This window comes from Bombina bombina, chromosome 2 (assembly GCF_027579735.1).
Source record: "Bombina bombina isolate aBomBom1 chromosome 2, aBomBom1.pri, whole genome shotgun sequence".
NCBI lineage: Eukaryota > Metazoa > Chordata > Amphibia > Anura > Bombinatoridae > Bombina > Bombina bombina.
In genome coordinates this window covers 142,407,672-142,479,760 of record NC_069500.1, presented here as the reverse complement: position 1 = coordinate 142,479,760, position 72,089 = coordinate 142,407,672, and the positions used below count along the sequence as shown (strand labels likewise).

The 72,089-nt window shown below is 36.1% G+C and overlaps 1 protein-coding gene across 1 annotated transcript; it reads left to right on the top strand.

Moving 5' to 3' along the window:
- Window positions 1-20,140: 20,140 nt before the first annotated feature.
- Window positions 20,141-25,602, top strand: MCIDAS (multiciliate differentiation and DNA synthesis associated cell cycle protein). The gene is made up of 7 exons (XM_053700445.1): window positions 20,141-20,239; window positions 20,380-20,458; window positions 20,618-20,703; window positions 23,810-23,879; window positions 24,328-24,551; window positions 24,706-24,816; window positions 25,150-25,602. The coding sequence occupies exons 1-7, from the start codon at window positions 20,141-20,143 to the stop codon at window positions 25,600-25,602; spliced, it is 1,122 nt and encodes a 373-aa protein (XP_053556420.1).
- Window positions 25,603-72,089: the final 46,487 nt, after the last annotated feature.

Here is a 72,089-nt window from a genome sequence, read left to right as displayed (position 1 = left end):
GTAAATTGATCCTCCAACCATGTTTCCGAAGAAACAACACTAGTTGATTTGTGTGAGATTCTGCAGTATGTAAAGACTGAGCTAGTACCAAGATATCGTCCAAATAAGGAAACACCGCAATACCCTGTTCTCTTATTACAGATAGTAGGGCACCCAGAACCTTTGAAAAGATTTTTGGAGCTGTTGCTAGGCCAAATGGAAGAGCAACAAATTGGTAATGCTTGTCTAGAAAAGAGAATCTCAGAAACTGATAGTGTTCTGAATGAATCGGAATATGAAGGTATGCATCCTGCAAGTCTATTGTGGACATATAATGTCCTTGCTGAACAAAAGGCAGAATAGTCCTTATAGTCACCATCTTGAAAGTTGGTACTCTTACATAACGATTCAAAATTTTCAGATCCAGAACTGGTCTGAACAAATTTTCTTTCTTTGGTACAATGAATAGGTTTGAATAAAACCCCAAACCTTGTTCCTGAGGAGGAACTGGCATGATTACCCCTGAAGACTCCAGGTCTGAAACACACTTCAGAAAAGCCTGAGCTTTTACTGGATTTACAGGGATGCGTGAGAGAAAAAATCTTCTCACAGGAGGTCTTACTTAGAATCCTATTCGATACCCTTGAGAGACAATGCTCTGAATCCAATGATTTTGGACAGATTTTATCCAACAATCCTTGAAAAACCTTAATCTGCCCCCTACCAGCTGAGCTGGAATGAGGGCCGCACCTTCATGCGGACTTAGGGACAGACTTTGGTTTCCTAAATGGCTTGGATTTATTCCAATTTGAGGAAGGCTTCCAACTGGAAGCAGATTCCTTGGGAGGAGGATTGAGTTTTTGTTCCTTATTCTGACGAAAAGAACGAAAACGGTTAGAAGCCTTAGATTTACCCTTAGGTTTTTTATCCTGAGGCAAAAAAACTCCTTTTCCTCCAGTGATAGTTGAAATAATAGAATCCAACTGAGAACCAAATAAATTATTACCTTGGAAAGAAAGAGATAGTAATCTAGATTTAGATGTCATATCAGCATTCCAAGATTTAAGCCACAAAGCTCTTCTAGCTAATACAGCTAAAGACATGGATCTAACATAAATTTTGATAATATCAAAAATGGCATCACAAATAAAATGATTAGCATGTTGCAGTAAGCGAACAATGCTAGATATGTCAGAATCCAACTCATGTTGCGCTAAATTTTCCAACCAAAAAGTTAATGCAGCCGCAACATCACCCAAAGAAATAGCAGGTCTGAGAAGATGACCTGAATATAAATAGGCCTTCCTTAGATAAGATTCAAGCTTCCTATCTAAAGGATCCTTAAAGGAAGTGCTATCTTCCATAGGAATAGTGGTACGTTTAGCAAGAGTAGAAATAGCCCCATCAACTTTGGGGATCTTTTCCCAAAACTCTATAGATTTTGCTGGTAAAGGATACAATCTCTTAAACCTTGAAGAAGGAATAAAGGAAGTACCTGGCTTATTCCATTCCCTAGAAATCATATCAGAAATAGCTTCAGGAATGGGAAAAACACCTGGGGAAACCACAGGAGGTTTAAAAACAGCATTTAAACGTTTATTAGACTGAACGTCAATAGGACTGGTTACCTCAATATCCAAAGTAATTAACACTTCTTTTAATAAAGAATGCATATACTCTATTTTAAATAAATAAGTCGATTTGTCAGTGTCAATATCTGAGGAAGGATCTTCTGTTTCAGATAGATCCTCGTTAGAAGAGGATAAATTATTATGTTGTTGGTCATTTAAAATTTCATCAGCTAAATGAGAAGTTTTAAAAGACCTTTTACGTTTATTAGAAGGTGGAAATGCAGACAAAGCCTTCATAATAGATTCAGAAACAAATTCTTTAAAATTTACAGGTATATCATGCACATTAGAAGTTGAAGGAACTGCAACTGGCAATGTACTATTACTGATAGAAACACTATCTGCATGTAAAAGTTTATCATGACAACTATTACAAATGACATTTGGTGGAATAATTTCTACAATTTTAAAACAAATGCACTTAGCTTTTGTAGAACCCATGTCAGGCAGCAATGTTCCAGCAGAAACTTCAGAGGCAGGATCAGATTGGGACATCTTGCTCAATGTAAGAGAAAAAACAACATATAAAGCAAAATTATCTATTTCCTTAAATGACAGTTTCGGGAATGGGAAAAAAAGCAAAAGCATAGGCCTCTTGATAGAAAGGAAAGCAGGAGGCAAACAACAATGGGGTATTGAAATAATAAATAAAAAATTGGCGCCAAGTATGACGCACAACGTAACGTAAACTTTTTTGTCGCCAAAAATGACCGGAAATGGCACACTTGCATCACTAATGACGCTGCCGTGTGAAAGGTCTCGACATCACGTATGACGCCAGAAATGACGAAGTTGCGTCAAAAAACATAATTTCCTGCGCCAAATGTAGCCACCAATCAACAGTTGCTGGGCCTACTTAGGTATACTTTTCAACGAAGTATATACAAACAAAATGAAACAAATTAGATAATAGAAATAAATTGGAAAGTCATTTAAAATTGCATGCTATATCTGATTCATGAAAGAAAAATTACAGCAATGAGAGTTAAGACTGTTGAAGAGCACTGTTGATGAGCATTTAGATTAGTATAGAGGATGAAGTGGGAGAGGCCAGATGAAAAAAATAATTGGTTAATCTCACTGGAACCCTTGGCTGGACAACCCTGATACAGGCAGACTTTTATAAATACAATGGAGACAGCTTCTGAACAATCCCTTTAACATCAGTTCATACATTTAAAGATACAGGAAACAATTGGAACATTTAAAATAAATAAATGCTGCACCTTCATTATGTTGATGGATTTGGTTTAGTTCTGTCTAAAACAATTATATTACAATATAAAAGTGTATTGTACAAGACTAGAAATGTAATAACCTCAGGATATGTAGGGACTACCATTCTGATCTGAGATTCCAAACGTAAAACAAGTATGTTACACTATTCACAAGTTATATGTAGTTAAACTATTGAAGAATAAACATCTGCTGCTGCACTGCTATGCAGGTCAATACATTAAAGGGATAACTAAACCCAATTTTTTTCTTTCGCTATTCAGATGGAGCATGCAATTCTAAGCAACTTTTTAATTTACTCCTATTATCAATTTTTCTTTGTTCTCTTGCTATCTTTATTTTAAAAGCAGGAATGCAAAGTTTAGGAGCTGGCCCATTTTAGGTTCAGCACCCTGGATAGCGCTTGCTTATTGGTGACTACATGCAGCCAACCAATAAACAAGCACAACCCAGGTTCTGAACCATTGCAGGCTTTACATTCCTACTTTTTAATTAAAGATAGCAAAAGAACGAAGAGAAAGTGATAATAGGAGTAAATTAGAAAGTTGCTTAAAATTGCATGCTCTGTCTGAATCATTAAAGATTTTTTTTGGATTTAGTATCCCATTAATGTATACTGATAATATACCACTGGAATAATAACGTTCAGTTCTTACATAACTGCCTGCATTTATTAAAATATAACATTATAATTACATTTTATAATTACATTGTAATATAATTACATGTAATGCACTGCTAGTCACACAATTGCAAAATACCAAATTATTCTACCTAAAACTTTAACAGAAAAGTGAAATGACTATGACCATGTCCCAAAGTGCCATTGTTTGGTTTTGACAAAAATTAATTGTGAGCAAGAAAACTGAAAAATAATACATGATGCATCAAATACCGTTAAAAGAAAAGATATAATCTGTAAAGTCGCAGACGTTTGTTTCTGTGTACACTAATGACACAGGACAGATGGCAACGGGTTGATGGCGTTAGGGTGGCACAGAGAGCGCCAATGTGCGGGTAAAGAGCGCACACCTTGTAAGACAGAGCCACTCTGTCTCCGGGGAGAATAAGGGGGCAGGGAACCTTGGTGTTCAGAGGAGGGGTCGGTGTGTGCCTCTTAGCGCCTCCCCGCTAAAGATGACTGAGGGAAACGCGCCACCTATGGCGCTCAGTGACCAACTGCCTGCACCTCGCCCTGAGCTGTGTCACTATGTCTCCTGTCACCAGCTAATCTCAGCCATTGCCATATCAACTCTGGAGGGCCGTTATTAACCTCTTCGCTGTTTGCAGCTGCATCGCTATAGTACAAGCACCCCCTACATTTACATAAGTGAACGCTCAAACAACCCTAAAGGTGTGTGTCTATATGTAGATAGATAGATAAATAGATGATAGGTAGACAGAAAGATGATAGATATAGATTAATAGACAGAGATAGCTAGATAGATGATAGATAGATGATAGGTGGTAGAGAGATGGATAGATTAGATAGATATAGATCAATAGATAGTAGATAGATAAAGATTAGATATATATAGATCAATAGATATATAGATAGATAAAGATTAGATAAATAATAGACACATAGAAAGATTATTTTAGATTAATGATAGATAGATGATAGATTATATTAGACTAATGATAGATAGATAGATAGATAGATAGATAGATAGATAGATAGATGATAGATTATAGATAGGTAGATATGTTATAGATACTGTATATATTTATTTATTTATTTAAAGTGTAAATAGAATTAGTGGCACCCATTCCAATCCATCAGAATTTCTGTAGAGCCTCACCTTTTTGTGGGGATTAAATTCAAAGCTATTTAAAAAAAAAAAAATATATATATATATTAACCAAGTGACCCAATAACACATCTAATAATTATAGGGGAAGTTTTACAGTGGGATTGTAGATTTCTAAAGCTTTAAACTCTTGAAAACTAATTTATGGACTCCTAAATTGCAGTATTTGGGATTTTTAATGTTTAAGGGTCTCCTAGAATCTAGAGTACCATAAACATCACGTAGATAAGTGATTGAAACTGCTATGAAATTCACCTTATTAGCTAATACAAGGAATGTGGCTGCTGTTTTGAGACATCTTATTATAATAGAAACATTAGGCAGGTGTGAGACCCCTAATTGTAAAGAGCCACCCACTCATCAAACACTTGATACCTATTTGATGCTGATGGACATTAGTAAAAAGTAATCACCTGCAAATAAGGGGTGTGTGACCCATCAATGAGAAGAGGGGATTCCCTAATTCAAATGAAGTGACTAAATCATTGGGGAGGTGGGAGCTTTGAAACAGAAATGTCCATTGATAAAGCCCCTGCTGACTGGTGAAGTAGGTAATCACCATCTTACTTTGTCATCATGTACATTCTAGCACTTAAAAATACATTGTATTTTGTAAGAGCATCTCATTTTTGCACTACTGACCCTAGGTTACGCACATAGCAAAAGTCCTGCTCTGGAGCCAAAGAGAACTGCTGGTCAAACAGGAAACACCAATTGAGCCAACCAACACTGTCAATCACATGACCCCCCAACAATAACTGGCATTGTTCAGCTTGGGAGCTGCAATGTGTGTGCCTTGCAAATGGGGCTTTACCCATGTGTTTAACCCTGTTGTATAAGTTAAACAATATATTTCTATAGTGAGTTGTGCAAAGATTACATGCTCTAACAAATTATATTATGTATGTTTTGTTCTGCATCTCATAAAAGGGTAACCCACATTTTAAAATGCACTTTAAACAATTTTTAAACAGTAGACAAATACTGCTAATATATGAAAAAGCTGTTAAATACAATGCAGTGATGTCATATGAGATAGATGAATTGCACATCTGTCAGTCTTTATACATAAACACAATACAAAATACATCAATTACATAAACAACAAGAAAGTTACACAGACTGTTATTGCAAAGTATGGAGAAAAGAATGGTGATTTACCCCATATTACTACAATGAATATAGACAAATGCCAGGTAACCTATTACTGCAATGAATACAGAAAATATATGATGAATCATATATTACTTGAGGAAATACAGAAATATGGTTAAAGCGAACCAAAACTAAAGAAAGTAGCATATTGAACACATGCTGACATGACACATATAAGGAATACATATTATTATTTACATATTTTATTGCTCATATATGTTGTGCATATGTACATTTGATAGTGCACTCTAATAGAAGGGCCTTAAGAACTGAGTACATTGGCATACGCGGAGCGGAATTATGTGTAAGTAATTAAGCTTGTAAGGGGTTAGGGTTAGTATGTTGTTTCCATATGTCTAGCCTGAGTTCACATTGTTCTAATGTACCATTTTTAAAGTGATAGTATCTTGCTAACTACACAAATTACAGTTGTACTTTCCGCTTGATATGGTTGGGGGGACTTGTGATTTCCAATATTGTGGAATTAATGTCTTGTCGCTGTTTTGCCAATGCTGTTTACCATTAATTTTCAATTTAGGAAGAGATAAAAACAAGAGAATTTTGGGTCATTGGGACTATTGCTTCTCATGCTTCACTCATTATTCCCATGACTTCTGACGAAAATGTTTGTAACGCCTTGCATTCCCTCCATATGTGAGTTAAAGGAATATAAAACAATATGTTTCATTGTTGTAACAAAAAGCACTAATAAGTGGGTAAAATAATTGCAATATGTATTATTCATAATTTCAAATAAATGTTTTAACTTAAAGGGACACTCAATCAAAATTAAACTTTCATTATTCAGATAGAGCATGCCATTTTAAACAACTTTCCAATTTACTTCCATTAACTAAATGTGCACAGTCTTTTTATATTTACACGTTTTGAGTCACCAGCTCATACTGAGCATGTGCAAGAATAAGTGTGTATGCATTTGTGAATGGCTGATGGCTGTCACATGGTACGTGTATGCATTTGTGATTGGCTGATGGCTGTCACATGGTACAGGGGGAGTGGAAAAAGACATAACTTTTAAAATTGTCAGAAACAAAAATGTACTACTCATTTGAAGTTCAGACTAAGTGCTATTGCATTGTCTTGTTATCTTGCATTTGTTGATTATGCAAATCTACTGTGTTGACTGGTCCTTTAATTTGTGCAGTGTCCATTACCTCCTGCCACTGCCCCTCAAAGAGTCTGGAGTCTCTACATGAAGGCAAATTAATGTTTTTTTCCTTTAAAGTGCTGCTAAGCGACACCATAAAATAGCTCCAGTCAGTTTATTGTCCATGATCAGTAGAGGACTAATGCTGCAAAAATCATGTGACAGTAGAACTTATGTTTTGTAATGTCTGCTTGCTTATCTAGCTGTAGGCATGGGCTACACTGAGAATTTCTTAATGCTCATTTTGCAAGAAAACACATAATTTGTTTGTTTTTTTAACACTCAATTTCTTTTTATATTTACTTTGATTTAAGATATTTATTTTTTTTACTAAAAAAAAAAAGCGGTTTCATATCCCTTTATTGATCTCTCCTTGCCACTTCTCATCAGGCATTTTCCTCATATGTTCATGTAGATTTTATTCTGCTAAGGGCTAGATTTATCAAGCCCCTGCAGCAGCAAGTTCTCACAAGAACTTGCTTGCCGCGATTTATCAAGCAGCGTTCACCAGACCGCTGCTTCCCTAACATCTTCGCCACCTCTATTGTGGCGAAATGAAATCTCCTCGGTCGAGTCCGACGAGGAGATTGACAGCTCTTGCCCGCGCACAGCCAATCACGTGCGGGCAGGAGCTGTCAATCAAAATTGCGCTCTTGTGCAATGTTAATTACCTGCGGGTAATTTCGCCCCGCCACAGGCGAGCTGAGGTGTACAGGGGCGCGTATATGCGCCCCTGTACGCCTCAGCATTGATAAATCTAGCCCTAAGTGTAAGGTACCATTGTGTCAGATATTTAAAGTTTTTTTTGCTGAAATTGAACAGTTTTTGATGCCGAGAAGGTTTCTTTCCATTCTTTTGTGGTTATCTCTGCTGCTCATCTCTGAACCAATGTTGTGTAGAGAAATGAAGTTGGTTTGCATCAGGTAACAATAGTGACTTGTGTAAAAGTGACATTGAGTTGCGTTAGCATCATGCATAGTTTCTTTCATGTAATTAGCAAGAGTCCATGAGCTAGTGACGTATGGGATATACATTCCTACCAGGAGGGGCAAAGTTTCCCAAACCTCAAAATGCCTATAAATACACCCCTCACCACACCCACAAATCAGTTTTTACAAACTTTGCCTCCTATGGAGGTGGTGAAGTAAGTTTGTGCTAGATTCTACGTTGATATGCGCTCCGCAGCAGGTTGGAGCCCGGTTTTCCTCTCAGCGTGCAGTGAATGTCAGAGGGATGTGAGGAGAGTATTGCCTATTTGAATTCAATGATCTCCTTCTACGGGGTCTATTTCATAGGTTCTCTGTTATCGGTCGTAGAGATTCATCTCTTACCTCCCTTTTCAGATCGACGATATACTCTTATATATACCATTAGCTCTACTGATTTTCGTTTCAGTACTGGTTTGGCTTTCTACAACTTGTAGATGAGTGTCCTGGGGTAAGTAAGTCTTATTTTCTGTGACACTCTAAGCTATGGTTGGGCACTTTTTTATAAAGTTCTAAATATATGTATTCAAACATTTATTTGCCTTGACTCAGGATGTTCAACGTTCCTTATTTCAGACAGTCAGTTTCATATTTGGGATAATGCATATGAATAAATCAATTTTTTCTTACCTTTAAATTTGACTTTTTTCCTTGTGGGCTGTTGGGCTCGCGGGGGCTGAAAATGCTTCATTTTATTGCGTCATTCTTGGCGCTGACTTTTTTGGTGCAAATTTTTTTTTCTGTTTCCGGCGTCATACGTGTCGCCGGAAGTTGCGTCATTTTTGACGTTTTGTTGTTTTTTCTATTACATATTGCAAGATGTCCCACGTTAACACTGAGTCAGAAGATACTTCTGGAAAATCGCTGCCTGGTGCTGGATCTACCAAAGCTAAGTGTATCTGCTGTAAACTTATGGTATCTGTTCCTCCAGCTGTTGTTTGTACTGATTGTCATGACAAACTTGTTAATGCAGATAATATTTCCTTTAGTACTGTTACATTACCTGTTGCTGTTCCGTCAACATCTTATGCTCAGAGTGTTCCTGATAACATAAGAGATTTTGTTTCTAAATCCATTAAGAAGGCTATGTCTGTTATTCCTCCTTCTAGTAAACGTAAATAGTCTTTTAAAACTTCTCATTTTTCAGATGAATTTTTAAATGAACATCATCATTCTGATTCTGATAATGGTTCTTCTGGTTCAGAGGATTCTGTCTCAGAGGTTGATGCTGATAAATCTTCATATTTATTTAAAATGGAATTTATTCGTTCTTTACTTAAAGAAGTCCTAATTGCATTAGAAATAGAGGATTTTAGTCCTCTTGATACTAAATCTAAACGTTTAGATAAGGTTTTTAAATCTCCTGTAGTTATTCCAGAAGTTTTTCCTGTCCCTGATGCTATTTCTGAAGTAATTTCCAGGGAATGGAATAATTTGGGTAATTCATTTACTCCTTCTAAACGTTTTAAGCAATTATATCCTGTGCCATCTGACAGATTAGAGTTTTGGGACAAAATCCCTAAGGTTGATGGGGCTGTCTCTACTCTTGCTAAGCGTACTACTATTCCTACGGCAGATGGTACTTCCTTTAAGGATCCTTTAGATAGGAAAATTGAATCCTTTCTAAGAAAAGCTTACTTGTGTTCAGGTAATCTTCTTAGACCTGCTATATCTTTAGCGGATGTTGCTGCAGCTTCAACTTTTTGGTTAGAAGCTTTAGCGCAACAAGTAACAGATCATAATTCTCATAGCATTATTAATCTTCTTCAACATGCTAATAATTTTATTTGTGATGCCATCTTTGATATCATTAGAGTTGATGTCAGGTATATGTCTCTAGCTATTATAGCTAGAAGAGCTTTATGGCTTAAAACTTGGAATGCTGATATGTCTTCTAAGTCTACTCTGCTTTCCCTTTCTTTCCAGGGTAATAAATTATTTGGTTCTCAGTTGGATTCTATTATCTCAACTGTTACTGGAGGGAAAGGAACTTTTTTACCACAGGATAAAAAATCTAAAGGTAAATTTAGGTCTAATAATCGTTTTCGTTCCTTTCGTCACAACAAGGAACAAAAGCCTGATCCTTCATCCTCAGGAGCGGTATCAGTTTGGAAACCATCTCCAGTCTGGAATAAATCCAAGCCTTTTAGAAAACCAAAGCCAGCTCCTAAGTCCACATGAAGGTGTGGCCCTCATTCCAGCTCAGCTGGTAGGGGGCAGATTACGTTTTTTCAAAGAAATTTGGATCAATTCCGTTCACAATCTTTGGATTCAGAACATTGTTTCAGAAGGGTACAGAATTGGCTTCAAGATAAGGCCTCCTGCAAAGAGATTTTTTCTTTCCCGTGTCCCAGTAAACCCAGCGAAGGCTCAAGCATTTCTGAATTGTGTTTCAGATCTAGAGTTGGCTGGAGTAATTATGCCAGTTCCAGTTCTGGAACAGGGGCTGGGGTTTTATTCAAATCTCTTCATTGTACCAAAGAAGGAGAATTCCTTCAGACCAGTTCTGGATCTAAAAATATTGAATCGTTATGTAAGGATACCAACATTCAAAATGGTAACTGTAAGGACTATCCTGCCTTTTGTTCAGCAAGGGCATTATATGTCTACAATAGATTTACAGGATGCATATCTGCATATTCCGATTCATCCAGATCACTATCAGTTTCTGAGATTCTCTTTCCTAGACAAGCATTACCAGTTTGTGGCTCTACCGTTTGGCTTAGCAACAGCTCCAAGAATTTTTACAAAGGTTCTCGGTGCCCTTCTGTCTGTAATCAGAGAACAGGGTATTGTGGTATTTCCTTATTTGGACGATATCTTGGTACTTGCTCAGTCTTCACATTTAGCAGAATCTCATACGAATCGACTTGTGTTGTTTCTTCAAGATCATGGTTGGAGGATCAATTTACCAAAAAGTTCATTGATTCCTCAGACAAGGGTAACCTTTTTAGGTTTCCAGATAGATTCAGTGTCCATGACTCTGTCTTTGACAGACAAGAGACGTCTAAAATTGATATCAGCTTGTCGAAACCTTCAGTCACAATCATTCCCTTCGGTAGCCTTATGCATGGAAATTCTAGGTCTTATGACTGCTGCATCGGACGCAATCCCCTTTGCTCATTTTCACATGCGACCTCTTCAGCTCTGTATGCTGAACCAGTGGTGCAGGGATTACACAAAGATATCTCAATTAATATCTTTAAAACCGATTGTACGACACTCTCTGACGTGGTGGACAGATCACCATCGTTTAGTTCAGGGGGCTTCTTTTGTTCTTCCGACCTGGACTGTAATTTCAACAGATGCAAGTCTTACAGGTTGGGGAGCTGTGTGTGGGTCTCTGACAGCACAAGGGGTTTGGGAATCTCAGGAGGTGAGATTACTGATCAATATTTTGGAACTCCGTGCAATTTTCAGAGCTCTTCAGTCATGGCCTCTTCTAAAGAGAGAATCGTTCATTTGTTTTCAGACAGACAATGTCACAACTGTGGCATACATCAATCATCAAGGAGGGACTCACAGTCCTCTGGCTATGAAAGAAGTATCTCAAATTCTGGTATGGGCGGAATCCAGCTCCTGTCTAGTTTCTGTGGTTCATATCCCAGGTATAGACAATTGGGAAGCGGATTATCTCAGTCGCAAACGTTACATCCGGGCGAATGGTCTCTTCACCCAGAGGTATTTCTTCAGATTGTTCAAATGTGGGGACTTCCAGAAATAGATCTGATGGCTTCTCATCTAAACAAGAAACTTCCCAGGTATCTGTCCAGATCCAGGGATCCTCAAGCGGAAGCAGTGGATGCATTGTCACTTCCTTGGAAGTATCATCCTGCCTATATCTTTCCGCCTCTAGTTCTTCTTCCAAGAGTATTCTCCAAGATTCTGAAGGATTGCTCGTTTGTTCTGCTGGTAGCTCCAGCATGGCCTCACAGGTTTTGGTATGCGGATCTTGTCCGGATGGCCTCTTGCCAACCGTGGACTCTTCCGTTAAGACCAGACCTTCTGTCGCAAGGTCCTTTTTTCCATCAGGATCTCAAATCCTTAAATTTAAAGGTGTGGAGATTGAACGCTTGATTCTTAGTCAAAGAGGTTTCTCTGACTCTGTGATTAATACTATGTTACAGGCTCGTAAATCCGTATCTAGGGAGATATATTATAGAGTCTGGAAGACTTATATTTCTTGGTGTCTTTCTCATCATTTTTCCTGGCATTCTTTTAGAATTCCGAGAATTTTACAGTTTCTTCAGGATGGTTTGGATAAAGGTTTGTCTGCAAGTTCCTTGAAAGAACAAATCTCTGCTCTTTCTGTTCTTTTTCACAGAAAGATTGCTAATCTTCCTGATATTCATTGTTTTGTACAAGCTTTGGTTCGTATAAAACCTGTCATTAAGTCAATTTCTCCTCCTTGGAGTTTGAATTTGGTTCTGGGGGCTCTTCAAGCTCCTCCGTTTGAACCTATGCATTCATTGGACATTAAATTACTTTCTTGGAAAGTTTTGTTCCTTTTGGCCATCTCTTCTGCCAGAAGAGTTTCTGAATTATCTGCTCTTTCTTGTGAGTCTCCTTTTCTGATTTTTCACCAGGATAAGGCGGTGTTGCGAACTTCTTTTAAATTTTTACCTAAGGTTGTGAATTCTAACAACATTAGTAGAGAAATTGTGGTTCCTTCATTATGTCCTAATCCTAAGAATTCTAAGGAGAAATCATTGCATTCTTTGGATGTAGTTAGAGCTTTGAAATATTATGTTGAAGCTACTAAGAATTTCAGAAAGACTTCTAGTCTATTTGTTATCTTTTCCGGTTCTAGGAAAGGTCAGAAGGCCTCTGCCATTTCTTTGGCATCTTGGTTGAAATCTTTAATTCATCATGCTTATGTCGAGTCGGGTAAAACTCCGCCTCAAAGGATTACAGCTCATTCTACTAGGTCAGTTTCTACTTCCTGGGCGTTTAGGAATGAAGCTTCGGTTGATCAGATTTGCAAAGCAGCAACTTGGTCTTCTTTGCATACTTTTACTAAATTCTACCATTTTGATGTGTTTTCTTCTTCTGAAGCTGTTTTTGGTAGAAAAGTACTTCAGGCAGCTGTTTCAGTTTGAATCTTCTGCTTATATTTTCAGTTTTTTTCTTTATAAGATTTAAACTTTATTTTTGGGTGTGGATTTTTTTCAGCGGAATTGGCTGTCTTTATTTTATCCCTCCCTCTCTAGTGACTCTTGCGTGGAAGTTCCACATCCTGGGTAGTCATTATCCCATACGTCACTAGCTCATGGACTCTTGCTAATTACATGAAAGAAAACATAATTTATGTAAGATAAATTCATTTCTTTCATATTAGCAAGAGTCCATGAGGCCCACCCTTTTTTGTGGTGGTTATGATTTTTTTGTATAAAGCACAATTATTCCAATTCCTTATATTTATGCTTCGCACTTTTTTCTTATCACCCCACTTCTTGGCTATTCGTTAAACTGATTTGTGGGTGTGGTGAGGGGTGTATTTATAGGCATTTTGAGGTTTGGGAAACTTTGCCCCTCCTGGTAGGAATGTATATCCCATACGTCACTAGCTCATGGACTCTTGCTAATATGAAAGAAATGAATTTATCAGGTAAGTTCTTACATAAATTATGTTTTCTCGAAAAGGCGTTAATGTGCAAAACAAGTGTTGTTGCAAAGTGCTTTATTTGTGCATATTGAAACCAAGAGAACTATTGCATCGGAATCTCACAGATCTTCCTGAGCTTGAATCTTGCCCGATAAAGGATGTTGCAAATTACACCTTTCCTAAAGGTATATGAAACCCAATTCAGACAGAGCATGTGATTTGTGATTCAGACAGAGCATACAATTTAATTTTTCTCTCTCCTAATTTACTTGTATTATAAAATGTTCTTAATTCTCTTGGTACCTTTTGCTGAAAAGCAGGTTCTTAAGTTCAGGAGTGTGCATGTGTCCACTCTGGAGCACTATATTGCAGCAGTTTTGCAAGAATGTTATTCATTTGCAACAGCACTAGATAGCAGGACTATTTCCTGCCATGTAGTGCTCTATACATCCACCTGGGTATCGCTTCAACAAAGAATACCATGAGAACAAAGCAAATGTTATAATAGAAGTAAATTGGAAACTTTTTTTTCAAAATGGTATGTTCTGACTGAATCACAAATAAAATGTTTGGGTTTCATATCCCTTTAATGTAAAAACCTATTTGCATTTGTCTTTCTCTAATTCCCAGTGTAATTGAGTGAGTGCTTTGGAACAGAATCATTGGATAATTGTTAATAAACCTATCCCAAACATGAAATAATTATTTCAATAAAGAGTATGTGGTTATTGTTTTTGGCCTTTTTTTTTAACTGGCAGCCACTCCACTATAGCAGCTTTACCAGTTTGTGAAATTGCATTGTCTATTTGGATGAACATTTTATGTATAGAGGTTGAGCACCACTCCACTAGTCTGTCTATAGATAAAAAGGTTAGGCAAGCCTAGACCACCTTTCTCCTCTGACAAGTATATAGTCTGTTTGTTTACTCATTGTTCAATTCTAGTTTTGAAGGCTTTGGAATAAGGTAAGGGGCAGTGGGGAAGGTTTATGAGATTTTTATAGTAAAACTCAACGTAATTCCTGCTGAGATCTATTCATGATATCAAAGCTAAGTCCATGGCTGCCTTTTTATGGGATAATTTAAAGTAGAAAAAAGAATATGCTCGCCTCTGATGTATTACACCTAGTTAAAACACCAAGTTAAAGTCAGCTCCAGAGCAGCAAGGTGCTATTGGCACATCTGGCAAGAAGCATATGTGCATAGCCACCACTCACCAGCTAGCTCCCAGTAGTGCACTGCTGCCCTGGTACTGACAATAAAAATTGCAGGGCATAAACACACAGGGGCTGATTTCAATCTTGCACTTGTTTTTGGTAGATAACTTCTGAATGTTGGTTCTGAATGGTGAAATTAATATAATTATTGATCGGTGTTTACGAAAACTACAGCTTCATTATTACCAAGCAAATATACAAAATTTGACCTTGATACTCTTCGATCTCTTTGTAGTTTGATATGTAATATTAAGTGGTCTGTGTTTATGTGTGTGTTTGTATGTGTGTGTGTGTAACTGTGTTTTTGTGTATACGTTTATATTTGTTTGTGTGAGTGTATAAGTATGTGAAAGTGTGTGTGACGGAAGGTGTGCAATAGTTTGTGTGAGTGTGTGTGTATATTTGTGTGTGTGAAAAAGTGTATGAGTGTGTGTGTGTGTGAAAGTGTGTGAAAGAGTGTTTCTGTGTGTGTATAAATGTGTGTTTGTGTATATGTCTGTGCATATATTTGTGAGTGGGAGTGTATATGTGAAAGTGTGTGTAAGAGAGTGTGTGTGTGAGGGTGAAAGTGTGTGTGACAGAGTGTGTACAAGTGTGTTTGTGTGTGTAAATGTGTGTGTGCGCGCATGAGTGTGGTGTGTATTTTAATGTGTGTAAATGTGTGTGTGTACATGAGTGTGGTGTGTATTTGCGTGTGTGTAAATGTGTGTGTGTACATGAGTGTGGTGTGTATTTGCGTGTGTGTAAATGTGTGTGTGTGCATGAGTGTGGTGTGTATTTGCGTGTGTGTAAATGTGTGTGTGTACATGAGTGTGGTGTGTATTTGCGTGTGTGTAAATGTGTGTGTGTGCATGAGTGTGGTGTGTATTTTAATGTGTGTAAATGTGTGTGTACATGAGTGTGGTGTGTATTTGCGTGTGTGTAAATCTGTGTGTGCATGAGTGTGGTGTGTATTTTAATGTGTGTAAATGTGTGTGTGTACATGAGTGTGGTGTGTATTTTAATGTGTGTAAATGTGTGTGTGTACATGAGTGTGGTGTGTATTTTAATGTGTGTAAATGTGTGTGTGTACATGAGTGTGGTGTGTATTTTAGTGTGTGTAAATGTGTGTGTGTACATGAGTGTGGTGTGTATTTGTGTGTGTGTAAATGTGTGTGTGCATGAGTGTGGTGTGTATTTTAGTGTGTGTAAATGTGTGTGTGTACATGAGTGTGGTGTGTATTTGTGTGTGTGTAAATGTGTGTGTGTACATGAGTGTGGTGTGTATTTTAATGTGTGTAAATGTGTGTGTGTACATGAGTGTGGTGTGTATTTTAATGTGTGTGTGTACATGAGTGTGGTGTGTATTTTAGTGTGTGTACATGAGTGTGTGTGTGTAGCTATTCTTCCTTATTTAAAAGTAAGGCTAATAACAGTTTAATTGCAGCATTTTTTTTTTATTTTTTTTTTACTAGTGGCTTTCATTGTAGGTAAACTATTTTCATGTGCCCCTATACATAAAAACGTTTTAAGAGTTATTTTTTTGTATGAGGTGTCTTGAATATTTGTCTGGAACATCTAGTCACCTTTTTTTGTTTAAGAGTAAACCTAAGTAGGCTCATAGGAGCTCAGGTATGTGTATGTCTCTAGCTCTCTACGTACCCTCTTGAGCTCCTATGACATAAGGTACCAAAAGAATGAAGCAAACTGGATAATATGAGTACATTTGAAATGTGGGATCTTTTCCAGATAAGCCCCGCCAAAAAGTTAACCCCCGCCACCCAAAAAAGATTATAAAAAAGAGGATATGAAACTTGTACTGGATATGAAACTTGTAACAAGGACCAGCTGCACCTGTCCCTGATAACAGGAAGGCAATCGGCTCATCACACCATTATCCCTGCCATACAGAAAGACTGCAAGCTAGCCCGCCCGGCCTTTTTATCTTTGCTGGCAGATAAGAGCCTACCCCTTCTTTTCTGATCACTGAGGCAGAAGTAGCAGGAAAGCAGGCTGAGGGGAAAAGAAAGAAAGACCGAGGCTTACCAGGCAACACCCTGGAGCTGCAGGGCTCGGCTGAGTGCTGGAAAGAGATGGGCACAATGCAAGTGAGCAACATGCGCCCTGGGGACCGGGGCAGCAATCCAGGGAAACAGAGGTGGAACGGCTACCTGGGATCCGCTGTCCTGACAGCCAGCAGCAATGCCTCCTAGGCAGCCTGAGCACACTGCCGGGGAGGGTAGAGGCTGCAGTGTGTCAGGTACACAGAAACTGGGGGAGGAGGAGACACCAGCAGTTACAAAGGGGAAGCACACTGACAAGATACTGTAGTCGAGCTAGCAGCAGTTTAAAACAATCTCTCCAAGCTATCAGACACTTACTTGTGGGTGCTTTATTATCTGTTTGTATAATAAATAATACCTCTTAAATAAAATGTCGAGCTAGCAGCAGTTTAAAACAATCTCTCCAAGCTATCAGACACTTACTTGTGGGTGCTTTATTATCTGTTTGTATAATAAATAATACCTCTTAAATAAAATGTCTGGACTGTGTTACTGTATATTTGTTTTTATAAGGTAAAGGTTGCGTAGCGTGCGTGCGTGCATTAAATTGGAGCTGGCAAAAGTGGCGGGGCTTAACTTTTCGCTCGTGCACTTTTTGCATTAGTGGCGGGGCTTATCTGGAAAAGATCCGAAATGTGTACAATGTACAATATGAGTCCATTTATGAATATTATGATTCAAAGAAATGTGTTGCATAAGCATGACAATGCCCATTTGGTTTGATCCATAAGGTTATGCATTGTAACAAAATATGTCTGCACTCATAGTGCTCATAGAGGGTGTTTTTGAATTATGTTGTAAATATTATGCCATGGAGTATCTAGCAGTACTGTACATTTCAGTTCCTCCTGCTAAAATTGCACATGTATGGAATAACCTGCTAATAAACTTCTGAAATAAGTCTTTGCTTCTTCAATTATTAAAGGGACATAAAACCCATTTTTTTCTTTCACGATTCAGATAGAATATATGATTTTAAAGAACTTTCCAATTTACTTATATTACCAAATTGTCTTTGTTTATTTGTTATCCTTTGTTGTGACAAAGCTGGCATCCTATGACAGTGTCAAGTTTAAAGTCACTGAGCTCTTCAGTACAACCCCTTGTATTGCCAATGTTTGTCTACAGAGATTTCATGGCTATATGCTGAATGTATGCACCTGTTAGCAATGTGTGTGACTGAAACACCTGAACTCAATAAATAGTAGGGTTGTCTACTTTTGGCCATTTAATGTACAGGTGGCCCTCGTTTTACAACGGTTCAATTTACACCGTTTCAGAATAACAACCTTTTTTTCCAGTCATGTGACTGCTATTGAAAAGCATTGAGAAGCAGTGCATTTATTAAAATAGCCAGTATGTGGAGCTGTTCGCTTGTGTTGCAGCAAAGCCAAGCAAGCTGAAATTAATCAGTTTAACCAGACCTGAGCTATCAAGCAGATTTCAAAGGAACAAGATCTTCCTGTCTATAAATCAGTCCAGATTGGAATGCATAGAAAGAACTGTTTGCCGAAAAATGCAAGTGAAGTCTGTGTTGTGTGATTATTTTATTAGGTTTATAATGCTGTTTAGCAAATGTTTTTGTTCATTTAACTTAGTTTAATTATATATTCTGTGTTGTGTGATTATTTTATTAGGTTTATAATGCTGTTTAGCATTTAAAGTCTTCATTTCAAAGCTTTAAAAATAATGTATTAGGTGTTACTTATGCCAATTTTGAGAGGGGCCTGGAACCTAACTCCCTCACTTCCCATTGACTTACATTATAAACTGGGTTTCAATTTACAACGGTTTCAATTTACAACCATTCCTTCTGGAACCTAACCCCGGCGTAAACTGAGGGCTACCTGTATATCTGTATCAGGATTATTACATTCCTTTGAATCAACGAAAACCCTCTTGTTTTTCTTTAGAGCTGCTTTATAACAGTCCTTTGACAATTAAAGGGACACTAGTATACTCTAGATTTTTCTTTGCATACATGTTTTGTAGATGATCCATTTCTATATCCGATACAGGGTTTGTTTGTTTTTTATTATTATAGTTTTGCTTATTTTTAAAAGGACATTCAACACCAGAATTTTTGTTGTTTAAAAAGATAGATAATCCCTTTATTACCCATTCCCCAGTTTTGCATAACCAACACAGTTATAATACACGTTTTACCTCTGTAATTACCTTGTATCTAAGCCTCTGCAAACTGCCCCCTTATTTCAGTTCTTTTGACAGACTTACATTTTAGCCAATCAGTGCTGACTCCTAGGTAATTTCATATGTGTGAGCTCAATGTTATCTATATAACACACATGAACTAATGCCCTCTAATGGGGAAAACTGTCAAAATGTATTCAAGTTAGAGGCGGCCTTCAATGTCTAAGAAATTAACATATGCACCTCCTATGTTTAACTTTCAAATTAGAATACCAAGAGAACAAAGCAAAATTGGTGATAGAAGTAAATTGGAAAGTTGTTTAAAATGACATGCCCTATTTGAATTTGATTTTCAGACTCCTAACCAAGCCCCAAAGTTTTAGGAGAATACTGATGTATACCTACTCCAGCTTGCTCCTGTTTGTGTAAAGAGTCTTTTCATATGCAGAGGAAGGGGGGGGGGGGTCTGATTTTCAGATCAGTATCTGTGCATATTATACTTTATAGTAGTGTCTAATACATGCAGTTATATGAAAATTAGTGTACACCAATTGAACCGTTGTAAAACGAGGGCCACCTGTACTGTCCCTTTAATGGGTACAGTCTAAAGAAACCAATTAAACAATTAAAAACGATAGCCGAGTTTGGCATAATATATTTTTTAACTCATTGATTTTTATAGAGGGATTCAGTGCCCAAGTTTAGTAAATAGGAAAGTAGTTTCCTCGATGCTTTATGAGTTTCTTGGGGTAGCAGAAGCTTAAAATAATTGTTTTTGTTTGCATATTAAATGTGTCTATTTGATTTGCATAACCAAAGCTGTCATTGTTAAATTGCTATTCCCTGCCTCTGTGCTTTTCTTTCCCTACTGTTACAGTTTGTTCTGACTCGAGTCTCTCAATTCCCCTCCCGTGAAACTTTCCTCAGCAGCCCGGGCACTGGCGGGCTCCAGCACACTAAGCTTCTGTCCGTATTGCGCATGCGCTATGTGATGCTGTCAAGGACGCTTTTATCTTGGAAACACTCCTGATTGGACAAGCCGTTCATACTTCCTCACTTATAACAAGTTTGCCAATTTAATAAAGGGGAGACACATTGGTATCTAACAGTCCCGATTGCAAAAAAAGGAGTAGGATTTCCTCTAAATTATATTGACCACAATGCAGAACAGAAGGAAAGTCTTCAATAAAATATGTCCAAACAGGATGTTGGATTTATCCAACAGACAAACAAAAAAAACAGTAAAAGTCGATAAGAAGGTATGAATCTTTTGTATTTTAATTTACCGTAAAATAGTTTACATTTTAAACTTGGATCTTCTGATAAGCCTTAATTTAAATATTTGTTGATTAATGTATTATTGCAGTATTTTTATCTTTATGTTACTTTTTTTTAACAGGTTCCAAGGAGGTTATTTGCAGGTGCCAGTGGTCCTGTGACTATATATATTGACCCATCACCAAGTACTGTAGATTCAGGTGAGATCTGCAGCGAAAGTACACAGTGTATTATCTAATACTTAATAGTATGCATTGGTAATAATAATAATAATAATAATAATACTGATTGAAATATATCTCACACAATGCACCAGGTTCGTTAAATTCACCAATATACTGTGTGTCTTTTTATTGTAGGTCTGTCGACTATTGACTGGCAAGACTTGGCAGATTGTGACTCTGTCATCCAGCAGGACGTAGCTAGAGGAGCTGTCACCCAGCAGGTAATAGACAAACACCACGTGGGTGCTCATGGTGCTCAGACTAACACATTAGTATTCATGGTACATGGCTACAAGCTGTGTTACTTATGGAGCTGTCAGTAATGGTGTGATTAGACATGTTCTTAATACTAAAACTTAAAATAATAATAATAATGAAATTCTTTGCAGCCCTCTTGGTAACTCATGGGTAATGATGTACAAATCAATTACCCACATTAATCAAAATAAACATTTTTTATAGTATTAAAAAAATGTACATATATGGCAATACTGTAAGTAGCTATTTTTAACACACGTCTCTCAGCACTAATGTATTTGAATGCACATTTTTACAAATAGGTTGCATATAGATTGTGTCATATGCTGTTTTACTAGAGATACCCTTACATTTGTCAATGCAGAAGCATTATGGGTAGAGATACTGAATTGTATTTTATTAGATATTCTTCAGGTACCATAGACTGCAATTATCCCAAGTGAATGAGCCCCACAAGACCAAAATATTTCGGCTACACAAAGATCTCTAAAAATGTATACATGATTTGTAGAACAAGTATCTTTTTAGATAAGTCATCTCCTAATTTGTATCTACTGTATATATATTTCTATTAATTTAATTTCTGCAATTTGAGCACGGGCACTGCAAATAAAAACAAATTACAGCATTGCTCGTGTTATATCTGTCTAATGAGTACAAAGGAGTATAGGATTCACTCCATATTGGTATGGGGTGTACACACTTGTGCTGATTTGTTTCCGTATTGATATTCTCAGATACAGCTCAGAGCACCCCCTCTTCTAAAGAAAAATTGTAGCTAATATTTTATCTTAGCATCAACGACAAAATTCACAGGACACCAAGGTCAAAATACAGCTATCAATACAAAAAAATATATGCCAAATACAGAATAAAAATATAATATATATATATAATGAACCCATAGGTGAATAAAAGTGCAATTATTCGTGTCTGTATGTTACTGGGAATACATTATACGTGTTAGAACGCAGAGATATATGTATAGCTGTGGCTGCTATGTATACAGTATATGCTATGTATGTGATTGTGAATGTAGTTTCTTGTGTAAGGGCAATGATATATGTTTATTTGTATACATGTGCTATGTATATCTATATGTGCCATGTATGTATGTGCTAAGTATGTATATAAGTGCATATAAATAACCTTACATACATATTTCAGGTGAGCTGATCTCAGAACTTCTTGTAATTTCCCTCTAAGCCTCAGGGGGTCTGTTTATCTAACGGCTTTTCTGTTTCTACAGAAACTACTAATACAGAGTTGAAAAATATAATGGCTACAGAGCAGTTAGGGGCTTATTGAATTATTTTAGATAAATACACCTTTACATACTGAAGCAACAATTGCTTGTATGAAGTGTCGGTTTGTGATATGAATAAATAACCTCTACAGAATAAAGTACAGATTACTGTAAAATTACAGTGCACTTTGTATTCTTACAATATTAGAGCGCATATAGGAAACTAAACCATGAAACTGACATAAAATGCATTTTATTCATCTGTAAAACATTGTATTGTTAGCTTTGTTTGTAATTCAGATTTTGCAAGAGCTGCTATTATTTGCTTGTCATTCCCCATTTCTTAAATGGCCAGATACACCCATGTGTCAGTTGTACACATCCTTATCTATATATAGAGGTTGGCACCAATACTATTATTACACAATAGCTGGCACTTAGGGTATTTGGAGAAGGATTAAACTTGCTTGAGTTACTTGGGAACATCACATATGGGGACGTTATTATATTTTACTGCCAGTTGAGCAGATATTCCTATAATAATTATGGGTTATGGATTTTCTTTCCGGTTATTTGATGGAATTATATATTTAAAGGGACAGTCTACACTAAAATTGTTATTGTTTAAAAAGATAGATGATGTCTTTACTTCCCATTCCCCAGCTTTGCACAACCAACATTGTTATATTAATATACTTTATAACCTTCAAACCTCTAAACTTCTGCCTGTTTCTAAGCCTCTATAGACAGCCTCTTATCAAATGCTTTTTTTATTTGCTTTTCACAACAGGAGACTGCTAGTTCATGTGGGCCATATAGATAACATTGTGTTCACACCCTGGGAGTTATTTAAAATTTAGCTCAACACAGTACTAAATGCAAGTCAATAGATAATAAATAAAAAGTCATGTGATCAGGGGGTGTCAGAAAATTCTTAGATATAAGGTAATCACAGAGCTAAAAAGTATATTAATATATAGGGTAATATGATTATGCAAAACTGGGGAATGGGTAATAAAGGGATTATCTATTTTTTAAAACAATAAAAATTATATTGTAGATTGTCCCTTTAATGTATAAATTAACTCAGACAAATATACTCTCATAGGCACCTGCAGCAAAATCTGAGACTATATATGGAATGTGCACAATGCTTTTGATCTCATTGGCTACTAAGTGTAAATGGGAATTAATCACAGTATAGATCACTTGATCTGGGAACATCTTGCTGGTTTATTTTACTGTATGAGACGTTTGCTTGTGGCTTTAGTAAATGCTTTATTAAATGGGAACATAGAGGAGTTGAGGAGCCTGTGCAGAGCAGTGAAAGTGACCGATCCAGTCCCAGGCAGTGCATGTGGCCGCAGCTTATACCTGCAGAGTCTGTCAGACAGTTTATTTGCCCGGTGCCCTGAGGTGAGGCGGGCGACACAGGTTCATTAGTTACTGAGGGTGTCAAGCGCCTGATTGGCTTATTCGCAACCAATCAGGAGTGAGCTCATGAGGTATACAGGCAGCCTTGGCTGACAGGTTGTATAGAAAGTGTTAGAGACCTGGGATAACGTGAGCAAGTGCCTGGGCTACTTACTGCTGCTTTACTGCTCACCTACCTGCTCTTCTTTTATTGTTACGCTTATTTCTGGGATTCTATTGGAGTCACATTGTGGGTCATGGCAGTTGAAACTTGTCACTTTAATTACTCAAATTACGGATATGATTTCCAGGTATGTGACGGTGTCTCTCGGTCAGTTTATCACAGTATATGCCGCTCCAGGGCTACCAAGTCAGTGGTTTGACCAGCGTGTTGTTTGTTTGTTTTTTAGGACCATGGCTTACAGGGGGCCCCTGATTTTATGCAGGATTTCAGAGATGCTGTGGATAATTTTATTACAGGTAAGTGGGTGTTAGGACATAAATACATTATAGTTGTAATATAGTTTATTTCCATAGTATTAAATGTGAATGTGCTTATTGTAACAAATTAATAAGTTGTTGTTTAATTTATACATTAACTATATCCAGGCAGCTATTCATTACCCTCTAACTGTATTAATTGGGCAGAAGTACTTGTTCGTTTAGATAAAATGTAAAGTAAGTTTTATAATGCTTATGTATTTTATAGCTAAACTCATTAGTGCTTGATAACTGATAATGGAACCTTTAATTGCTCATTGGCTGATAAGAACACTGTGCAGATAAAGACATAAACTTATTATTACAGCAAGACCAGATATCTCTTTTAAATGCAGATACAAAGTAAATAGGATATCTTTTAGGTAGAAGTTAACCAAATTGATAGCACAAATTTACTGAGATTTTAAACATCTCATTGTCTTTCTAGACCAAGCATCGCTCATGCAGACCAGTGTGGCTTCTGCAGATTTCCAGCCTGCACCGTGTAACATGGCTGTGTATGACCCCTGTATGGCAGCCCCTCTGCACCCCCAGCAGAGCCATCTCCTGCCCATCAACGTCCAGCTCATCCCTACAACAGAGCAGTACTGGAAAGATGTGGCTGATCACAATCACAAAGCCCTTGGAGATGCTTTGGTGGAAAACAACCAGGTATTTTTTTAACGGGAAGCGTTATATTTAGTCCCTTCTCATTGTAATGCCCTTCTACAAATAGCATTTAAAAAAACAGCTGAATTATATAATAGCCTGAATGCCTTGTTCTATTATTATGTTGCCTAATCTCAGTTAATTCTCCTGTTAATAGTTGCACGTGACACTGACTGAAAAGCAAGAAGAGATCGCATCATTAAAGGAGAGAAATGACCAACTTCATGAACTGGCCAATCAGGCTAAACACCTGGCGTCTGTTCTCGATGTAAGTAATAAGCAGTTATAGTCATGTGTGCAAATCAGCACTTCCGGTATCTTAACTGTAGAGGGCGCACGAGTCCTAAATAGACATCAATTTATTTTAACATATACTGTACTGTTTTGTACAATTTTTGACCCTCAGACCAACCCGATGAGACTGCAGCACTTCAGGGAGTCAAAGTCTTGTGATTAAAAGTTCTCAATGCATCAAATAAAACTATAGTGGATACAACTGGATACATAATCTAGTTTATGTGTAGTGTCTAATTTAAATGTCAACATTTACATAATTATACGCGAGTTTTCGGTTACAAAGTTTATTGTGTTTGTTCTGCAGAAATTGATGACACATCGGTCCAGGATCAGTGGGAATATTTCATCAGACGCTTTGCGGACAAGGCCATCAGTTAAAAGAAATTTGGAAGAGTATTACCCGCAGGACAACGATCAGGAGTGCATGCAAGTGGATGAGATACTGAGAGAGATCTCAAATAAGTGTAACGCTGCACTAAAGGACAGTGCGCCTAAACGAACCAAAATAACATTTGAGGACCAAACAGGAACTGGTCAAGGTGAGCAGATTGCAATGCATGGGGCTTTCAATGGACTGAAAACATCCACAGGGCACAGCTCAGTGAACCTGTGTGATACAGATCTAGAAGAAGACATCACCTTCAAGACCTCCATCAGAGACCACTGCACCATAAGGACTTTAGCTTTTCCCCAGGGAAATGCCTACACCATCAGGACAGGTGGTGGGGGCTACAAATTTAGATGGGTTCCCAACTGAGAGTGAACACAATCAGCTAACTACACTTCCTTTTTATTATTATTATAGTCAATTTTTACCTGGACCGTAGCAGAAGTTTCTGCATTTCAAGCTGAGGGTTTGGAAAATAACCACAAGGTGGCGCGGTTTTCTAAAGATTTTTCAATGTAATCCTTTTGGTTGAAAATTTCGGACAAGCTGTTTACAGCATTATATTGATGATGAGCACAGGAACTTTCACATCAAGGATATGTTTTTGCTTTGCACATCAACTTGAACTTTCAAATATGTATGATGTTCATGCATTTTATCTCTTAAATGAAGGACATCCCTAAGTCTGCCTGGTGAAATAATGATTTTATTTCTTGTATAAGAAAAATATATATAAATTGAAAAAAAACACAAGTTATCATTGCACTTTTAAAGTTAGTCTGTTTTTAGGTAATCTGCACTGACTGTAGGTGTCACCTGTCTACACCAGTATTAGAAAAATGCATTTCTTGAAATGCTGCAAGGTACCCTCTAGCTTGTTTAAAGACAGGTCATATTTCTTACATTTTTTAATGTTATCTGAAACTGTTACCCTATTCGGTGTCAAATCCAGATATATAAATTAAGGCATCTATTGCACTGATAAGGGTAACTTGCCATGTAAAAATATAAAAGCCATGTAGAACAATAAATGTTATTTGTGTTCATCTTTAAAGGGACACTAAACCCAATTTTTTTCTTTAATGATTCAGATACAGCATGCAATTTTAAGCAAACTTCTAATTTACGCCTATTATCAATTTTTCTTCATTCTCTTGCTATCTTTATTTAAAAAGCAGGAATGTAAAGCTTAAGAGCCGGCCCATATTTGGTTCATAACCTGGGTTATGCTTGCTTATTGGTTTGCTAAATGTAACCACCAATAAGCAAGCATTATCCAGGGTGCTGAACCTAAAATGGGCTGGCTCCTATGCTTTAAATTCCTGCTTTTTATATAAAGATAGCAAAAGAACAAAGAAACATTAATAGTCGTAGTAAATTAGAAAGTTGCTTACAATTGCATGCTTTGTCTGATTTATGAAAGAAAACATTTGGGTTTAGTATCCCTTTAAATGACAGCTGCTTTTAAATAATGTGATATTTTATACAAAGTCATTTGTAAATAACTATTGTAAATAGATCTGTTTTGTTTCTTGTAATTACTAAATATTCATAGTCAGGTTTTAATATAAACAATACATGTAATTTAAGCTTACAAATATTTTCTATTCACATTTTCTATATGTTAAATATTTTATATGATTTTTTTATTAAAAAGAAAATAATTTTGTGTATTTTTGCCTTTTTGATTGCACATGGGCACTGTATGTATGTGCCAGTTAGGTGGTACAAGACCCTATAAAGTCCCAATGCCGTGGAGAGGGACAGCATATTTTTTCTTATCTCAATAACATACATTTCCTTTGGTTTACATTTACAATATAAAACACCTGCATTGCCTCTCTGTTCCTCTTTACCTGTTGCACTTATGTGAAGCAGACAATAATCTGGAAAAGGGCAGGTCTCAGTTTAAAAAAAACCAGGAAATTACTAATTAAAATATATGGCTGCCACTAATCTAAATACATTTGGACTGTTTTTTTACCACTAGAGGGCGTTAGTTCATGTGTTTCATATAGATAACATTGAGCTCATGCCCTTGAATTTACAGAGGACTCAGCACTGATTGGCTAAAATGCAAGTCTGTTAAAAGAACTGAAATAAGGGGGCAGTCTGCAGAGGCTTAGATACAAGGTAATGGCAGAGGTAAACGTGTATTAATATAACTGTGTTGGTTATGCAAAACTGGGGCATGGGTAATTAAGGGATTATCTATCTTTTAAAACTACAAAAATTCTGTTGTTGACTGTCCCTTTAAAGGGATATACAACTCAAAACTGAATTCCACATAAAATATTTAATCATGAATTGTAAATAAACAACTTTGCAATATACTTTTTCTGTTAGTCAAATATGAAAAACTTTTTATTTTTTACACTTTTTATAACCAGTTCCCTTTTTTCACTATGGGTTCTGTTCATAGCAGTGCAAATATGCACCAACTATAGCCAACTTGGAAGACCAAGTCACCCTTTAGAACTGACTTGTGTATCCAAAGTCAGTACAGGTTGTTTAATATTAGAAGTATAGCAAGTCAGCAATCCATAACTAATCAACAAGTCAAAGTCTGCCTGCTAAAGTCAGGGATTTAAAGATATTTATTAATCATGTGCCAATCTGGTATAGTTAGGACTTTAATTATAGTAAGTCTCAATTAAAACTCAGGTAAATTGGATTCAGTTGGCATTCCCTGAAATCAAGTGACTCAATAAACCAACATGTTTGCACCCAAAAAGTCAGCTGATTTCCTTCTCTGGGGTGGCAATACATTGCACTGCACCTGAGTGTGTGACTGACTATGTGCTTGACCTGCATTGCATAGGTTAAACTAATAGTGAAAAAAAGGAAGTTGTTCATAAAAATAAAATGCTTTTATGAAATAGATGGTTTTTATTTCCACATTTATGATCCTTTAACTTTACTTTACATGATTAAATACTAAACCAACACAAGGGCATTGAGTTATAATAGTTTTTGTATTTCAAGCTTATTACACATAATATTTCCAGTCTACCCACTGTGTATGTATGTAATTAAACTATAATAATAAATGTATCTACATAATATGTAATGTAATGGTGATCACTTTAGACTTTCAGATCAATGTTATGCAACAGCTGCACAAAAGTGACTCATAAAAAGTTATATATCTGGGATCTTTTCCAGATAAGCCCCGCCAAAAAGTTAACCCCCGCCACCCAGGCAGTAGCTCTCAGTCTGTTCCATGACCACTGGTATCACATGTTATATGTGGTATGTTATAGGGTAACTACCGATACCTTGATTGTGGTCTACGTAAGCAATCGTTTCTAGATAGGGGCTTGTCTCATTCAACCGATTGTGTTCCATTCTAGATACAGCTGGGAGGTGGGCCCTTTATGCATTATACGCATGCGTGCTGCACTAATCCACTACGGGATCTGTGAATCCCCCTGACTGCACTGGTCAAATATTAGTATCCTGCTTGCGGTACCTTGTTGGGTAAAGATATCTTAAGTGACCCATCCTTACATATCTTTGGTACACTATGAACTCCCTGAACGACCGTCATGAAACATACCCGTCTGTCATGGAGGCTTGCCCTCTTTAACCTATAGGCACACACATACACACTCTCTCTCCAAGTGAATAGGGGGGCGGGTTTACCAGCGCTATACGCATGCGCATTTCATTTGCCCCATATACTATCGGGGAATCTCCTTTTGATCACTATGTAGCTCTTTAGTGATAGTTATTGTGAAACATGCACCCATCGTTTTAATTGAGGGGTACTCTAGACTCTGTACGATCCAGCCTGGGGCCCTTTTGAGAGTCACATTGAGGTAATCTGTTGCCTAGAGGCGGATAAGGAGTTGTTTTTATGGCGCGTGTTTACTGTCAAAAGTGGCGGGGCTTAACTTTTCGCGCGTGCCCTTTTTGCATTAGTGGCGGGGCTTATCTGGAAAATATCCTATATCTGTCTTTGGAATTGTGAAATAAGTGAACGATAAATTATACTTATGTTCAAGTAATAAGTCTTTTCTGCTTTTAGTTGTAGCACATTTGTATTTTGATTTACATCTGGGCAAATGATTCTCCAAGCTTTGTATATTGATGTTACTCATCAGCTTATTATTATTGTCATCAACATAATCTCTACTATTGTACAAGGGTACAAATGCTAATCATAAGAACTAAACTAAATATACATTAACATACTGATTCAGAAGCAGCCATGGACCTTAAAGGGACATTAAACTGCTAAGTACATACAGATGTGGCCGAAAGTATTGGTACCCTGCCACTTTTTTTTAGGAAAATGCACAATTTTCTCCAAACTAAGTAAAAACTGACAAAAGTATTTGGTATCCACCATTCTTTATTTTAAATGTAATAAACCAGAAACTTTATTTCAAACTTCACATATTACTTTAAACAGGTAAAATAAATGAGAATGTCACAGACAAAAATATTGGTACTGTTAAACTAATATTTTTTAGCATAGCCTTTGGAGACAATAACTGCGATCAAGCACTTTGTAGCTCTGAATAAAGATTTCTAAACTTTTCAAACTGGATTGTGGCCCACTCTTTTTGAGCAAACTGCTAAGTTCTCTCAGGTTTGATGGGTTCCTTTTGCCAACTGCAAGTTTCAGCTCTTTCCATAGATATTCGATGGGATTCAGATCTGGACTCATAGAAGGCTACTTCAGAATGGTCCAATGTTTTCTTATCTATTCTTGGGTGGTTTATAAAGTATGTTTATCGTCAATATCCTCCCGGAGAACCCATGACCTGCAACTGAGACACAGCTTCTTACACTGGTCAGTAAGTTTTGCTCCAGAATGTCTTGATAGTCTTCTGATTTCATTGTGCCCTTCACAGATTCTAGTCACACAATAAATAAATTCAGATAGAGCATGCAATCTTAAGAGACTTTTCAATTAACTACCATTATCAAACTGTGTGCAGTTTTTATATGCATGCTTTCTGAGGAACTAGCTCCCACTGAGCATGTGCAAGATTTCACAGTGTATACGTATAGGGATCTGTGACTGCCATGTAGCTATCACATGAGACAGGGGTCTGGCAAATTGAAGTACATTTTGAAATTTGAAATAAAAATATACCGTTCATTTAAAATTCATAGTCAGTTCTATTGCATCGCTTTCTTATTATGCATTTGTTGATTATGCAATTCTAATGTATTTACTGGTCCCATAAACTGAGGTGGGAAATAAAGTAACATGCCAGATGCGTGGTCCCTTGCAAGTCTGGTACTAGCATCCTGACTGGATACTTAAAGGGACAGTCTACACCAGAATTTTTATTGTTTTAAAAAGATAGATAATCCCTTTATTACCCATTCCCCAGTTTTGCATAACCAACACAGTTAAATTAATATACTTTTAACTTCTGTGATTACATTGTATATAAACCTCTGCAAACTGCCCCCTTATTTCAGTTCTTTTGACAGACTTGCAGTTTAGCCAATCAGTGCCTGCTCCCAGATAACTTCACGTGCACAAGCACAGTGTTATCTATATGAAATACATGAACTAACACCCTCTAGTGGTGAAAAACTGTTAAAATACATTCTGAAAAGAGGTGGCCTTCAAGGTCTAAGAAATTAGCATATGAACCTCCTAGGTTAAGCTTTCAACTAAGAATACCAAGAGAACAAAGCAAAATTGGTGATAAAAGTAAATTGGAAAATTGTTTAAAATTACATGCTCTATCTGAATCATGAAAGTTTTTTTGGGCCTAGACTGTCCCTTTAAAGTCCCTTTACAGTGGGAGGTGCCGACTAAAGAAATGTAGAGGTAAAATTTCTTACTTTTGTACACAGAGATGTTAAGGTATATTTTCTAAATAACAGATAAACTGCATCACTTTTAAGCGCTTCAACATATGGATTTTATGTCCCTTTAAAACTGAGAATGTCTGATATTGAAACAGGTAGACAAGCTTGTTCATTTGGTAATATGAAAAATGACTAAAGCTTTTTTGACAGTGCTAACAAAGGTTGGCAGCCACAGATCTGCAGCTGGGGGTTGGCACTTGGAAAGGGGGACTCATATCTACTACTTGTACCTGTTTTTCTTATTTAAATCCTCTTTTTGCCCCATTTCTCTTCTCCTTAACTTGTTAGAAAATGACATTAAAAAAACCTGAATACGTTTCAAGTTTATGACAATATCTATGAAAATGGTTGATGCTACATGAATGCGTGGGATGGCTTGTACCTCCCAGAACGGCCACTGCTTCTGACCCAGCCCAATCAGTAGACTATCTTCTTTGCACATGTGGGCAGTATGCATTAGAATCTGACTGGATTCACTTTGGAATGTTACAATACCCAGTGTTCTGTTTTTAAGTGATTACAATAAAAATATGTAATAGGTCAGGGTGTTTTTTGATAATTGTATGCCAGTTAAACACACTGTAAAATGCCCCTCCATTGGTGAAAATAAATAATAGAAACAAACAAAACAATTCTATAGCACAAGTGATTTGGCTTCAAAATATTAACTAATCTAGTTATAAAAATTCAGATATAGATTGACTAATGAGTTCTCTAACATAGTGCTATTTAGCATTATCCAAGTAACTGCTACACCCTGGATTATATTTTAAAATAAATGACATTTCTGTAGTAAGAGTTATAATCACTAACATTGGGAATTAGAATTGGCAAGTCTCACAAACATGACCAATAGAAAACAGTTTTGGTGCTGCATATAAAGGAATGCACTTCAGGTCTTTTGTTTGCACAGCACCTGCTATTCAGAAAGTGCAGGTGCACATAACTCACCCACTCAGTCAACAGGGAACAGTAACTACTGGTTAGAAGTTTTTTTAGAACTTGTTTTCAAATTCTCTGTTTTCATGTTCTCTGCAAGAAGTATATGAAATTGTTTACGATTGAGGAAACTTTCCAATGGGTTGTGAAAAAAAGGCTGTAGTTATGGTAAGTATGATTTAAAATGGTTTTGACAGATTTAAACAATAACTGGAACAACTAAAATGTTTTTTCTTCTTCTAACCAGCTGAATTGTATTTCTATTAAAAAAATAAAATAGAAAACCAAACAAACAAACAAACAAAAAAACACAAAAGTAACACAACACTATACAACATGCAAACCAGGGGCATAACTAAACCTCACTGGGCACCAGGGCAAAGATGGGCCCCCATTTTAACAGTGCCCTTTCTGGCTGTCCTAAAAAAACTTGGCAGTCTCATAGGAGAAAAAGAGTCATGATTCATCTTCCCACTTGGTTAGTCTGAGCCAGAACACTGTGATGGGTATCTTGGAAACCCTGCCACCATATTGTACCAGCAAACCTATAAACTCATGTTGAACCTGGGCCCTACCAGGATCCCCAATAGCAGTGCCACTACTGATTGCTGGGCAAGATGGGCCCCTCAGCAGTGTGGGCCCAGTCTCAGTTGAGACCCTTGTAGTTATGGACAATTTTATCCCATACCATAATACAATATGTAGTTAGAATAAACTTTAAGTTTAGCCACTAACAAAGTTACTAACATTCTAGTGGGGTTTGTAGGTTAAGAATCTCAGTTCATAAAGTCCCAAGGTCCATTTTTTCATTTCAAGGTTTCAGCTATATGGCTTAGCTCTATATGTTTATAAAGCGGGAAAAAGCTTTAATATAACAAAAATCTTATTCTAATCTTAGTGCTAAGGATATGGTTTAGTTCTATATTCATTTGCCATGCTCATAAAGTCCATATAATTGACTCACTATAGCTGCTCTAAATAAAGTAATGTAATTTAGAGTAATATTAAAGGAGTGAATATTAGAGTGTCAAGGGTAATATGGGGGTATTTAAAGGGAAAGTTAACTTTCCCACATCTCAGATATATGAATACATAGATTCTTAGAAATATGTTTTATATACCAGTATTATTCTAATGAGAGTAATTCAGAAACCTTCTTTTTTAACATATTTAATAAAGGGCATTCTGGGATTTTTCAGTTTTAGCTACAAGGAATTGGTTTGCTTTTAAAGGGACAGTCAACTCAATAGATAGATATTCAATTTATTACCCATACCCCAGTTTTGCACAGCCAACATGGTTATAAACTTGCAACCTCTGTGATTGCCTTGTATCTAAGTCTCCTTTGACAGCCCCCAGATCACATGGCTATTTATTTATTATCTATTGACTTGCATTTTAGCCAATTAGTGCAGTGTCAGCCACAACCCACAGGAGAGAGCACAATGTTATCTATATGGCCCACATGGATTAGCAGTCTCTTGTTGTGAAAAGTTAATAAAAAAGCATGTGATAAGAGACTGTCTGTAGTGGCTTAGAAATAGGCATATATATTAATATACAAATGTTGGTTGCGCAAAGCTGGGTAATGGGTAGTAAAGGCAATATGTATCTGTTTAAACAATAACAATTTTGGTGTTGACTGTCCCTTTAACTTTCCCTTTAATTAGCAACACTGAGCATAAAACATATACCTGTACATTTTTTAAAATAAAAACATTAGCAGTCTTTTCAATAGGCAATAAAATGGATATTAAACAATAAATACATTTGATAAGAATGGCATTTAAGTTATACTCGCCTTATTCTAGTCATGGATGCCACCATTTTGAAATCTAGCTTTCACTGCATTCCAGTGCTGACACGTGTTTGCGTATCTGCAGCAACTCTCCTTCAGACACCTGCAGTGAAGCCAGGTTGCAAAATGGTAGCACCCATAATTAGAGGGTGGTGCATGAAATCTTGTGTTTTATGTCCCGTTAAACATATGTAGTTTAACCAAATGTTGAAAATTAGAGAAATATTTATAGTTATTTAAAATGTATTAGTATTATATAATTTTTACATTTATTATGTTTATCATCTAATTTTATTTGTGAATCTGTACTGTGACCCTTTACAAATCACAAAAATATTTAGCAGCCATCTATTAAATATGGGTAATATTTAAATTAAAGGGACAGTCAAGTATAAATTAAACTTTCATTAATCAGATAGGACTTTTAATTTTAATCGACTTTCCAATTTACTTTTATCATCAAATGTGCTTTTTTCTCTTGGTATTCTTAGTTTAAACTAAACATAGGTAGGCTCATATGCTAATTTCTAAGCCTTTGAGGGCTGCCTCTTATCACAGGCTTTTTAAATCTCTTTTCAACACAAAGAGACAGAAAGTACACGTGGGCCATATAGATAACACTGTGTTCAGGCACAGGGGGTTATTTAAGATCTAGCACAATACAATGCTAAATTTAAGACAATAGATGATAAACAGTCACAGTCATGTGATCAGGGGGCTGGAAGAAGGTTCCTAGATACAAGGTAATCACAAAGGTAAAAAGTACATTAATATAACTGTGTTGGTTATGCAAAACTGGGGAATGAGTTATAAAGGGATTATCTATCTTTTAAAACAATAACAATTCGATGGTTGACTGTCCCTTTAAATTAAACAATATACAAATTAATATCAATGGTGGAAAAATATCTACAATCCAAAATCCCTACACGAAGATTTTGAAGCATGATTAAACTTTTAAATCTTTTTTAAGACTGTGTTATTTCTGAAAGATCTTTTGGTGTCTTCAAACTTTACAATTTCGTGAAGACACCACATTTCTTCTATATCCTTCCAGATCACCTCCCTTGCAGTAAATGTTGTTGACTTCTCTATGGTCCATACAGCAGATTAAAGGGACAGTAAACAGATTGAGATCTTAATATAAAAATTTTATTTATGCATAAACAACTTTGCAATATATTGCAATTATTTATTTTGCCCCCTTTTCATGTAATTTCGCTCTGTAAATTCTCAAGGCTAACCCTGCTATATATCTTTCACTAATTGGGGTTAACTGTTAACATCTGCAAAGCAAAGTACTTTATACTAATTTTATGACCATGGCTATAGCCATATTGTCTCTGCAGACTAAAGCTCAGATTGGCTCTTCCAAAGAAGGCAAATGGGGGGTGGAGTTTGACTATTGAAAAATAATTGCAGTAAAAAGGGTGTTAATTTGTTTTAAAAATCTTAAGACTTGGCAGTTATGCTATTCTATAACAACACAACAGAAAGGTCTTGTAATTACAAGGTGTTGATTGTCCCTTTAAGAAAGGGGCTCAATAAAAGCCACCAATCTTTCAGAAAAAAAAGCAGCTATCATGTTGACTAGGAGTCAGCAAATAACTGACTCTGTAAAATGATACCAATACACACTCTATTGACAATAACATGAATGTCAAATACAATTTGATTGGTAAAAAGGACAATTTTTATTCTTTGCCATAAGAAAATGAGGATTGTGAATGAGAAACAGCATTCACGTTAAGGAAAATACTGCTTAGCAGGTTTGAAGCAGTCCCACAGACAATCTCTCTATAAGAATTAGTTTAACGACAATAACAACTCCTGCATAATAAGCAGCATTAAGTAAAATGACTTTTGGTATCAAACTGGCATCGTTTTAAAAATATAAATGAAAAAAAGCCCATAAAAAGCCCATAAAAAAAGCCCATAAAAACCCATAAAAAAAGCCCATAAAAACGGCATATTTTAGTGGGCATGTTACTTTAATTCTAAATGCTTTTTAAATTGACTCTTCAAATTATTTTGTTTACCATAAATTAAAGGGACAGTAAAGTCATAATTAGACATTCATGATTTAGATAGAGCATTGTCAACCACTTTACAATTTATTTAATGTGCTTCCTTCTCTTGTTATCCTTTGCTGATATGTTTATCTAGGTAAGTTCAGGAGCTGCAAAGAACCTAGGTTCTAGCTGGTGATTGGTTGCTGCATATAAATACCGATTGTCATTGGCTTACCCATGTGTTCAGTTAGAAACCAGTAGTGCATTGCTGCTCCTTCAATGATGATAAGAGAATGAAACGAATGTGATAATAGAATTAAATTGGAATGTTGATTAAAATGTTCTACCTAAATCATGAAAGAAATATTTTGGGTTCCATGTACCTTTAAGAAGCAGTGGTCATCAGAGCTAAAACACCCCACACATATTTGTTTGGGGTGATTAAGAGACAACTGGTTGCATGAGAGCGCAGGGTGTTTCCTTGTGCAATGTTAAATGCGGGCAGTAGATCTGATACCACTCTCTGTAATCACGGGATGCCCCAATACAGAAGGTCTAATAAGTAAGAATGTGGATTAAATAGAAGTACCATTTCATTCCTGTGGCAATTTCAATCACTTAAAGGAGACACAGAATTCTGATGCTGCTAAAATGACTACTGTCTATCATACAAACAGGCACGTGTATATGAATAATAATTTACTTTTTTATATATATATATACAGGTATCTGTATTATGTTTGCCTGTTCTGATCATTTACCTAACCCATTTGTCATGTTTCTTTGTAACCAGAATTGTGTACTTACTGTACAATAGGGTGGGGAAGCTAATAGGCACGCATATCTGAATACAATGTTTTTCAGGCAAATAGAACAAAGGGAAAGGTTTACTAAAAGGAGTTAAACAAAACGAGCAGACTGTGTGGAATGTGCGTACATCAGTAGCACATGCGGTCAGTGCGGCTGTTACAAACAAAAGAATCACTTTGAAATTAACAAAAAGATAAACAGAATGCTAACCCATAATCTTCCAGAACGTTTTTTTCTCTTAATATACCTAAAAAAGAGTGTATTACAAATGTTGTCACATACCTTCCTATGGCAAGAAGTAATACCTTGACTGTTATTTGTGTATATGAGCTTACTCCATAGCCTATTGTTAATCATTAGACTTAAAGGGATAGGAAATTCAAAATGAAACTTGCATGATTCAGATAAAGCATCTAATTTTAAGACACTTTTACATTCACTTCTATTTTTCAAATGTGCTTCGTTCTTTGGGTATCTCTTGTTTAAAAAGAATATGCACATATCCTACACTAGTGGGAGCTAGCTGCTGATTGGTGCCTGCATACATTTGTCTCTTGTGATTGTCAGACTAGATGTGTTCATCTAGCTGCCAGTGGTGCAATGCTGTTCCTTCAGCAAAGGATAACAAGAGAACAAAGCAAATTTGTTAATAGAAGTAAATTGGAAAGTTGTTTAAAATTGGTTGTTCTATTACTCTATATCCTTCAGAATATACCTCTGTTCTTGACAAAGAAAGATCTATTGCTTTGTAATTCCTTTCTGTGATCGTTTATATGGCAAAACAGGAGGCCCAGAATTTCATTTTTAAAACTCTCTTATCCCATAAAATATGGTGGTCTGGCTCTACCTAATCTCAGGGCTTATAATTACGTCTTTCTGGCTCGTATAATAATTGATTGGTTATACTTAAAAGACTATGTTACGAATAATAATCTCGAAAAAATATAACGAGCCCTCTTTCTCTCGCGTCCCTCATTCATTCCGATCCTAGTTCCATCCCATATAGAATAAAGAAACTAAGATCCATATATAATCCAATCTTAGCATGGGAAAAGTTATGTAGTTGGTTAGTTATAGAGCGTCATGTCTCGAAGTATATTCCATTCCTGGGAAACCCTCAATTTCAAGCTGGAATAAACTCAAATTTTTTTTAAAAATGGAAATATAAGGGGCTTTCCAATGTATACCAGATATTAGATACAGAAAGATGCTGTGTTAAAACTTTTGATTCTCTTAGGCATAAATTTAATCTTCCACATAGAATTTTTTTCGCATACCTGCAAGCGAGACATTATGCCCAAAAATTTACAACGGATTATGGCTGGAATTGGTCACTAGGAATTATTGAAAACTGGCTTGTATTGGCTAAAAATGGCTATATGTCAATTTCCCCTTTTTACAGTGCCCTGGTCTCAGATACGGGTACAATAAACTTGGATAAAATTTGTATTAAATGGGCCGCACTATTAATGCAAGAGTTAGATTCTAAGTTACCACATCTTTCAATCCAAGAAGCTCGGCGAGTAACTCTCTCCTCTACTTGGAGGGAGTCTCATTTGAAACTATTATATATGGTGTACTATACTCCAGAAAAGGGGTTTAATTACAGAAATATCAATTTCAATATATGCCCTAAATGCTCTTTTCCTTTGGCAAACCTTCTCCACATGATATGGGATTGTCCAAAAATTAGAAACTTCTGTCTTAAAACCCAATTTTGTCTTCACAAAATGATGAGTAATCCCTCCTTGGTCCTGACATCAGTGAACATAGTTTTAGAATAACCAAGATAACACTAAAATTATTAATATGGCTATACTGGCAGCCAGATATCTTATTTTCAAAAAATGGAAAATGCGAACAGTTCCTAGAATATTGGAAATTAAAAACTGCCTAAAGAAACTGCCTAAAGAAACAATGTACTCTTGAGCAAATTGATACTAATATAAATAATGATCAGGATATTATTAGATTCTTCCTCAAGTGGTCAGAATTTATAAAAATACTTCCTCCTAACGAAATTGAATTTTTAATATATCCTTTTCGAAACTCTGATCTGGTTTTGCTTGGGATATGGTAAATTGATTATTATCTCTCTTTTCTTCTCTTTTTCTTTCTCTTCTCTTTCTCTCCTTCTTCTTTTCCTTTCTCTTCTCTTTCTCTCCTTCTTCTTTTCCTTCCCCCCCCCCCCCTTTTTTTTTTCTTTTTTTTTCCCCTTCCCTTTCCAGCTCCCTCTCGATAAAATATAAAATCCTAACAATGTATTCTGGCTAAAGTTAAAGGATTACTTTCTGTTATAATTTTTAAGCGAAAAAAACAAAGAAACAGTTGACAGTACCTAGCACTCACACATTGCTATAAATTAGCCGTATTTGTAAAGACCGGGTAATGTCAGAGACTGGAAATTAATTAAAACATACAACAAATATTGACCCCAACAACAAATATCTAAGCTGTGCAATACTGGCAAAGGAGCGCGAGTAGAGTAAATTGTCAGGGAAGCAGGATAACAAAGGCAAGTGCCTAAAGATTAAACATAGCTTTTACCAGATGTACAAAAAATTAGTGTCTCACACGCTCAGACTAGGCCTGATGCACATTTCACCGCTAGCATGGCTTTCTCAGAGGCTAACCAGAGTCTGGTCATTAGCCCGGCATTTGTACGGTTAACAGCCAATCAGAATTGACTGCAGGAACACACCTCCAAATTAGCCTATCACAGGTGATCAAACCGTCATTGGTCCAGGATAGGTCATATGGCTATATCTTGATAATAATAAATAGATTCCTAATCATATCCGTGACTTGTATAAGTTGAGAAGATTTTTCTGCTAGTATACTTCAACTCGTAATTACATCTTTACATTCTACTTATGGATTCCAATTATTAGTGAAGTCTTATAGCGATTATTATTATCAGGTTATAGTGTGGGTTGTAGTTAAAGGGATTCTTGTATAATCGCCAAATATACGCCAAAAATTACCATTCATATACCCTCAAAGATTCTTTTAATTTACTACTGATATAGTCAACACAGTTTAATTAGTAAAACGATATTCTCTAATCCGTCAGTAGTACCATTGTACGATTATAATTATGTGAGTACACTGTCGTAGCAACTTAAATAAATATTAACATGTAATCCACACAGTTAGGCTTAGTTCAAAAATATTCCCTAATCTGTCTGCAGTACCACTGTACCATCATAATTATGTGTGTACGTTATCGTAACAATTAGCATTGATGTAGATATATAATCCACACAGTTAGGCTTAGTATGACGATATTGAAATACCAATGTACAATTATGATTATGTGTGTGCATTATCGTACCAACTCGTATAAATGCTAACATAGAGATATAGTTGAGACATAAATGTGAATGACAATATGCATTTCATATTTATTGTCAGCAGCAGAATGTTTCCACAGCTTTACTTTTACACCCAGATCGTCACCCCATGATAGCGTTAACACATAAAAACCAATAGTCATCAATCCAATCACCGGTTATGGTATTTATTCATTGGTTAGCCGGTTATATCCAATCAGAATTTGTTCAGAGCCGTTGCCATGGCGATTTGTACAAACTTTTCTCGCAAAGTCAGTTTTATATCAAAAAGATATATTAACACTAATGTAGAATACCTATAAGGATGCACTATTAAGTGTACTGCTCCTCAGACAGTATAGTTAGGTCATAGCGTATCTGGTCAATAGTTATACTAAAGTTTAATAAATAAAGGCATAGTCTCATGGCAGCCGGTTATATCCAATCACAAGTTGTTCAGAGCCGTTGCCATGGTGATTTGTACAAACTTTTCTCGCAAGGTCAGTTTTCTATCAACAAGATATGTTAACACTAATATGACATGCCTATAAGGATGCACTAATAAGTGTACTGCTCCTCAGATGGTATAGTCATAGCGTATTTGGTCATTAGATGTACTAAGGCTTAATAAATAAAGGCATGACTGCTTGGATCCCATAAACTGATAAATGAAGAAAGGGAGTGTTATATACAAATTTTCCATGAATTGCTAATACCAAGTTTTGTTTCATTTCAGTAAAGCAAGGTGTCTCTCATATCTGGGGATGTACATTATATATCTGAAAGTATATATCCACGAGAACTAAGTGGATTGTATCATAGTTATTCACTATATGTCACTGAATGCAATCCACAATACGGTTTAGTCTGGTCACCCATGAACTGAGGTTAAAAGAAAATGTATGTATTCTTATTTTCTTATCTTTAATCCAAAGTGACAGATTAGATAGTAAAACGGATATCCATCCTTAAGGTGGATTTCTGTTGAGAATCAAAGTCAATTAACATCATATATGGGGATTAATTTTTATCATGTATTAGATTTAATCAATAAGATTCTCAAAACAGATATTGTCTGGATTCATTAATATCTGTGATATATCCTCAAATATATCAAGAAATTTGAGACTTAATAGAATTTTGTGATTTCTTATTCATATTGTGCAATAATTCCTTTTGTGATAACAATAGATAAATACCATAATTTTCACTATCCGGATAGATGAAAAGCCATCAGGAGTGAGAATGTCGTTAAGTAGTCATCAATTATCCAGTCAGTCCCCGACCAGTCATATATACAAAAAGTTGATACTGGTTATGTTACAGAGTTCTGCCGGAATAGATAGAATACAGCATATTGGAAATGTACAAAAATTAGTGGTATAATAATAGTCAAGTTCAGTTCCCTTACATATAGCACCGAATAGGGTCTACGAATAGGATGTTTGTATTATATGTTTTAAATATATGTATTGACAGGTATTTAACCCATCAAATAAGTATAGATTTAAAGAAAAGCTGAAAAACCATCTTGTTCATTAATTCCATTCGGTGTAAGGGTATTCAACCAGAATATCCAACGACATTCGGATTGAAGTAGCATTTGTTCTATGTCACCACCTCTGATACCTGGTTTTATAAATTTTTAAGCTAAACAACTAACATATTAAAGTTAATAAACATTAATTAAAACCTACTGACCTATATTTTCTCCAAAACGAAGTTTCATAACGTTCTAAAAGTTATATCTTTTATTCACCGATGATGTCACGTTATCCTGCCCACTATTTTCAGCACTGCATGTTCAAAATACTTAAACCAATAACTTTGTGTTTAAAGCGCCATTTTGAAACCTAGGTATTGTAAACGGATTGGTACAGAGCAAAGGATACCCACGGAGTGGGTTTGGAAAACAATTACATTTGCAGACAAGATTTCTGATATACGTTAGAGATATGTTAATGAAATGCTATTGATAAAAAGCGTATTTGGGGTAGTTAGTAACAGGCATAGAAAATATTTACTTACAGTGGCCCTTTAACAATGGGGATAAGTATATATTTAACTTCTTGCTTGTTTTTTTTTTCTTTTTTTCTTTATTATTTTTTAATGTATAGGAAGTATTTTTTCCCTCCTGTACCCCATACAGAGAAAAAAAAAATCTGTTTGGTATATTATGTAATGCATTGTCAGTTGTAAATAAAGAATTAAAAAAAAAAAAATTGGCTGTTCTATCCAAATCATGAAAGAAAATTTTTGGGTTTCTTGTCCCTTTAAGAGTGAGCATTTATGTACCTGTCCCCAAATCTCACAAAAATTAGGTTGGTTCTCAGAGTGTTATTTGTCAAGTGCTTGTTTCCACAGTATGTTTAAGTGAATTATACTTGTATCTGTTAGCTAAAGTTATCTGTAATATTTATCTGGCATATATGACATCTGCTTCTGGGGCATGTTCACTTCCTTGTCTATTAGACAATCTTATTTTATTAATACTCTTATGCTGGAAACTCTTATCATTCTGTTTAAACCTCAATTACAAATATTATTTAAATAAATGAAACATCTGTAGATATTATTGCCTTATATATTTACATTTAGGAGGACATTACAATATATATATATATATATATATATATATATATATATATATATATATATATATATATATATATATAAGCAAAAAGAGTCAGTTGCACTCTCACAAACAGTTCTCCAAGGGCCAGGGTGCTAGAGTAGTTGAAATGTAGCAAAACAGGAAACAGCACTCTCTGGACTTAAGTAAAAAACAAGTAGTTTATTCAGTAACGTTTCGGGGAATGCTCCCCTTCATCAGACCCAGGGGAAACGTTACTGAATAAACTACTTGTTTTTTACTTAAGTCCAGAGAGTGCTGTTTCCTGTTTTGCTATATATATATATATATATATATATATATATATATATATATATATATATATATATATATATATATATATATATATATATACTGAATCGGCATTACGGTAACGCCATAAAAGTGGTTACTCTGTAATATATTAATAAGGTATTGGTCCCCATTATCCTACACACACCACCTGACGTGTTTCGCCTTTCTCGGCTTTATCAAAGGCGGCAGGTCGCCGTTCTCATGGGGTTATTTTTACTTCCACAACCAAAACTTCCACCCCTTTGTTTACTGATAGGTTCCTGATTTGCCCATCAAATAGTGACATTTCACATTGAGCAATCTCTTGAAGAAACTTGATCAGTAATGGTCTTTGTGGAAGGGTAGCAGCCAAGAAACCACTTTTTTGGAAGGGGAACAGGGTGAAAAGGCTAAGATATGCTAAAGCTCACAAAGATTGGAATGAAGATCAGTGGAAAAGAGTATTATGGAGTGACGAATCCAAGTTTTACATTTTTGGGTCCAATCATCAACAATATGTGAGAAGAAGAGTTGGAAAGAAATGGAAGAATGAGTGCTTGCGGCCTTCAGTGAAACATTGTGGAAGGTCTGTCCTGATTTGGGGCATCATTTCTGCCAATAGTGTTGGTGATATTGTCCGAATTTATGGGATAATAAATGCTGAAGTATAGACAGGTTTTAATTCATCATGATATTCCTTCTGGGAAGTTCCTGATTTGGAATGGTTTTATTTTTCAGCATGATAATGATTCCATTAACACTGCTTATGCAGTGAAATCATATTTGGAGAGAAAAACAGCTGCTAAAACACTGACAGTAATGGACTCGCCTTCACAGAGTCCAGACCTGAATATTATAGAGGCAGTATAGAATCACCTGGACAGAGAAATAAATAAAAGACAACCTCAATCTAAAGAAGAACTCTTGGAAGCGCTGAAAGAAGCCTGGTATAATATACCAGAAGATTACTTCTGAAAACTTCAGGGCAGTCTACCCAAAACAGTTCAAGATGTGCTTAGTTCCAAGTGAGGTCACACTAAATATAAATTTTTGGCTGAAGAAGCCATTTTGTTCTGAAAAGGGTGTTTTTTTTATATTTTGTGAACATATTTTCTGTATTTTCAGTTTGTATCTTAAGAAAGAGACCAAAAATAAATATGGATGGTCATTAAAACTTTGCTAAAACAACGAATCTAATGGTGGCCTAAGACTTTTGTGCCAAGATGTGCACCGTCACTCAGTCCAGCAACTGCCAGGGTGCTAGTGTATTCACAAATGTAGCAAACCAAACTTGCACTCTGTGGTCTTTTCAAAAAATCCTTTACTACTTCAAAGTCAATTATTTTTTAAAAAGACCAGAGAGTGCAAGTTTGGTTGATTACATATATATATATATATATATATATATATATATATATATATTCATAAATACATATGCCCACACATATAGACATATATATATATATACAGTCATGGCCAAAAATATTGGCTCCCCTGCATTTCTGTCAGATAATGCCCCACTTCGCCCAGAAAATTGTTGCAATTACAAATGTTTAGGCATTCTCATGTTTATTTCTTTTGTTTGTATTGGTATGACACAAAAAAGCGGAGGAAAAAAAGCGCCAAATCTGACACATTCCATGCAAAACTCCAAAAATGGACTGGACAAAATTATTGGAGCTTTCTCAAAATTGTAAGAAATAATTGCATTCCAAGTTTGTAATGCTCCTGTAATATGTAATTAAACTCACCTGTATCAATTAACAGGTGCTGATAATATGAAAAGCACACCAGCAACCAGTTAAAATGGTGAAAAATTTACTCAACCTTTCTGTTGTGTGTCTCTGTGTGCCACACTGAGCACGGAGAAGAGTAAGAGCAGCAACGAATTGTCTGAGGATTTGAGAGCGAAAATTGTGGAAAAGCATTGACAATCTTAAAGGGACAGTAAACCAAAAAAATAATGTTATATAATTCTGCACATAGTGCAGAATTATATAACATTAAATTAGCGCAATCTTTATAAAACATCATTTCCCCTTTGATTTTTTTAAAAAAACTGCTGTTTTACAGATTGCGCTAATATGTGCAGAATTATATAACATTATTTTTATGGTTTACTGTCCCTTTAAGGTTACAAGCCCATCTCCAGAGATCTTAATGTTCCTGTGTCCACTGTGCGCAAGATTGTCAAGAAGTTTACAGTCCATGGCACTGTAGTTAATCTCCCTGGACGTGGACGAAAGAGAAAAATTGATCAAAGATTGCAATGAAGGATTGTTCGAATGGTGGATAAAGAACCTCAATCAACTTCCAGACAAATTCAAGCTGACCTTCAGGCACAGGGTACAAATGTGTCAGCTCGCACTGTACGTTGTCATCTGAATGAAGAGGGAGGCTATGGTAAGAGACCCAGGAGGACCCCACTGCTGACACAGAAACATAAAAAGCCAGATTTTTGCCAAAACTTACCTGAGGAAGCCAAAATCCTTTTGGGAGAAAATGCTGTGGACATGACAAAACAAAACTACAGCTTTTTGGTAAAGCCCATCATTTTACTGTTTTCAGAAAAATAAATGAGGCTTTTAAAGAAAAGAATACAGTCCTACAGTCAAACATGTGGAGGTTCACTGATGTTTTGGGGTTGATTTGCAGCTTCAGGCACTGGATGTCTTGACTGTGTGCATGGCATTATGAAATCTGAAGACTACCAAAGAATTCTGTGGTGCAATTTAGGGCCCAGTGTCAGAAAGTTGGGTGTCTGTTAGCGGTCATGGGTCTTACAGCGGGACCATGACCCAAAGCTCACGTCAAAAAGCACCCAGAAATGGTTTAAGACAAAGCACTTGAGAGTACTGAACTGGCCAGCAATGAGTCCAGATCTCAATTCCATAGAGAACTTGTGGAGAGATCTCAAAACAGCAGTTAGGAAAAGGATCCCTTCCAATCTGAGAGACCTGGAGCAGTCGGCAAAAGAAGAGTAGTCCAAAATTCCAGTAAAGAGGTTTAAGAAACTCATTGATGGGTACATAGAGCGATTGTCCATTTATTGAGTTTTGCATGGAATGTGTCAGATTTGGCTTTTATTTCTCCACTCTTTTCGTGTCATACCAATACAAACAAAAGAAATAAACATGAGAATGAGTAAACATTTGTAATTGCAGCGAAGTGGTGCATTATCTGACAGAAATGCAGGGGTGCCAATATTTTTGGCCATGACTGTGTGTGTGTATATATATATATATATATATATATATATATACATATATTTATGCATATGTATTTATGTGTGTATCTATTAACTTACAGACATATATACATGTATAAACACATAAATATATATGTACATATATATATATGCATATGTATTTATATGTGTATCTATGTATTTACAGACATATATACACATATAAACACATAAATATATATGTACACATATATATACATATATATAAGTGCCCTTGGAGCCATTTGCAGTCAAGTAGATGAAAATATGTAAAAGTTTACTTCAAGCGCAGTTAGCGCACAAGCGAAAGTGCTAAATAGCACTCAACTCGTAATCTGACCCTTTATGGGGGATTACATATTGTGTGTAATATCCCTTTAAGATGCTTACAAATGATAGGGGTAACTAAATTAATATTGTGTGATAAGTATTCTTAGGGTTTCATTTCACCAGTTTATCACTACACAGAGTGAATTCCACCTTGCTCTAATCTGCATTTTATCTCCAGTTTCATGAACAACCATTTTTGTATAGATTTGCTACTTGTGGTGCCCTTTGAAAGAATAAACATCAAGGACAGTTTTATATGACAGTTCTCAAAAGCTCCTTTCATGTCCTCCAAACATTGACTTACTCCTGGTCAGTGGCAGGTATTTGCATTTTGCAATTTATAATCCTAACAAAAAGCAAAAGTAGGTTTGAAGAACGCAGTAGTTTGTTTTGGCTTAACTATTTCATAGGAATACTAGAAAAGGCTGCACAATCTTCCCTGTATTAAACACCTGTTCAAACTTCTATAGCTAATGACTATTTATTTTCAATATTTGCTTTATACTGTTCAACCAAGTGCCAGAACACCTAGAATTGGTAAATGTCCCAAGTTTACTTATTCTGGCTTTGGGTTTCTAAAAATAAATAAATAATCTTTTGAGATTTAAAGATCCTGATAAAGGAGAAATAAGAAAATATAAATTCTTTTTATTCAGTGAAAACATTATGTATCAATTATTATGCATTATGGAAATTAATTCATTTATTCCCAGAGATAAGTTTATTATATTTATGAGGATATAAGTTATGTCCTAAGGTAGAAAGAACAAAACATTCTTCCACTCATTTGCTGGCACTATTACTTACAAGTAGCTGCAAATATAAATAAAACATAAAATGGAGTATTATTTACAGCCATTGACCAAGAAATTACAAGCCCAATTGTCCCTTCACAGCCACTACAGAACTTGGTCCCTAACTCCATCTTTCCATAGAGGCTTTCAATAAAGAATGCTACAGTATATGCACCTGTGAGAGTGGATTTACCTAGCTGTGGATTTCCTAGAATATTTATATAACACAAGACAAAAGATTGTGTGGCACATATACAATGCCTCTGGCAACTATTTCAGAACAAACTAGGTGCATTTTACTAAGCAATAAAAATCCAAATATACATCCAATGACACTGGCCACTAACCCATTTTACATAGAGATTCATACATAGATATGTTTAACTGTGTATTTACTGGAACTATTTCACATTCCAAAGTTCTGTATATAGGGGAATATGTTCTATGTATTTATAAATAGATATTCCTATATATATCTGTATATATCTATATCTATGTTAGAATTGTTCGCATTTGTATTAACATATCATCAATTTGTTTATTACTATGTTACATTAAGGGGTGTACACTTAGATATTAGTATCCTATCAGGTAATAGTTAATAGAATGTCACAATTGGAATAGCATTAAAAGGTGACTGAGCTGATCCTCAGGTAAGCAGTGAATAAGTGCGCATGCGCACGAAACGCGTCTGCGTGAGGATCAGTTCAGCTACCTGATCGATACAGTCATTGCTGACTTTTCACTTTGGATGTTGTTTTTATGTCCTTTTTATCACTTGGAATAAAATATTGGATTTTATTTTTCACAAGCCTTTGCCTTTGGATTGTATGTTCATTACATATCGGTTTGGACATCATATACCAGATTCTGAGGCTACCCTTTCTGTATGTATATATCTAATCATCTATATAGGTATAAATATATGTTTGCTTAAAAAAACATCAGCTATATGCAGAAACATGTATTTATTAATAAATAGGATATATCCCGTTATGTTAAGAACATTGGAATAGGAAATATTTTCATGTCAGGTTGTTACCGCTAGCGCAAAATAAGTTTTTATAAAACTTGTAATACGAAAGCAACCCGACTAGCGCAAAAAGCGTAACTCTAGTGCCCCTTGTAATCTAGTCCTAAATTGGGTGCGAAACCCACCTTGTGTATGTGGGTGTGTAGTATTTTGTTTAATGCTAAAAACCCATTCCTTTTGCAATTAGTTCTGTAGTGCCTGGAACACTCATTGCAGAGTCTGTTTCACCATCACAAAACATTTATATAACATTATTATAAAGATGTATTTCCTTTTAAAACCCTGCACTAGCCCTAAGACTCATTGCAGAGTTTGTTTATATGATTGCAACATCTATTACATGCATTGCATAGCCAGTTTCAGTAAAGCCTTCCACAGACATTTTCCCAATGTAAACATGCATTAGCTCTAGAATTCATTTTACTGCTTATTTTTGTTTTGCAATTTATATTTCTGGCAACGGTTTCTCTGAAGTGGCTGAGCAATTCATAAAAAAGCCTTAAAAAATATTTTTTCTTCTTCCAAATCTCCCTTTAAAAAGCTTGCTGTGTGAGATATAAAATTTTATATACCATAAATGTGGAAATATTTAAAGGTATTCTTTTTCATCTCAAAATATAATTTAATACAATTAATTCCAAAATTAAGTTAAATACTTATAATGCATAAAAATACATATTTATGAAAAACAATTGGTCAAAAACTTATCTTACTGCATTGGATGCATTCATTATATGTAAATCCCAAATCTTCACAGAGTAGTACATGTCAAGAAATATGGAAAGAAGTATGTTAAAGGGACATATACTGTGTGAAATGCAAGATAAATGTTTTGAATATAAAATGTACATTGTTTGTAATCCAAGGACAAAAGTCTCTAATCTCTCCTTCTGAGGCAGGTGGGGAGGCATAACTCTCAACATTTATGACTAGATATTATGGGCTTGGAAGTTTTAGGGGGGCATTGCTCATTAGAGACCCAGGAATGTTTACTGTCCCTTTAAGGAAAAAAAAAAGTATTTTATTGATATTTATTCTATGACATCTAGACTTCTGAGTATCGTCCTCTCACCTGAGCATGCTTTACTGCACTTCATAGTAAGGGGACTTTCTCCTAGACATAACAAACTAGTGGTCATTATAGGTACTGCAGTTAGAGTATGTATTGCTTGTTACTGGAAAACAGAAGTGCCTCACTATGCCATAACCAAAAAATAGCTTATTATTATAAAATGGATAGTTTAACTGAACAATATGGAACCATTTTTAGACTTATGGGAACCCTGGATCATGTATTCAGAAGCCAGGAGAATGATTGATAATAGCACTGTAAACAACGGTGGGAGAGCTGGATCTCAATAAAGATGTGAATGAGGGAGTGGATTAGTATTGGGATTCAGCCTGTTCTCACCAGTACTTAAAGGGACACTCAAGGCAAAATAAACTTTTATGATTTTGATAGAACATGCATTTTTAAGGCACTTTCCAATTTACATCCCTTATCAAATTTTGCACTTTCTGGGGAACACAATCCTACTGAGCATGTGCACAACATCACAGGGTATACGTATACTAGTTGTTTATTGGATGATGTCTGTCACATGATACAAGGGATGGAAAATGGTAGAAAAAATACATTTGTCAGAAAACAAATCTACTGCTTATTTGAAATTCAGAGTAGGTTAAATCATTGTCTTTGTATTATGCACTTGTTAATTATGCAATTCTACTGTATTGATTGGTCCTTTAAAGAAGGGGTCGCCAACCTTTTGGACCTCAGGGACCACTAAACTCACAATTTTGAATCCCGTGGACCACTAACATGATTTAAAAAAAAAAAAAAAAAAGGTACAAACCTCTATAATGTGTGTGTGTGTATGTATGTATGTGTATATATATGTATATGTATGTATATATATATATATATATATATATATATATATATATATACATACACATACTGTACATAACTAGTATAACCATAGCTAAGTTTACATAATGTGTATATATATCTAAGAATTATTTTTTGGAATTAACTAACTGAATGCCAGAACTGAGAGAATACTTCCAAATGACAGATGAAGGGTGAGTGCTAAATTTTGAGCTGGAAACAGAGAGGCAGAAAGTGGGAAAAAATAATTATATTTAAAAGGACCACAAGACTTCTAAGTTACCTCCCCAGTTAGGAATTATTAAAAACTACTTATGATCATGGACAGACATCGGAGTCAGAAATTAAGTTTATATCAGAAAGCTCTCAATATGGATGTGAGCTAACCACGACTGATGTTACTATAATACTGGTGGGATATGGCTGATCTGCTGGATGGCAATTACTGGAATTCAGGTGGAATGGCTTTGTGCGCTGGAAAATTATTAGAATGAAAAATAATATTTAATAAAAAAAGAAGATGGAGGGGAGGAAGACAAACAGTGATGTAAGTCCATCTGAAGGAATTTGGAAAACTACTACAAAGAGACAGGTAAATGGAAAAAAATAAATGAAATATGAGAGATATTTTTTTTTTAAAGATTTTCTTTTTTTATATACTTTAATTCCACTATTTCAAGCCAAGACTATCCCAACCTCTGTTGGCTTTAGAATGGAAGCATCTTCCTCTGAGCAGCGCGCCGGGCGGGAGGAGTTAAAAATACAATCTAGCTATGCAAGTTGCACAGTACTACACAATGGGCATAGGTAGATTGTAATTTAACTCCTCCTCCGTCGTTTTTCACTGATGTCTAGCCAGGCAATGTAGGGAGTTTTGGCGCGACGGGGGTGACACCATCAGAGGAGATTAATTCCTGCTTCATTCCTGCATCTTTTTGCAGACCACCAGTGGTCCATGGGCCACTGGCTGGTGACCACCGCTTTAAAGGACCACTCAACACAGTAGAATTACATAATTAACAAGTACATAATAAAAAGACAATGCAATATCACTTACTCTGAATTTCAAATAAGCAGTATTTTTTTTTCTGACAAATTATTTTTTTTCCCATTTTACGGCCCCCTGTATCATATGACAGTCATCAGCCAATCATAGACTAGTATACGTATACCCTTTGAGCTTTTGCACATGCTCAGTAGGATCTTGTTCCCCAGAAAGTGTGCATATAAAAAGACTGTGCAAATACTGATAATGGAAGTAAATTGGAAAGTGTCTTAAAACTGCTGCTCTATCTGAATCATAAAAAAGTGTCCCTTTCAGAAACTGTTCCTAAAATTTAGAAAATGTAAAGAATCTCTTCCTAAAATTTAGAAAGTGTTTAGGTTCTGTATTATAGAGAAGTTAGAGAACCTGTTGCTAAACTTTTGGAATCCCACCAGAACCTGTTGCTTACATTTCGGGATCCCACCACTAGAGTGGACAGAGTTTTGTCAGGGTGTTAGGGTTTTTTTTTCCACTTTTTCCCCCATTGATTTCTAGGGGGAATACGTGAATGCGCATACAATATTCTAACTTTGGCTTTTACGCTCGTCAGGTAAGCGCAAAGCAAAAACAGTTTACTTTCAACTCGTAATACAAGCCCAACCGGATATGTGCAAAAAACGTACTTCTAACGCAAATAATGCTTGAGCAGGAGCGTTAATTAGCGCTCCACTTGTAATCAGGCCCATAATATGATCCCATTAGTTTGTGCATAATAAAGTATTTATTTTATTCTTTGTGAGGGAAGTCTATGATTAACAGTAAACTGAACTGAAGAAACACTGCAACTGAAGACAATTAACTTTAGAATGTATTAAAGGGACTGTTTCTCTTGTAAGGTGTATCCAGTCCACGGATCATCCATTACTTGTGGGATATTCTCATTCCCAACAGGAAGTTGCAAGAGGACACCCACAGCAGAGCTGTAATATAGCTCCTCCCCTAACTGTCATAGCCAGTCATTCTCTTGCAACTCTCAACAAGCAAGGACATTGTAGGAGAGAGTGGTTAAATATAGCTAGTTTATTTTCTTCAATCAAAAGTTTGTTATTTTTAAATAGTACCGGAGTTGTGCTATTTTATCTCAGGCAGTAAATAGAAGAAGAATCTGCCTGAGGTTTCTATGATCTTAGCAGGTTGTAACTAAGATCCATTGCTGTTCTCACATATGTCTGAGGGGATTACACAGATGAGGTAACTTCAGCGAGAGAATGGCGTGCAGTTTATTCTGCTATCAGGTATGTGCAGTTATAATTTTTTCTAGAGATGGAAAACACTAGAAAATGCTGCTGATACCGTATTAATGTAAGTTAAGCCTGAATACAGTGATTTAATAACGACTGGTATCATGCTTACTCCCAGGGGTAGTACCCTTATGATATTGCAATATAAAATGTTTGCTGGCATGTTTAATCATTTTTATATATGCTTTGGTGATAAAACTTTATTGGGGCCTAGTTTTTTCCACATGGCTGGCTTAAATTTTGACTAGAAACAGTTTCCTGAGGCTTTCAACTGTTGTAGTATAAAAGTTACAGTTGGTGCAGTTAAAATTACAAACTGTGACATCCAGCTTCCCTCAAAAGCCCTCTGAATGCTATAGGACATATCTAAAGGGCCCAAAGGCTTTCCAAAGTCGTTTATTAGGGAAGGTAGGGCCACAGCTTGCTGTGGCAGTTGGTTGTGACTGTTAAAAAACGTCTATTTCGTTTTTTGTATCCGTTTTTTGAACTAAGGGGTTAATCATCCATTTGCAAGTGGGTGCAATGCTCTGTTAGCCTATTATACACACTGTAAAAATTTCGTTTGATTTACTGCATTTTTTCACTGTTTTTCAAATTCTGACAAAATTTGTTTCTCTTAAAGGCACAGTACCGTTTTTTATATTTGCTTGTTAACTTGATTTAAAGTGTTTTCCAAGCTTGCTAGTCTCATTGCTAGTCTGTATAAACATGTCTGACATAGAAGAAACTCCTTGTTTATTATGTTTAAAAGCCATGGTGGAACCCCCTCTTAGAATGTGTACCAAATGTACTGATTTCATTTTATGCAATAAAGATCATTTTCTGTCTGTAAAAAATTTATCACCAGAGGAATCTGACGAGGGGGAAGTTATGCCGACTAACTTTCCCCACGTGTCAGACCCTTTGACTCCCGCTTAAGGGAATCACGCTCAAATAGCGCCAAGTACATCTAGGGCGCCCATAGCGTTTACTTTACAAGACATGGCGGCAGTCATGGATAATACACTGTTAGCGGTATTAGCCAGACTACCTGAACTTAGAGGTAAGCGAGATAGCTCTGGGGTGAGACAAAATGCAGAGCATACTGACGCTTTAAGAACCATGCCTGATACTGCCTCACAATATGCAGAAGCTGAGGAAAGAGAGCTTCAGTCAGTGGGTGATGTTAATGACTCAGGAAAGATACCTCATTCTAATATTTCTACATTTAAATTTAAGCTTGAACACCTCCGTGTGTTGCTTAGGGAGGTTTTAGCTGCTCTGAATGACTGTGATACCATTGCAGTGCCAGAGAAATTGTGTAGACTGGATAAATACTTTGCAGTGCCGGTGTGTACTGATGTTTTTCCAAATACCTAAAAGGTTTACAGAAATTATTAATAAGGAATGGGATAGACCAGGTGTGCCGTTCTCTTCCCCTCCTATTTTTAGAAAAATGTTTCCAATAGACGCCACCACACGGGACTTATGGCAGACAGTCCCTAAGGTGGAGGGAGCAGTTTCTACTCTAGTAAAACGTACTACTATCCCTGTCGAGGACAGTTGTGCTTTTTTTTTTTTTAGATCCAATGGATAAAAAATTAGAGGTTACCTTAAGAAAATATTTATTCAACAAGGTTTTATCCTACAGCCCCTTGCATGCATTGCCCCTGTCACTGCTGTTGCGGCGTACTGGTTTGAGTCTCTGGAAGAGGCTTTACAGGTAGCGACTCCATTGGATGACATACTTGGCAAACTTAGAGCACTTAAGCTAGCCAATTCTTTTATTCTGATGCCACTGTTCATTTGACTAAACTAACGACTAAGAATTCTGGTTTTGCTATACAGGCGCGCAGAGCGCTATGGCTTAGATCATGGTCAGCTGACGTGACTTCAAAATCTAAGCTACTTAACATTCCCTTCAAGGGGCAGATCCTATTCGGGCCTGGTTTGAAGGAGATTATTGCTGATATCACTGGAGGAAAAGGTCATGCCCTTCCTCAGGACAGGTCCAAATCTAGGGCCAAACAGTCTAATTTTCGTGCCTTTCGAAACTTCAAGGCAGGTGCGGCCTCAACTTCCTCTAATGCTAAACAAGAGGGAACTTTTGCTCAATCCAAGACAGTCTGGAGACCAATCCAGACCTGGAAAAAAGGTAAGCAGGCCAAAAAGCCTGCTGCTGCCTCTAAGACAGCATGAAGGAACGGCCCCCTATCCGGTAACGGATCTAGTAGGGGGCAGACTTTCACTCTTCGCCCAGGCGTGGGCAAGAGATGTTCAGGATCCCTGGGCGTTGGAAATTATATCCCAGGGATATCTCCTGGACTTCAAAGCTTCCCCCCCAAAAGGGAGATTTCACCTTTCACAATTATCTGCAAACCAGATAAAGAGAGAGGCATTCTTACACTGTGTACGAGACCTCCTAGTTATGGGAGTGATCCATCCAGTTCCAAAGGAGGAACAGGGACAGGGTTTTTACTCAAATCTGTTTGTGGTTCCCAAAAAAGAGGGAACCTTCAGACCAATTTTGGATCTAAAGATCTTAAACAAATTCCTCAAAGTTCCATCATTCAAGATATATGTATGACTACAGTGGATCTAAAGGATGCTTATCTTCACATTCCGATACACAAAGATCATCATCAGTTTCTCAGGTTTGCCTTTCTAGACAGGCATTACCAGTTTGTAGCTCTTCCCTTTGGATTAGCTACAGCCCCAAGAATCTTTACAAAGGTTCTAGGGTCGCTTCTGGCGGTCCTAAGGCCGCGGGGCATAGCAGTAGCCCCTTATTTAGACGACATCCTGATACAGGCGTCAAACTTCCAAATTTCCAAGTCTCATACGGACGTAGTACTGGCATTTCTGAGGTCGCATGGGTGGAAAGTGAACGAGGAAAAGAGTTCTCTATCCCCACTCACAAGAGTTTCCTTTCTAGGGACTCTAATAGATTCTGTAGAAATGAAAATTTACCTGACGGAGTCCAGGTTATCAAAGCTTCTAAATTCCTGCCGGGTTCTTTATTCCATTCCGCGCCCTTCGGTGGCTCAGTGTATGGAAGTAATCGGCTTAATGGTAGCGGCAATGGACATAGTGCCGTTTGCACGCTTACATCTTAGACCGCTGCAACTATGCATGCTCAGTCAGTGGAACAGGGATTACACAGATTTGTCCCCTCAACTGAATCTGGACCAAGAGACCAGGGATTCTCTTCTCTGGTGGCTTCTCTGGTGGCTATTTATATATATATAAATAAAACACCTAGGTGTGTTCAAATTGAAAGGAGATACGTTTTATCAACAGATACAAAGAGAAAGAGGTAAATTGGATCATGGAATTTATTTTTTTACATTACGTTCTAGCCAATTAAGAAAATGTTAATTTTGTCTTGTCCCTTTAAGGAACGAAGCAGAGAATAGCTGAACGTTAGTAATTCATTTTAAAGGGCTCATTCTGCAGTGTGTAAGGTTTTTTGTAGCAATGTTAGTAAAGCATGTCTGGCCTATTTAACTGTTATATAACTCAAATTAGCAGCACTGAATATGCATTATTTTAAGTGATTAATTAACAGCATACACTGAACATGCATAAGAAAAATGAAATGTCTAATTCCCTTTATCTCTCTAGTCTAGCCATTCTTCAACTGTTTCATGCACCACAAAAGGCATGAGTCCAATAATGTACCATACATGTATGCACTTTATCTCAAGGCTGATAAACTTGATCTTTTTTTTTTTAGATAAACAGTACCAGGAAAATCTGAAAAATTCTGGAATTTGCGCAAGGTAATTTTCAATACGATATGCTTTCTTGAGGGTTAGATAACAATAGTTACTAAGGACCTATTTGGTTGTATTTATACTCTGTTTATTATAAAATACACCTTTGATCCATATTTGCACAGTATTTTCACTAAGAAAATGAGAGAGCAATAAGAAAAGTGCGACTTACATCTTAAAGGGATATGAAGCCCAATTATTTCTTTAATGGTTCAGATAGAGCATGCAATTTTAAACAGCTTTCTAATTTACTTATATTATCAAATTTTCTTTGCTCTCTTGGTATCTTTTGTTTAAGCAGGGACTTAAAGGGACATTAAACCCAAAAATTTTCTTTCATGATTCAGAAAGAGAATGCAATTTTTAACAACATTCTAATTTACTTATATTATCTAATTTGCTTCATTCTTTAGATATACTTTGTTGAAAAAATAGCAATGCACAACAGCGAGCCAATCACATGAGGCATCTATGTGAAGCCAACAATCAGCAGCTACTGAGCCTATCTAGATATGCTTTTCAGCAAAGGATATCAAGAGAATGAAGCAATTTAGACAACAGAAGTAAATTAGAAAGTTATTTAAAATTGCACAATCTTTCTAAATCATGAAAGAAAAAAAATGGGTTTCATGTCCCTTTAAGTTCAGGAGCGCGCACGTGTCTGGGGCACTATATGGCTCCAAACACTTACCTAAGTATTTCTTTAACAAAGAATATCATGGAAACTAAGCAAATTTGATTTTAGAAGTAAATTGGAAACTTTTTTTAAAACCTGAATCACACAATTATATTTGGGGGGGGGGTCATATCCCTTTAAACAGATACTGCATTTATCTGACTGTCTGTCCATCTGTCTAATGGACTTCTGCTCCATGAACCTCAAGTCCGTAACAGATACAGGGTACATTATTGTTTATTGAGGTTCGTATGCCACTTTATAGATCAATGGTTAGAATTCTTTTAGAATATACAGGTCTGTATTTCAAGAAGGATAAAAGGGGTTATCACAATGCTTGAGAATTTTTTTTTAATTATTTTCAACCCGAAAATCCCCATTAAACTTTATGAGAATTTGTATAGATAAGTAATTTGATAACTTTTTCTATAGGATTGTGATCAACCCCAACATTAGTAAATGTTTACAGGTGGGCTAATATGTGGTCTAAAAAAAATACAAGAAAAGATGTAATGCCCTTAAAGGTAAGTTAAACAGTAAATACATGCTAGACATAATGATGAGGTTAGATGTATTTTTCTAAATGTAAAGGTTTAGTTGCTATAAAATACTTTTGTTTCTAAAAAGTAATGAGCACCGCCATTTTTAACTTTCTATTTATCGCTGTGTAAACAAAGCTGTATGGAAAATACGAAATTATTAAGAGAGGAAAGAGACCAACTCTAGTGAAGAATATACATATAGCTCTCTTGAGTTTAGAGAAAATGATTAAGCTGAACAGCTGATTACAGTATACAACTTATCATAGAGTATTGAAAATGTGGGTTCAAATAATAATAAAATAACTTTAACTTTTATTAAAGGGACATTACGGTCAAAATTTAAAAGCACATTGATGAATTACATATTTGAGTAGAAACATATTTGCAATATACATCTACTGGCAAAAATGCTTCAAGCAAAAGTTATCACTGTTTTAGTGTTAAAATTTGTCTCTGCACGTGCATGTGAAGCATAGCTATATATTCTCAGTGCACCAGCATGTTAAATACTACAGCTGCTCAGAGCATAAGTGGGGCTTGTATCATGTCAGCAATTAACAAATTTAGTCATTACCAGATGGTACAAGCCACTTAGGCTCTCTAAACAAGTGCTTTGTTTAAAATGCTGGTGCACAGTGCATACCTAAATACACTTTTGAAACAGCTATAGCTTTTACTAGAAGCATCTTTGTTAATACATATATATTACAAAAATACTTCTATTTAAAACTGAAATGCATCCATGTGGTTTCCAATTTTGACTGGAATGTCCCTTTAAGTCATGAATAAAATAGGATAGTATACATTAAAAACACACTTAGGTACCTTGAGTAGTGTAATGTATATTAATTGGTGGAGTAAATTACCAACAGTTTTTTGCATTAATAGCTTAAAGATAGCTTAGCAGTTGCCGGCAAGAGTGGTATATAGCTGGTTAACTGCAGTTAAATGACCTCTGATATGCAATATAAAAAACACCTGGTTCCCATTGTTTTGTCACTAGTACACGCTCGTTATACCAACTAGTATATTAGCTTAGCTCTCAGATACACGGAGAAGCTTAGTGGTTAGCATGCATTAATAATAAAATTGGAACCATATATAATTATTAATATACCCTAGGGGTACCGTAAATAACTGGTACAATGTAACTAATGGAATCACAAGATACACAGTGATATAAATGCCAAGCGGGAAGGCTCAAATAAAGCGTATGAATACGTCTATGTAGTGTATTTAGGAACACTAATAATACATTCTAAGGGTAATGCAATCTAGGTAATACAATTATTTAAATGCACATCCAGTTACCAGAGTTGGGCTAAACAGTGTCCCTGAGCAGCTACATAAGTGCAAACTGTAAGCGGCAAGACGCTCCACCTAGTGAGTGAGTAAATATACTACAGTAAGGTAGCCTAAGGCAATCTAAAACACAGGAGCTCCTAGGACTCCTCACCAGTACCCTAGCGTCCCTAACATGTTTTGCCGTAACCGGCTTTGTAAAGGGTTTAAGTAGTGCCCTCGGATTCCTTTTTCTCAAAGCTGTATGGAAACCTTTTTAGATAATCTTATGTTTTACACAGCCTCTTATTCCCTGTTTCTTATCTGTTACTAATTTTCATCAGCAGGAAAGATAGATAAGGGGAAAACTTAAGTTCAAACATGGTGGCGCCTATTACTTTATAGATTCTCAGTGGAACCAACAATTTTCATAGTTGAATCTTTAGAATTTCTATTAAAAGTATATACTTCCCCATTATTATAATCCTCATCATCCTATTTTATTAGATTTGAGTTTAATAAGATCATCTTGATAGTTATCAGAGGCTTTAATTGTTTGAGTATTTAGGGTTCTATGTAAAAAGCAGCATAAGCTGCTCCGGAGCCCTTGCAGGGCAAGTTTGCACAGGTGAGCCTCCTTCCCGCAGTGGTCACGAGGGAATCAGCGGTCACGAGGGAGGCCAAGCTATGCACCAGGGAAGTGTTTGCTAAGGGGGAAGGAGGCACTTTTAGAGCCCATATACAGAGGAACATGAGACCTCTCTTTCAAATTTGGGGTCTTATACCCCAATTAGTAGTAGGTTATTGCCATAAAAACATCAATCACCTACCTAATGTATTTACCATGAGGAAATAGTAGCTCCAAAGAAGTGCCTTTTGCCTAAAGATAGCATACATTACATACACATTATCCATCACATGGAATAGGGGATTACATTTAAAAATACCCATCTTCATTCCAATCACCTGTCTACTAATTTAACTTTAGGGTGCTCTGGAGTCTAAAAAAAACCCCCACGGCTGACCCCAATGATCCAAAGAACTACCGCCCAATCTCTTTGCTCCCCTTTGCGGCCAAAGTCATTGAGAAGTCCATCAACACGCAACTCGTTGACTACATCGAAGCCAACCACACCCTGGACCCCTCCCAATCCGGTTTCAGGAGCACCCACAGCACCGAGACTGCCCTCCTCGCCGCCACAAACGACATCCTCGCCCTACTCAACCGAGGAGAGACCGCCGCCGCTCATTCTCCTAGACCTCTCAGCAGCATTCGACACTGTCTCCCACCTCACCCTCCGCATCCGACTACACGATGCCGGCATACGCGACAAAGCCCTGGAATGGATCACCTCCTTCCTCACCGGCAGAACCCAGAAAGTTAGACTCCCACCCTTCACCTCCAAGCCCACAGAAATCAGCTGCGGTGTACCCCAAGGCTCTTCGCTGAGCCCCACCCTATTCAACATCTACATGGCCCCTCTCTCCGTCATCGCCCAACGACATGACCTCAACATCGTCTCCTATGCCAACGACACCCAGCTAATCATCTCACTCACCAGTGACCCCACCACCGCCAAGAGAAACGTCCACGAAGGGCTGACAGCAGTCGCCACCTGGATGAACTACAACTGCCTAAAGCTGAACGCAGACAAGACCGAAGTCCTCCTCGGTCCCACCACATCCGCTTGGAATAACTCATGGTGGCCGATAGCCCTCGGACACCCTCCAACCCCCACCAACCATGCACAAAATCTAGGCATCATCCTGGACTCATCGCTCTCCATGGACCGGCAAATCAACGCCGTCTCTTCTGCATGCTTCCACACACTTCACCTGCTGCGAAAGATCTTCAAATGGATCCCAACCGAGACCAGGAAGACTGTCACTCACGCCCTCGTCAGCAGCCGACTGAACTATCGTAACGCACTCTACGCCGGCACCACCATCAAGCTCCAAAAGAGACTACAGCGCATCCAAAACTCCTCGGCCAGACTAATACTTGATATCCCTCGTCAATGCCACATCACCAAACACCTGCGGGACCTGCACTGGCTCCCCATCAACAAAAGAATAACCTTCAAGCTTCTCACCCACGCATTCAAGGCGCTCCACAACATCGGTCCCGAATACTTGAACCACCGCGTTACCTTCTACACCCCTACCAGACAACTTCGATCGGCCGACCAAGCCCTCGCTGTCATCCCCCACATCAGGAAAACCACAGCGGGAGGCAGATCCTTCTCTCACCTGGCAGCCAAGACTTGGAACACCCTCCCGCTGCACCTCAGACAAGCTACCACCCTAACTAAGTTCAGAAAGGACCTCAAGACCTGGCTCTTCGACTGAACTGCAACCCTCAGCGCCTTGAGACCCTTACGGGTGAATAGCCACGCTTTGCAAGAACCCAATAGATAGATAGATAGATAGATAGATAGATAAAATGGGCTACACCACCTCTGTATATGCCTTCAAAAGGAAAAATGACCCCTCTTTTGAAAGAAGAGTAGTGATCACATGTTCAGTTGGCTATCAGGTGATCACCCTAGCAACCGTGATCACCTAACAGAACCATATGTGCTACAGAATTTTGTGGCACTATACAAGTAAATGATGATGATAATAATAATAAGAAGAATATGCTTATGGAACAAAATCATGTGGTGTGAGGTACAATACAAAGATGTATTTTAAAGAGGCAATGCTTTTTTAAATAAGTGCTCCTTTGTCCGTCAATGTCAGGTGATAGTCATAACAATAACTGCATCATTAGTTCTCTTTTGGGTGTTCTGGAAACATCAAAGAGCCACAGACCTCTATAATAAGACCCCCCCATTTGAAAGAGGGGGGATCACACAAATCAAATAAGTTTAATATATTTATTAAGTAATAATGATCTCTGGTGGTAACCAATACACCCAAATACACCCATTTTCTTTTGTTTATAATGTCAGGGACCAGAGATCTTTTTTTCTTTGAGCTTCTTCAAAATTTAATTTATCCAAATAAATGGGAGAGCTGAGTAGGTTTAAAAATAGATGGCATTTTCTGAAATTAAACATAAGATAATTTTAGATGGATGTACAGTATATTAAGTTAGTTTATTTTTTAAATATATTGTTACTATTTTAAGGGAGTTTTGTGAAAAAGTGTCACAAAGTCATGTGACAGATGTAAAGTATACCGTACACTGAGCCATCTTGAAATATGCCAGATAAACTGCATATAAAGTTAAAGTAATAGTCTAGTCAAAATTAAACTTTCATTATTCAGAGTATGCAATTTTAAGCAGCTTTCTAATTTACTCCTATTATCAAGTTTTCTTCATTCTCTTGGTAGACACCAATCAGAAAGTGCTACCCAGGTTCTGAACCAAAAATGGGCTGGCTCCTATGCTTACATTCTTGCTTTTTCAAATAAAGATACCAAGAGAAAGAAGAAAAATTGATAATAGGAGTAAATTAGAAAGTTGCTTAAAATGGTATGTTCTATCTGAATCATGAAAGTTTAATTTTGACTTTTTCTTTAAATGCAAGAAGCTCAACATACACTGAAATGCAATATTTTATTTTATTTATGCATTTATTTTATGTATAAGATCTGCAGTATTAAAAAACTATATGGTGTTATTTTTGCTCACATGAGAAGTTTACATCAATAATATTTACACTTAGTAAAAAAAAAAAATGTATGCATGATGGGTTACTTGCTACAAAAAGTTTGAAAAAACACTTTTTTACAGCATTGAATAAAGCTACAGCTTAAACTTTTTTTCTCACAAAAAAGCAACACCAGAACAAGAGATCATGATCTGAATTTGGAGCAGATTAGATTTAGAATTACTTTGAAGACGCGCTTCTTAATAGAAATTGTGCAAGCCCCTGAACAATCTTAGATCCCAATTTCCCGCCCACAGCTTCGCCGGCAAGGGAAAATATCCTGGTTTTTAGGTGGTGTCTTAGCTCTGTCCAGGACAAGTCTGAGTCCACTTTCCTTCAATTATCTGTCCAGGAAATGTTGTGTGGTATGAGGGCAGCTCACTAATGGAATAGACTTCCAACAGAGGTGGTAAAGATAAAAACAGTAAGGAAATTCAAGAATGACTGTGAAATGCATAAAACAAGTGTAGGAATTAATTAAGCTTCAGATGGATATTTGGGCAGTGTCTGTATTTAGGTTTCTACATTAATTTATAACAGAGGCATGTAATTACCCAGACTTATCCTCCAGATCATATTTACGCTTCTATTTATTATTTTTATTGGCTCATTTTATTTACAATCTGATATTTATTGTAGAATTAGAAGAAATATACTAATGTCAATCAAATTTAGCCTAGTGGATATGTCTAGTTTAAATATAACTCTCCTGGTCTGGTCATGCACTATTGCCCTCATGCTTAGTGGGAGGTTTCTGACCTACCTGACTGGTACATAAACCTAGTGGTGCATAAAATTAGTTAATAACTATCAGTCTACTGCAGACACATATAGAATGGAGATCATCTCAACAATAATTTTGTTACTTAAAATTTTCTCAGTAACCCGTATTAGATTAAAAGGGATATATTTGTTACTTTCTATAATGTATACGAAAAAAAAGCTATTTAAGCATGTTTCAAATATTTTTTTTACATAAAAAAGCTCTTTATTCTGATTATATTTATTATATATTTTATTGTGGCTCTAAGTAATAATAATAATTATTATTATTATTAATTGAAGCACAAATAATAAAATAAAGGAAATAAAAAAATTGAAAAAATATTTAAAACATCAGTATCACTAGGACACGTATGCTTACTACTTCTTAAAAGTATGTCAAATATGTGCTAATTATATATTTTTGTAGATAAATAATTTGATAAGTTTTTATTAATATATATATATATATATATATATATATATATACACACACATATATATATATACGGTATATATATATATATATATATATATATATATATATATTATAAATCTTATTTTTTAAGTCACATAGTAGCCCACCTGTGAACATTTACTAATGTTGGGGTTGACACAGAGATAAATAGAAAGCTAAAAATGGCGGCGCTCATTACTTTTTAGAAACAAAAGTATTTTATAGCAACTAAACCTTTACATTTAGAAAAATACATCTAACCTCATCATTATGTCTAGCATGTATTTACTGTTTAACTTCCCTTTAAGGGCATTACATCTTTTCTTGTATTTTTTTTTAGGCCACATATTAGCCCACCTATAAACATTTACTTATGTTGGGGTTGATCACAATCCTATAGAAAAACTTATCAAATTATTTATCTACAAAAATTCTCTTAAAGTTAATGGGGATTTTCTGGTTGAAAATAGTTGTAAATATATATATAGTATTCTTAAAGAATTTTAACCAGTGATCTAAAAAGTGGCATAATAACTTCAATAAAATAATAATGTACCCTGTATCTGTTATGGGCTTGAGGTTTATAGAGGTGAGGTCCAATTATTATTATTATTATTATTATTAATATTAATAATAATTATTATTATTACTATTTACTACTTGTATTATTATTTTTTATGAATAATAATAATTATTATTATTACCATTTACTACTTTTATTATTATTTTTATTAATAATAATAATAAATTATAGATGATTGCAGTTGATTATTTGTACTATTATTAACAATATTAATTTGAAATATAATACCATATTATGTGAGTGACAAGGAAAAAAAACTACAGGTGTGATACAGAAGCTGTAACCTCACTAGTAAGAAAATATTGTGTCTGCTTTGAAAAAAAGGCTTTACCTTTAGATCATGTGTTAATATATTGTCTCTGCTAATATTTTCATAAGATTAGCAGAGTGTGAAAACCTCTGCTTCAAACAATATTACTTTTCCTTCTATATGACTTGCTTTGACTTGGCAGGCTGCCATAAGATAATGTGTTAGGTAACAAATACAATTTAGACGCTATCTCTCAAACGCCAGATACTTAACATACAGTGGAAAACACTTACTTTATATGTCAACCTTTATGTAATACTGCACTAGGCAGAAAATAGCAGAGCAATGTGAAAATAAATAATGTACTTTTTATATGTTAGTCTAAACAATGAAGAGTCTTTATTGATTAAAAGATCCTTATTTTGTATATTGAATTACTTGTTGGTAGTAGAGAACTATGATTACATTTAAATTATGTAGTACATTTAAACCTTTTACGCTAAACTAATTTTCACATGTTTATGATTTTTGAATAGATGCACAAATTTGAGTCACTAATAACTATAAAAAGAATTAAGTATATTTTTTTTCAATACTTTTTGAGTTAAGGTGTGTACATATGACATGTTTAAATGTGTATGTTTATATAAATATACAGTGAAAAACAACTTTAAATGGACAGTATACACCAGAAGTTTTATTGTTTTAAAAGATAGATAATCCCTTTTATTACCCATTCCCCAGTTTTGCATAACCAACACAGTTATTTTAATATACTTTTTACTTCTGTGATTACCTTGTATCTAAGCATCTTCTGACAGCCCCCTGACCACATGACTTTTTGTTATTATCTATTGACTTGCATTTAAGCCAATTAGTGCAGTGTCTGCCACAAGCCACAGGCGTAATCACAATGCTATCTATATGGCTTACATGAACTAGCACTAGCCTGTTGTGAAAAGCTAATAAAAATCCTGTGATAAGAGGCCATCTTTAATAGCTTAGAAACAGGCAGACATTTCAATGTTATAAATTATATTAATATGACAATGTTGGTTGTGCAAAGCTGAGGGATGAGTAGTAAAGGCATTATCTTTATTTTTAAACAATACCAATTTTAGTGTTAACTGTCCCTTTAATAACATTTTGTGTTTTTATTCTTATAGATGGACAAAACAATTGGATATGGTGAGCATATACATAAAACAAAATCCGCCTAGTAAGTATATAAGTGGATTAATTTGCACTAGAGAGAGAATAATATTATTCCTTTAAAACATGGAAGGTAGCATTATAAAAAATAGAAAAAAAATATTTGAGAATACAATTTGTGTGCACCATTTTGAAATATTAATCTAAAAATGTAATTCTCTATAAATTAATTAAAGGGACATAATACTCATATGCTAAATCACTTGAAACTGATGCAGTATAACTGTAAAAAGCTGAAAATATCACCTGAGCATCTCTATGTAAAAAAGGAAGATATTTTACCTCACAATTTCCTCAGCTCAGCAGAGTAAGTTCTGTGTAAAAAGTAATACTCAGCTGCTCCCAGCTGCAGGTAAAAAAATTAAAAAAAATGAATAAATGAACAGCAGCCAATCAGCATCAGCAGTGCTGAGGTCATGAACTCTTACTGTGATCTCATGAGATTTGACTTAACTCTCATGAGATTTCATAGTAAGCTTCCTTTACCTGATTGGTGAAATAATATGAGAGTGCACGATGCTAGTCCCTTCAGATGTCCCAGGACAAACACACTAAAATGCTGCTTAGAAATCCCTTACAATGGGAGGTGGCTACTGAGGAACTTTTGAGGTAAAATATCTTTCTTTTTTACATAGAGATGCTCAGGTGATATTTTCTAATCAGCTTTTTACAGCTATGCTGCATCACTTTCAAGTGTTTAAACATTTGGGTATTATGGCCCTTTAAATTAATTGATGAAAAAGAAACAATATCCCAATATTCATTTATTATTTATTTTGGTTGCTTTTGGTGTCAAATTTTGTATGCTGTGCAATGTTCATTTACAGATAGCCCATATTGGTCGCAATCAAGGGAGATAAGATATAAATATACTGACTGGGTTTCAAGTATTGTATTTTGCAAATCATTAATAAGGTAACAGTCTTAATTTTGTTATTGTTTTTGTTTTAAGTTATATATACTATAATATGCATATTTAAAAATGATATAGATATTCTTTTAAAGAGACAGTCTATTTGAAAACTGTTATTGTTTAAAAAGATAGATAATTCCTGTATTACCCATTCACCAGTTTTGCATAACCAACTGTTATATTAATATACTTTTTACCTCTATTATGATTAATTGTATCTAAGCCCATGAAGACTGCCCCTTATCTGAGTTTTTTTTTTTGTTTGTTTTTACATTCTTGTATTTTAGCCAGTTCTTGTGAACCCATTGCGACTTTCCACAGGAGTGAGCACAATGTTATCTTTAGGAAAACATGAACTAGCCATGTCTGGCTGTAGTGCAGGTTGTAATAAGCTTAAAAAAGAAACAAAGAAACCCCAACAAAACACTGATATAAGGGGCAACCTGCAAGGGTTATCTTATAAAGTGTATTAACCCTTTTCTGCCGGGGTTAAAGTGTCTACATCGGAAACAACTGTTCCGATGTAAATAAATTGAAATCTCGCGATCGTGCAGGTGATCACGAGATTTCAATGATGGGATCGGGTCAGGGGGCATCCCTATGATGCTAGGCATGCCCTACAGACTGCAATCCCATCAGGGAAGCGCCAGTGACTTCAGGAAAGCCACCCGGTTATGACGTTGTATTCTGTCCATCGGCGCTAAAGCCTAGAAAAATTTGGACGGAATACAACGTTGTAATGGTGTTAAAAGGTTAATATAACAATGTTGGCTATGCAAAGCGGGGCAATGCGTAGTAAAGGTGTTATTTATCTTTTTAAACAATGAAAACCAAGTAGACTGTTCCTTTACATACAAACTATTACCAAAATATGAACACATCCTGCAAAACCGATGTGTAATGCTTGACTGGGTCTATCTTGAAGATACTAAATCACTAGGGGTTAGGTTACGAATATAGCAGTATTTAGCTCCCACTCGTGCGCTAGAAGTACGTTTTTTGCTTGCATCTGGTAGCGTTTGTATTAAAAGTAAACCGTTTTTACTCACAAGATAACCTGATGTGTGCAAAAAGACAAAGTTATAATATCACAACTGCATTAACATATTCCCCCATAGAAGTCAATGGAGCAAGAAAAGTGGGGGAAAAAGGAACACCCTACTTGCGCGCTAACTCATATTCTCAAGTGCACTAACCTAACATGAAAATATTAATATTTCACATTCCAACAATGTTCTTCACATAGAAGACTATGTTTTATTTATTCATAAATACACATTTCTACATATATCTGATGGCATTTTGGTACAATATTTATCTATACCTATATATCTATATGATTATTTACAGGTATAGATATATACATACATATATACAGTGCCCTCCACTAATATTGGCACCCTTGATAAATATGAGCAAAGAATGCTGTGAAAATGTGTCTTTATTGTTTAACCTTTTGATCTTTTGTTAAAAAAAAATACACAATAATACTCTGCTCTCATGCATATTAAGCAATTGCAAACACAGGTTAAACGAAAAAACATCTTTGTTAAATATACTGTATGTGTGGCACAATTATTAGCACCCCTATGAATTCATATGAGAAAAATATATTTGAAGTATATTCCCATCGATATTTTACATTTTTTTTGTATAACTGGGCACTTAAGAACAGGAAATTGTTCAACCTTGACTTCCTGTTTCACAGGGGTATAAATATGAGGTAACAAATAGGCCAAATTCCCTTAGTTATTCATCACAATGGGTAAGACCAAGGAATATTGCTGTGATGTGTGGCAAAAGGTTGTTGAGCTTCACAAAATACGAAGTGGTCATAAGAAAATAGCAAAAGCATTGAAAATGCCCATTACCACCATCAGGGCAATAATTGTCTATATTGTCTCAGCGAATTGTAAATAGGATGGTTTGAGTGGCCAAAATATCTCCAACTATAACAGCTGAAGAAATTCAGACACAACGTCTTGGGGTCAGAAAGTCTTCAAAACTACAATCTGACGTCACCTACATCACCACAAGTTGTCTGGAAGGGTTTCAAGAAAAAGTCTCTACTCTCATCCAAAAACAAACTCAAGCATCTTCTGTTTGCCAGACACTACTGGAATTCGAAACGGGATTGGGTTCTATGGTCACATAAAACCAAAATAGAGCTTTCTGGCAATAAACACAGGGGTGGGTTCGGCGCACACAGAGAGGTAGTCATATGGAAAAGTACATCATTCCCACAGTTAAATATGGTGGTGGCTCTTTAATTTGTTGGGGCTGTATTTCTGCCAGAACACCTGGAAATGTTGTTAGGTTACATAGCATCATGGACTCCATCAAATATTAACAGATATTAAATGAACACCTGACTGTCTCTGCCAAAAAGCTTACAATGGGCCATGGTTGGATTTTCCAGCAGGATAATGATCCAAAACATACATCAAAGGGGGCGGGAGCGGGTGGGACTGCTATGCTACGGGGAAAAAAAATACAGCCAGTGAGTGGGAAGGAGGGATGGGGAGGAGAGGAATGAGGGAGAGGGGGATCCGATGTTGAAAAGGGATCTTGGAAGGGTAAGGTAATGAGGGGGGGGGGGGCTGCTACACTACAGAAAAAATGTTTTTTGTTGTTTTTTTTAAAAATAAAAATATAGCATAATTTGCAGCAAACTGGGTACTGGCAGACAGCTGCAAGTACCTAAGATGGCGGCAAATAGGTAGAGGGGGAGGGTTAGAGAGCTGTTTGGGGGGAATCAGGGAGGTTGGGGGGGGGGGTAAGGGGGGAGCCTACACTGCAGAAAATATATATATATATATATTTTGTTTTTTTGTTTTGAAAAAAGCCTTTTATTTTCATACTGGCAGACTTTCTGCCAGTACTTAAGATGGGAGTGACCATTGGGGGATGGGGGGAAGGAAGAGAGCTGTTTGAGAGGGATGAGTGTGTGGGATGCATCAGGTGGGAGGGTAATCTATACACTAAAGCTAAAATTAACCCTACAAGCTACCTAATTAACCCCTTCATTGCTGGCCATAATACAAGCGTGGTGCGCAGCTGCATTTAGCGGCCTTCTAATTACCAAAGCCATATATGTCTGCTATTTGTGAACAAAGGGGATCCCAGAGAATCATTTACAACTATTTGTGCCATAATTGCACAAGATGTTCGTAAATAATTTCAGTGAGAAACTTAAAGTTTGTGAAAAAGTTAAAGGTTTTTTTTTATTTGATCGCATTTGGCGGTGAAATGGTGGCATGAAATATACCAAAATGGGCCTAGATCAATTCTTTGGGTTGTCTACTAAAAAAAATATATAGTTTTGATAGGTAAATATAAACAAACGCTCTATTTCTGTTTAAATGGAGTGATAGCAAAAATGCTTAAAATACTCTGGTCTTTTGGGGAAGTTTTAGTCTGAAATGTCCGGTCCGTTAAGGTAGTAAACATTGGGTATTTCTAAACTCAGGATAACATTTATAAACTATTTAGCATGGGTGTGTTTTGGTGGTTGTAGATATGTAAGAGATTTTGGGGGTCAAAGTTTTTTCATCATATTTTATAAAAAAAATGTATGGTAAATTATATGATATGATTAAAATAATGGTATTAGAAAGTCCATTTAATGGCGAGAAAACTGGTATATAATATGTGTGGGTATAGCAAATGAGTAGGAGGAAAATTACAGCTAAACACAAACATAGCAGAAATGTAAAAACAGCCCTGGTCCTTACCGGTAAGAAAATTTAAAATGGTCTGGTCTCTAAGGGGTTAAAATACTTAAACCATATTCCCCTGTGTGAAGAACTTCGGAATGTCAAATATTTACAGTAAATACATATTTAAAACCTTTATTAAATATGAATATTGCATAAAATTTTTTTTCCATCTACTTAACGACAAAGGGCTCCAATGCACTTCTATAGATGTGTACATATTTATTTATGTGTTTATATGAGTATATATGTCTGTAAATACATAAATAGATATGTATGTATTTACAGACATATATACACATATAAACACATAAATAAATATGTACACATATATAGAAGTGCATAGCAGAATATGTTTTATTTATTGATAAATACATATTACATATATCTGATGGTATTTTGGTACAATATATATTTATACCTGGCACACTTACTGTTGCGTGCGAGCAATATAGAGTTTATCGCTCCTGTTTGCGTGTGTATTACAGGCTGAAAGTAAGCGTGATCACTTGATCGTAATTTAACAGGATAGCGTGACTTCATAGCTCTGGTTAACTGTTACACAAATACAAATGTTTCTGCACACCTTACAAAATTATTTTATTAATATTACTTCTTAGGGGTGCAAGCAACCAACCAAATAATTACACGAAATAGAATATTGCCGCACATCCCCTTCTATATTATCAAATCATTTTAAATATTGCAAAAAAATCACCTAAGCTCATATTTTAAAATTGGGATCTTAGTCACACAATATGGCCGTATTTTGCTGAAGCCAGTCACCAACTTACAAGGTGCCCCAATTTTAATAAAATAATTTTTTAAGGTGTGCAGAAACATTTGTATTTGTATTTAAAGGGAGACTAATTATCTTCATGGTTTCTAGCACCCAACCCCAGCCAGTTGCTCAGGTGCTCTCATTATAGTGCATTGGAAGTGTGTATAAAGCCAGAGAGGCTCATTCTTAGATGCATAGTTAAAGGGACACTGAACCCAAAAATTTTCTTTCGTGATTTAGATAAAGCATAAAATTTTAAGTAACTTTCTAATTTACTCCTATTATCAAATTTTCTTTATTCTCTTGGTATCTTTATTTGAAATGCAAGAATGTAAGTTTAGATGCCGGCCCATTTCTGGTGAACAGAATATAAAAGAGCTATCCATAGTTCTGAACCAAGAAAAAAGCTTAGATGCCTTCTTTTTCAAATAAAGATAGCAAGAGAACAAAGAAAAATTGATAATAGGAGTAAATTAGAAAGTTTCTTAAAATTACATACATAGGCCTCTAGTTATCGAGCGGTCTACCTCAAATAAGCTGGAATTCCGCAGCGTATTTGAGGCGAGGCTGATTCGCCTTAGTTATCAAGCCCTAGATACCGGCAAAAGTAGAATTTAGTGACGTAAGCTTCGATCCGCCGGACTCAGTCCGACACAGATCGATTCTTACGTCACTCCAGATGTTCCGCACACAAGTGTGGCACTATCTAAATACTTTTGCTAGTTATCAAAAAGCTAGCAGGTACGCTCAGCACTTTTCCAGCCCAGCGTACCTGGTTTTCAAACCGCCGCCCTGGAGGCGGCGGATCCCATAGGAATCACTGGGAGTCTGACCATAGCGAAAGTTCATGTTCGCTGCTGCCAGATATCCCATTCATTCCTATGGGAGCTGTCTACACCTAACACCCTAACATGTACCCCGAGTCTAAACACCCCTAATCTGTCCCCCCCTACACCACCGCAACTAAAGTTATTACACCCTAAACCGCCACTATAATAAACTTATTAACCCATAAACTGCCGCTCCTGGACCCCGCAGCCACTATAATAAACTTATTAACCCCTAAACCGCC

Excerpts from the sequence above, each read along its gene's own strand:
- MCIDAS (XM_053700445.1), top strand. The coding sequence starts at position 20,141 with ATGCAGAACAGAAGGAAAGTCTTCAATAAAATATGTCCAAACAGGATG. Across the intron at positions 20,240-20,379 it reads CAGTAAAAGTCGATAAGAAG|GTTCCAAGGAGGTTATTTGC; the intron begins GTATGAATCTTT and ends TTTTTTTAACAG. Across the intron at positions 24,552-24,705 it reads CTTTGGTGGAAAACAACCAG|TTGCACGTGACACTGACTGA; the intron begins GTATTTTTTTAA and ends TCCTGTTAATAG.